This window comes from Gossypium hirsutum, chromosome A03 (assembly GCF_007990345.1).
Source record: "Gossypium hirsutum isolate 1008001.06 chromosome A03, Gossypium_hirsutum_v2.1, whole genome shotgun sequence".
Lineage (NCBI taxonomy): Eukaryota > Viridiplantae > Streptophyta > Magnoliopsida > Malvales > Malvaceae > Gossypium > Gossypium hirsutum.
In genome coordinates, this window is record NC_053426.1 from 20,798,308 (window position 1) to 20,870,396 (window position 72,089).

General features: G+C 34.2%; 1 non-coding gene across 1 annotated transcript; it reads right to left on the bottom strand.

Moving 5' to 3' along the window:
- Positions 1 to 52,121: 52,121 nt before the first annotated feature.
- Positions 52,122 to 52,227, bottom strand: LOC121225406 (small nucleolar RNA R71). The gene has a single exon (XR_005923280.1). It is a non-coding gene; the product is annotated as a small nucleolar RNA R71 (small nucleolar RNA).
- Positions 52,228 to 72,089: the final 19,862 nt, after the last annotated feature.

Consider the following 72,089-nt stretch of genomic DNA (forward strand, 5'->3'; position numbering starts at 1 on the left):
TCTTGGTTCATGAATGAATTGTCCTGGGGCATAGGATATCATAAAGAGGAATTGAAGTGGATAGAGCAAAATTTGAAGTGATAGAAAAATTACCACCTCCTACCAATGTCAAGAGTATTAGAAGTTTTTTAGGTCATGTAGGTTTTTATAGAAGATTCATTAAGGATTTTTCGAAGATATCTAAACCCTTGTGCACTTTGTTGGAGCAAAATAGCCTTTTAATTTGGATAAACATTATTTGGTAGCCTTTAAAGAATTAAAGAAAAAACTTTTAGTAGCACCAATTGTAGCAGCTCCGGAATGGACATTGCCTTTTGAACTCATTTGTGACGCTAGAAATTATGCTGTGGAAGCCATGTTGGGGCAAAGGAAAGACAAAATACTACGGGCAATATAATATGCTAGCAAAACTTTATTAGAAGCACAACTTAACCACACCGCCATGGAAAATGAGTTATTAACTGTGGTGTTCGCGTTTGATAAATTTCGTTCTTATCTAGTTCGTATAAAGGTCATAGTCTACACAGATCACTTTGCTATTAAGTAACTAATAAACAAGAAAGATGCTAAGCCGAGGTTGATTAGGTGGATATTGTTGTTGTAGAAGTTTGACATGGAAATTATAGATCGAAAAGGGACTGAAAATCAAGTGGCTGATCACTTGTCGAGGTTAGAATCTGAAAGCGAAGGTGATCATGATACATTTATTAAAAAATAATTTCCAGACGAGCAGCTATTAGCTGGCACGGTATTTCTTTGGATGCTGACATAGTGAACTATTTAGTGAGTGGTGTGTTGCTACCCAATCTCAACAGTCAGAGAAGAAGAGAATTTTTTCATGATGCCAAGCACTATTATTGGGATGAATATTTCTTGTTTAAACATTGTAATAATCAAATAATTAGGAAATGTGTTCCTGATGATGAAGTACATTGTAGTCTACAAAATTTTCATTTAGCTCCGTATAGAGGACATTTAGGAGGGATGAGGACTGCTGCCAAAGTACTTCAGTCAGGATTTTATTGGCTAAGTCTATTCAAGGATGCTCATGAGTTCTATCAGTCATGCAACCGTTGTCAGAGAACATGAAATTTATCTAGGAGACACGAAATGCCATTGCAAAATATCTTGGAGATTAAGTTGTTTGATGTATGGGGAATAGACTTTATGAGTCCATTTCCACCATCAGTGGGAAAAGTGTACATACTATTAGCACTGGATTATGTATCTAAGTAGGTCGAGGTCGTTGTCCTTCCTACTAATGATGAAAGGTCAGTAATGAAGTTTTTACACAATAATATTTTTACAAGAGTTGGTACACCTAGAGCCATTATTAGTGATGAGGGGTCTCATTTTGATTGTAGTTGGTAGCTAACGCTTTATAGCGATATGGGGTGAAACATAAGATTGCCGCAGCATATCACCCCCAAACAAACGAACAAGTTGAAATTTTGAATAGAGAAATTAAAAAAAACTTTAGAAAAAGTGGTGAATCCTACTCATAAGATTGGTCTACCAAATTGGATGAAGCTTTGTGGGCGTATTGTACAACATATAAAATGCCATTAGGGATGTCACCTTTTAAGCTTGTTTATGGCAAGCCATGTCACCTCTATGTTAAACTTGAGCATAAAGCATTTTGGGCTATTAAGAAGCTAAACATGGATTGGGTTGCTGCTGGTCATAAAAGGTTGTTAGAATTGAATGAAATGAAGGAGTTCCTAGCACAAGCATATGTGAAAGCTAAGTTGTACAAGGAAAAGAACAAGAGTTGGCATGATAAAAAAATCATGCTACGGTAATTTGAACTAGGACAACAGGGTTGTTATTAACTCTAGGCTCAAATTGTTTCCTGGTAAATTAAAGTCTTGCTAGCCAGGTCCTCTTGAAGTAGCCTAAGTGTATCCTCATGGAGCTGTTAATATCAAAGATTTGAAATGGGGGTCACATTTAGAGTTAATGGGCAATGCTTAAAACACTATTGGGGTGCCCATGTGGATCGAGACAAGCACTCCATTCATCTTTGATATGTTTGAGTTAACAATTTTTTTATCTATTTTTTAATTGCTTTACTTTTATTTTTAATACTTATTTAATACTATTTCATTTATGTTTTTATTTTGAATTATTTTTTTCCAGAGACAGAATAAAGAATGTGAATTGAGCAGGTGCGATAGTCAGTGAAGTTTGTCGAAGCATTGCGACAAATTGAGAAATGGGTAACGTGAGGATGACCGGGCAGATAAGTCCAAAGGGAGAGATTTGTTCTTTTATTAGCTGGGCCAATTTTTATTACTTGACGAGCCCATGGAAGAGCAGTTAAACTTTTTGTTAATGATTAGGGCACTTCATATTTGGTCCTAAAATCCTTTTAATTTTCTTTTTTCTTCCTCCATGTCACGCAACTTCTTTAGCACATTTCACTTTTGCTGAACTGTTATCACTATCTCCCTTATTTTTCTCTCCTCAACTACTCACGTCTCTTAAGTTTCCCTTAAAGTTTTCATTTTTTATTACTTTTTCTCTTCAATCTCTCTTACCTTTTCTTCCACTACATTCTCCAAGATTTCTTCCAATTTTTTACAATTGCTTGCGTCAAAACTGCTGAATTATCAAGGGTTGATGCTATTCAGCCAAAGACATTCTTTAACAGTATCGCAACCAAAAGATTCAATAGCAACATCGTGAAGTGCCCTTTTTATTTTGAACAAGGGTTCTTGTTTAAATATGAACCACATATGGGATATGATGAATCTGTGTCCTCCATAGTAGAAAAACATAGGTGGAATATTCTTTTTGTTTGCACCACGAGGATGTTTTAGGAAAAATTTGTTCGAGAATTTTATGCCCATGTTAACTCTTTAGTTTCCCCTTTTATCTACATAAGAGGTACTTTTGTTCCTTTTGATGAAGGCCATATTAATGCACAGTTTGGTGTTGTAGGTATACAGGACGAACACACGCCGTTTGCTGAAAGTATTACTGTTGAAGGTTTAGCCCAGGTATTGGAGGATTTATGTATCGAAGGAATACAATGGACTATTTCCAATCAGGAGTGTTATATTGTTGAAAGGGCTTTGTTCAAGCCTATTGGGAAAAAAATGGTATTATTTCCTGAGGAGTCGACTTATGTTGTCTACACATAATACAACTGTTTCGAAAGAAATAATGTATTTGTTGCACTCTATTATAAAAGGGAAAAGGATTAATGTTGGAAGGATTATTTTTCAAGAAGTACATTGGTGTGCGGAGAAGAATACAAGTACTTTAAACTTTCCCTTACTTATTACTACTCTATGTCGAACTGCCCGAGTCCTTCTCAATGCAGATGAAGATATCACCCCTAACAAGGGTGGGCTAACCAGGACCATCTTTGCCAAGATCTAAGGCATTGATGCTGCCAGGGCAACTTATCATGGCCATGCCACCACTTCCTTTGCTGTGCATACTCCCACAATAGCACCTCCAATTTCTCGTAGCTCCCTTAAACAACAAATAGTGCGTTCCTCAAAGCAGTTAAAGCAAAGAATGTCCCTTTTTGAAACTCAATAGTTTCACCTGGCTGATAAGATGACCCAGGCCCAATAGCAACAAGCTGAATATTAGGCTTATGCGAGGAGTATAGATTTGGCTCTAAGGAAATCCCTGTAAAAGAATTTTACAAAGCCAATGCCAGAATTTCCTATCTTTCCAGCCATCTTCCTCCCATTTGCTGGTGCTGCCAAGGATCCCACTCAAGTTGCTGCTAAAGCACCCACTCAACCTGCTGCTAGGGCACCTACTCAAATTGCTGGGGAAGAGCTTGAAAAGATGACATCCCTAAATGTTGAGAAGGAGGAAGAAAGAGAAAAGGATGATACTACCACCACCAAAGGGAAAATCCCTGTTCCACCTTCATCACCAGGGCCTGTATCTGCATAGGACCATGACATTGATCGTCTGATCGATGAACTACAGAAACTAAAAAGGAAAGGGAATAGATGACCCCTAAAAAGAGGAAGTGGCAGTACAAAGTCAGTGCCCAAAAATCCACTCGTTGGGCAGAATGAAGAATCTATATACTTGTCCAAGCCAACTAAGTATTTTTCTCTCTTTATGTATCTTGCATTTCATTTCTTTTGCTATGGAATTTGTTGTAAAAATTTCTCTTTTGATTGTTCTTTTATATATTTGATTATGCATTGAGGACAATGCATCTCTTAGGTTTAGGGGTTTGTTGTGCATTTAGGTTGCATGTTATATTTAGTATGTATGATCATTTTAGTATAGTCATTTTACTTTAGTTGAATTTTTTTGCCATGACAATGTAACTATTACGTACTATTTGCCTATGAGGAGTACAATCTATACTTAAGATGTTCATGATAAGCTTAGAGTCCTCAATACTCCTAGAACATGTTACAGTGGATTAGGTGAATTTAGCCTAGGATTGGTTGCTTGAAAATTAATTTCTAAAAATGAGATGTTCTATACTTAGTTTTTTCGGGTTGTAGTGAGTCGGGTTGTAGTGAGTCTCTTCTAACGAACTTAGGGACTTTTGATGTAACACCCCTTACCCATATCCTAGGCTGGGATAGGATATGAGGCATTACCAGACTTAAACATATATAATCACATAAAATCAACCATAAAATTTTTTCCATATAAAAAACATTCATACATATGTATAACATCTCTTAAACGGGCTTACGAGGCCCTATATGTAACACCCCGTACCCGAGTCCGTCGCCGGAGTCGGACACGAGAGGTTTGCAGACTTAAATCACTTCTTTGCACAATCCATTTTAAAATTTTTCCAGGCAGTTGGCTAACTGCGTTACTGTCACCTTAAAAATTATATCTTGAGTTTCACAACTCGAAAATAAGTTTCGTAATTTTCCCTGAAACTAGACTCATATGCCCCTCTACATAATTTTTTATAGAATTTTTGGTGGGGCCAATTAGTACAGTTTATTAGTCAAAGTCTCCCATGTTACAGGGAACGACTACACTGACCTTTGCGCATTACGACTTGGATATCTCCCTGCACAGAGCTTCAATACTGATGCCGTTTGTTTCTATAGAAACTAGACTCAGAGAGGAATCTATAATTATATGGCATGACTCCTAATTGTCTCTGGTTAATTTATAATGAATTTCCAAATTCGGAACAGGAAATCCAGAAACCGTTCTGGCCCTGTCTCACGAGAACCTGAATATCTCTTAACATACTGTCCATATGATTGTTTCATTAATTTCCTATGAAAATAGATTCATCAAGGTTCGTTTACATAATTTATTCACTATTTAATTCCATTCCTACTATTTTTAGTGATTTTCCAAATCTACATCACTGCTGCTGTCAGCATCTGCCTTTAAGGTAGACTTTACCTATTTCATAGTTTCCATGATTCAACTAGCCCTTTTAGCATAAATAGCACAAATTATGATAGTGATTAACCATTCCCATGGCCAATCCTTGTTAAGCATATCCACACCTCTCAATAACCATATCCATACCAAATGATGATAACATTATGCTCAAACATATATAAGCCATTTTCGCATGGCTATCCAAAATTATACAAGTCCAAAGGGTCCATGACCCACAACAAAAAGGGTAGTCCTATACATGCCATTTCGAAGTTCAACCAAAATTGTACCAAAAGGGGGCTTTGATAGTGTGGGCGACTTCGACTTCAAAATCCTGAGTCCGATAGCTGAAGAACCAAAATCTATAAAACAGAGAATCAAAGAAACGGAGTAAGCAATTTATGCTTAGTAAGTTTTGAGCAAGGGATTCCAGCACAACAAAAGTATAGCATTCATGTAGCTAAACGGATAATTTCATATGCACAAATTTTCAATATCATACTTACTTCACATTACCAACCCTTTTATTCATACACAAAGATCAACTTAGCCAAAGGCCGGTAGCTCATTTATCAACTGAGCGAATACTTATTTGTAAGGGCTCAACTAATTCAAAGCACATACGAAACATACCTCAATGTTGGGATGTTTCAAGCGTACTAATTGAAATTTTTACAGCAAGATCATTCATTCCCAAATCACATACCTTCGGAATTTAACCGGATATAGCTACTCGTTCAAATGCCTTCGGGACATAGCCCGGATTTAGTAACTCGCACAAATGCCTTTGGGACTTAACCCGGATTTAGTAACTCGCACCAATGCCTTCGGATCTTAGTCCGGATATGGTCACTTAGCACAAAGCCTTCGGGACTTAGCCCGGACATCATTCAAATAACCATGCACATTTAACAATAAATCATGGCACATTCGTATTTCATTTTCGTTTGCAAAACTCGAACACAAGACACTTATCATTCTTGCAATTTCGGCTCAATAGCCACACACAAAGAGCATGATTTTGATTTGCTTAAAACATGATCTAATCAAATCATAATTTAAGCTCTATTACTCAAGAACTTACCTCGGATGTTGTCGAACGATTCCGATAGCTATTCGACTACTTTTTCCTTCCCTTTATCGGAATTAGTTCCCCTTTGCTCTTGACCTTAATTAAACAAATAAATTGATTTAATCATTTGAGCATCGAAAAGAGGAACACAAGGCACTTAGCCCATATTTATACATTAGACATTAAAGTCACATATGTACGGAATCATGAATCAAACTCAACATTTTAGCTAATTTTCCCCCTTGGCCGAATTTTCTAAGCCAAGACAAAAGCATCAATATGCTTGCCTCTAACCGAATACATGCAACACCAATATTCTTCCTATGGCCGAATATGCATGTCTATGTTGAGGCCGATTATATACTTAATACCACACATAAATGGCATACATTTTACTAACTAATGCATTACATATTATAACTCAATACGCATCCATCATTTACTCCATAACTAAACCACCACCATATATAAACATATACCTTGGGATGATATATATATGTACCATACCAATACATCATGTGCAAATATATATATATATGCAAGAGCCGAATCACAAGGCTGATTATAGCCATCTCATATATTTTCATCCCATACCCGAATGCACAAGTACCTTATAATAGCTTCCAACTTAATTCATCGTAAATTTCCCTTTATTATTTTTTTTTCATGGCCGAATGCTCCTTGTACACCATTTACCTTCACAAAGCATGAATTTCATCATCCAACTTACAAGCTTACAATCTCATGAAGTTTAACCTCATAGTACCTATCAAACTCTCACTCATTAGCTTCTATCATAAACCTCCAACAACACCAAATAAACATATACTTCGTGGGTCTATGGTAGAACCAAGAAAGGAACTCATAGATATCAAGATGTAAGCAACTACCATTATTCATCTAAGTTTACCATGAAACACAATCATCACCCTTATTAATCTTTTATAGCCGAAAACCATACTCACCCCCAAAATCAAAATTTCAACATGGTTTACAAAAATCACTTGATAACTCACTCAATAACAACTAAAATTTCAAAAGCTAGTACAAACTTCCTTACCTTAATAGTGACCTAAGATGACCGATTGCTTCACTCCCTTCTTCTTCCTTTCAATTCGGCCAAGAAGAACCAAAGAACACAACTTATTTTTCTTTCTTCCTTAGAACATTCGGCCAAGGGAAATGAAGAAAGATGGACACTTTTTTTTTTGTTTTTTCTTTCTAGTTTCGGCAAAATGGGGGGGAAACAACCACACACTTTTTTTTTGTTTTCATCATATTCCCTTTCATTATTTTATGCCCATGCTCCTTATTTTATCATACTTCCCATGAAACACTAACTCAACATGTTTATGACATGTTCTTGCCCATCACCCTTGGTCTACCATGCTTGTCATGGCCGGCCACTACTAATTAGGGGGAAATTGACATGCAAGTCCCCCTTTTTATTTCATGCACTAATAGATCCTTATGCTTTGACCTATGACATTTCAAAATTTTCTCACATAAGTCCTATTTACTAAAATTCACCTACAATTAAACAAAATTCAAACACGAAATTTTCACACATGCACATGTACATATAATGAGCATCAATTATGACGGTTAATTATTTTTATGACTCGGTTTAACGGTCCCGAAACCACTTCCCGACTAGGGTCAATTTTGGGCTGTCACACTATACACGCATCAAAGATGATTCGAGACTAAATAGGAAACTTTAAAAACTTTTGGGAAAACTTAGAAAATTTCATCATGAAACAGGGTCACACGCCCATGTGGCTTGGGACACGCCCATGTCTTCAGCCCTTGTAACTCTCTATTTATGACGTCATCACCAAATTAGGGTCACATGGCCAAAGCACACGCCCATGTCCTAAGGCCATGTCCCTCACACGGTCGAGACACACGATCGTGTCTCAGCCCGTGTGACCAATTCAAAGTTAAAGTACAAGATACAGCAGACACATGGCCGAACTACACCCCCATGGGGGCAGGCCGTGTGTCACACACTACTTAAACACACGCCCGTGTGTCTACCCGTGTGGACAAATACAAAGCTATTTTCCAAGCCATTTGCCACCCATAGTTATACACATACACTTATACATCTCTATAGAAATTAACATACTTAATTGAGCAATTATATATCCACAATCAAGGCTCAAGCATGGCATCCTCACAACAACACATGCACATGACATTTCTTTTATTCAAGTCCAAACTTACGAAAACACATATAATATATACATAATTGGTTTACCTCCAATTTATCCATTTATATCATGATTATCAACATGCCAACAAATCTAATTTAAATATTCAAGCATTCATGCCTTATAACAAAACCCACATCTTCAAAGCATTGGCACATACATGTATACAAAATTTGATTTACGACCATTTAAGGCATATAAGCAAATTTGCATGGCTACCCACAACATCAATCTATTAACTATTACAAGCCAATATATTTGGATAACTTATAAATACATATTCACAAAGTGAATTAGTCCCTATACATGCCATAAATTTAAGAGGGTTGCATCCATTTTTACCCAACGTGATAACTTGATAGTGTGATGACATCTCTGGCAATCTCCAACCCGAGCTAGCAAAAATTAACCTATAAGAGATGGGAATGGGAAGGGAGCAAGATATAAAGCTTAGTAAGTTCATATGAAAATAATAAGAAATTTTATTAATATGCTTTTACCAAATTCTTACAACATGCTCTCAAGGTATCACAATTATAATTGCATATTAATCCACTATTTGATCAAATTCCAGTCAAGCTGTCTACTCGAGTCATAGACAATAAATTATTTATATATGGAGATATGGAGCTCCAATTTAAGATCTATTAATTTTACCTGAAACTATACTCACATGTCTTCCTACCATAAAAATTTCAGAATTTTTGGTTTATCCAATTAGTATAGTTTATTCTTCAAAATTACCCTTTTTTTTATTGTTTGTCAGTTCTGAACCCTCTTTGATAAAAATTAATTATCTTATCATACGGGATTCGAATGAGGTTTTTGTTTTTTTATTTTGAAAATAGACTCATTAAATAATCTAAGCATATAAATTATAACACATAATTATTTTTTTACAATTTTTGATGATTTTCCCAAATCAGAACAGGGGATGCTGAAAACATTCTAACTCTATCTCATGAAAATTCAAATATTTCATAATCTGATATTCTTTTTCTTATATCGTTTCTTCTATATGAAACTAGGATAAATAAGATTTAATTTCATGTTTTATTCAACCTCTAACTTAATTTATATTATTTTTGGTGCATTTTCAAAGTTGGACTACTGCTACTATCCAAAACTGTTTTAGTATAAAATAATGATAACTAAGTCAATAACACTTTTACCAATTATTCCAACCATCATGGTATAAATACATATCTTACTCATTCGTATCCTTACCAATAATGCATCATAAACTGAATTCACTTCACATGAGATATATGTACATACCTGTACCACTCGTAATACGGTCACATACCTTCTCGTTTTGAACGTACCCGTTGGATCATTCAGAATACCAATGGTTACTTGGAAATCTCATACATATAGTATCGTTTCAATGCCATATCCTCGATATGGTTTTACATGAAATATCTTATCGACGCCATGTCCCTGACATGATCTTATACGAAATCACATACCGGGGCCATATCCTGGATATGGTCTTATACAGAATCTTAATAACCTTATTGTTTTGGCATTTGTACCCTATTCATCTCTAAGATTCATTCGGGATTTCTCATTCATCGGAACTTTGTCATAATCATCATTGATAAATTTCATGGAAACAAATGTACAATTCATGCAATATCGAAATATAAAATACATAACATAAGGTAGTATCATTTACTCATGAACTTACCTCAACACCAAGGTTATCAAAAAGGGACCTAACCATCGATTCTTCGTTTTTCCCCCGTTCTAGGTCGGAACCTCAATTTCCTTGATCTATAATGTCACATTTAGTCTAATTATTAGTCACATTATTCAATATGGTCCAAATATCATATTTTAGCAAAATTATGTTTTTGCCCCTAAACTTTGTCATAATTACACTTTTTCTCCTAGGCTTGTAAAATGAAATGCACTCAATTTCTTTGTTACCCAAGCCTAGCCGAACCATTTTCATAACTATATCTTCTCTAAATTTTCATTAAAACACAGTCTTACTACACATTTTATAACTTTCTCAAAATGATCCTTTTCTACCATTAGACATCAAAACACATGCATGTCATTCATGGGTAAATTTTTAGACATGAGCCCTAGCTTAAAATAATGGTAAAAATAGGTAAATCGAGTTACGGGAACTTCAAAAATGTAAAGAACATTGGAAACGGGGCTAGGGATCAATTACTATTGAGCTTGGAAATTTGAACAAAACCCTAGCCATGGCTTTCATGGGAGTTTCGGCTAGAGCAAGAAGATGGAGGCCAATTTTGGCTATTTTGGGCTTTTAATTCATTTATTTACTAGATTACCTAAATGCCCCTAACTTAAAAATTGTTCATTTCACCTATCTCATGCCCATTTTTGTCCAACAAATGTCCAATGGTCCATTTACTATATAAAAACCTCTAATTTAAAGTCCATAGCAATTTGACACCTTTAACATCTAGAACTCACATTTTGCACATTTTACAATTTAGTCCTTTTGACCAAATTAAGTGCCCAAACGTCAAAATTTTTAAATGAAAATTTCATGAATTCATTCTGTGAAATCGTGGACCATAAAAATACAATAAAAATAGATTTTATTATGTCGGATTTGTGGTCCCAAAACCACTGTTTTGGCTAGGCCCAAAAGTCGGGATGTTACATTTGAAGCCAAAATTCAGTCATTTTGCCTTGGCATTATTAAATAAAGGATAGTGGGCACTCCAACTGTAACACCCCTCATCCGTATTCAACGCTGGAATAGGGTTACGGAGCACTACCGAACTTATAACATAATTAAACATACATTTATCATACATTTTCAAAATTTATGTAATCATCATTCAACATCAATCATATTGTCCCTAATATGAGCCTACGAGGTCCAAAACATGTATTCAAAATGGTTCAAGACTAAACCGATAACTCAGGAAAATTTTAGAAAACTTAGAAAAAATTTTCAAACTACAGGGGACACACGCCCATGTGGCTCGTCCGTGTGTCTCACACGGCCAAAGACATGCCCATGTCACAAGCCATGTGGACATTCGAAATGGGATCACATGGTTGTGTCCCAGCTCGTGTCTGACCCGGTGTAACTCCCTGACTTGGGTCACACGGACAACCACACGTCCATGTGACCAGCCCATGTGCCCTTTCGAAATGGCCTCACACGCCCGTATGCCAGGCCGTATGCTAGGCCGTGCCAAACTTGTAGGGTATTCTAACTTAGGCCACACAGCCAAGTCACATGCCTATGTGCTGGGCTGTGTGGAGCATACTGACTTGGTTTTCAATTCAACGCCCATGTCTCTGCCCATGTGGACAAAAATAGGCTATTTACCAAACCATCTTGCCACCCAAATCTGCATACACCTACACCACACCAAATGGCACCAAAACATGGCATACATAGGCATTCAAACCAACTAAATCAAGCCTAATTCATGCTAGTTCTATACCAGCATCCACAATACACACCAGTAACACAATAGGCCATTCCATGTATACCAAATTCACATTCACAATTCAACTAAATGGACACTTTCAAACATGCACCATTTTACCTAAACTCACAAGTATATAATTTCTCAAATATCAACCATTCACCACAATCATTAATATAGCAATTATCAACACAAGAAAAAGGCCATTTGCATATATATATTTACATAACCAAAATAACCAAAATAAGCCAACTCTCATGGCTATATATAAAACCAACACATTTAACATCTACAAGCCATTTCAAATGACTAAATTCATTACCAAACTATATATCAAAATGACCATAATCCTATACATGCCATATATCCATAAACTTAGATTCAGAAGTACCAAAGTGATAGTTGGATAGTATGATGAAGTCTCCGACGATTCCCGAATCTAAGCTAGCTTTGATTTCACTATAAAACACGAAAACATAAAAAATGTAAGCTATAAAGCTTAGTAAGCTCGTATGAAATAAACTCAATTAATCATAAATATAGAATTCAAACAATTGAATATATCAACACATAACTTATATTAGCTAACAAACCTTCCACATATTCAAACAGAAGATTATATATGAAATTCACAAGTTTCTTCGATTCAAAGCTTATATAGTTCATGTACATACCTATACCATCTCTTATTAATGTCTTACTCATCCATGTCTTTGATATACCTGTTGAACCATTCAGAATGCTATCAGATACTTGGGAATCTTGCACCCTAAATGCCACATGCATAGCCGAAGCTATCTCAATCTCGTATCACATATAATGCTCATTCTCAAGCTATCAAAGGGTCTGCTCACACAAGTTGACGATCATGACAAAGCTACATGGTGCTGCTCACACAAGCTGATGAGTTTCCGCAACACATGCCAGATAACTCAGCCACCACTAGGACATACGACCAGCACCCAAATCACATAACCCCTAACGACATGTCATTTGTATCCTAATCTATTCCTAAGGTTCAACAGGGATTTCTCTTTTGCCAAATCATCGTTGAATAGGTCTGCATGGTCATACTCACAATTTATGCAATATCAAAGCATTTAAAACACAAAATAATAATGCTTATTACATACGAACTTACCTCGAATGCAAAAATGAAGAAACAAATTGATTAGTCCAAAATCTTGTTCTTTCCTCGATCTAAATCCGTATTTCGCTTTTCTTGATCTAAATGTAATAAAAATTAGCTTATTTAATTATCATTCTATTCAATTTAGTCCAAAATACACATTAAGGTAACTTTACACTTTTGCCCCAAATAATTCACATTTTTACAATTTAGTCATTATCTAATAAAAACACAAATTCATGCAATTCTACCTAAACCCATGCTAGCCAAATTTCAATTAGGTCCCTAGCAGCCCATATTTTTCATTTATTTCACAATTTAACCATGAGTTTTACACATTTCACAATTCAATCCCTATTTGGATATTTTACTAAAAATCACTTAACAAATATTGTTTATCTAACAACAAGCATGTGTTTTATACCATTAAACATCAAAAAATATGCTCACTCATCAATGGAAAAACCCTAAACCTTTGACAACTTTGCAAATTAGTCCTTGGGCTAGCTAAATTAAGTTACAACAACTTCGAAAACATATAAATCATTAAAAATTGAGTCAAAATCACTTACATGCAAGCTAAGGAAGGTGTCGAGTGCTTCAAACCCTAACTATGGCTTCTCCAACATGAATTTTTGGTATAATAATAATGTGATGAAGATGATAGCTTTGTTTAGGTTATTTTTACTTTAACTTATTTATTGAATTACGTATTTAACCTTGGTCATTAAACATAAAAATCACTTAATGCATGTCCATAAAAGTCCACCCACTATACAAATGGTTTAATTACCACATAAGGACCTTTACTTTAATCATTCATAGCTATTAGACACTTTTAACTAATAGAACTCTAGTTTTACACTTTACGCGATTTAGTCCTTTTTATTAAATTAAACACTTAAACGATAAAATTTCTTAACGAAATTTTCAGACAATCCTTTTATCATACTATAGACATTAAAATAATAATAAAATAATTATTTTGACTTTAGATTTGTGGTCCCAAAACCACTGTTCTAATTTGACTAAAAAGGGCTGTTACACCAATTCTTAAAATTGCTGAGTAAGTCAGCACTAATTTGTTTGCTCAATCGTATTGTTGATTAGAAAGGTGAGTTTGAGTAAGAGTGTGTAGTAGAAAGTAAATAAATTAAGGGCACTCTACTGCAGTAACGGATTGAGTAGCTCAAGAGGTAGTCGTTTGCTCCATCCATCTTCTAAGTCAAAAGCTTTAATTTAAGAGTGATTTCTGCTTAAATTGTGACATGATTGAGTACTAGGTAATTCGATGTATGCTCTATTATGATTATCAAGTCAAAGAATTTTGTGACATGCTAAATCTCCTAATATACAAACATTTGATTAAAAAAAACACAAATGTAAATGGTTTATACAAGTATGATTAGAGCAAGAGTGACTTGAGTTCAGGTAAAAAATGAACTGAGTAAGCTAGGAGATATTTTTTTATGGCCAGAACATACATGGAACATATAAAATCTTATTTTTGGAGAGGAATTTTCTGCACTTCCTTTGTTAAATCAAACCTTTGAAACTTGAACAAGTTTTTAACAAGAGAAGATGGTTGAGAATTGATGTATATATTGGTCTTCGAATAGATTGACAGTACAAGATGGGTAGATACATTGGCAATATATATTGCTGCTTACATGCATTTATGCATATTTTGCTTGAGGATAAGCAATAACTCAGGTTCGGGGGTGTGATAACTCTTGAAAAGAGTTATATTTCATTCTTTTAGACCGAGCCAATTGCTTGTACTGGGGTACATTTAATGGCATATTAGGACATTTTAGTAGTATTTTATCATTTGCATTAGGAGCTTGGACTGTGTTTACATGTTAGATACTTTTAATTGCGTGTAGAAGAGTTGTGCTTGGTGGTTTAGTGGGTGTAAAATGTGAAGAAAGAAATAAAGAAGTGAAGGTTTTTCGAGGAAAAAGTTTGGATAGTTTTCTACCTTGTATGTCATCGCAATTGAGGAAGATAAACAAGTCAACAATCAACGCATACTAGTTTTAGCCTAACTCTACTTGTACTAGAAAAATCTTCCTAAAAAAGAGGAGAGGATATGGTGGGCTGTTGGAGCTATCCTAGGAAGAAATGCTTATAAAAAGCCAAATGAGGAAACCCTAAAGGGTGTGGAGATCCAAAGGCAACAATAGAGGTAGCGGCTGAGTAGAGACAGAAAGAGTAAGCTAAAGGTAGTCTGTCTCAGCCACCACAGGACATTGTGCTGCTGGATTATGGATTGGTTTGGCGATAGCTATCTTCCTAAGTTCTTCCTTTTTCTTAATCTATTCTCTCTTGAATTGAATTGATCAAAGTGATGTTAGATGTTTTTTTGAACTTGAATTTTAATCACCAACCCATGAATTAAATCTCATAGGGTTGGGATTACATGATGAAACTTTTATTTTCTTTAATGGTTGAAGCATATATTTTATTTAATCTACTTTTTCATTCAATTTCTTTTATTTCCTAATTTTATACGTACATTCCCTAGACATAGATGAGTATGCAGTATGCCCATAAACTAAATCTAATTCTGAAAAGGTTGGATTAGTTGAACTAAAACTGAATGATACAATTGGGTATTTGACCAAATACTTGCAACAAACTCTAAACAGAGAGCAATATTTGTATAGAATGAAGACAAAACAGTGTACGGTGTCATGCTAAGGCGTATAGACAAAGGCTAGGTAACTTGAGATCTTGCTCTCGAAAGAAGTAGCTCACTTTAGGTCTCTTTTGATCAGTATGTTAAGTACAATTTTGCTGAGGTACATCATAAACTTGTGTCTAGAAATTAATAAAATCAACAGAACCTTCAAAGGGTCTTCCCCCTTTTTTAGACGATGAATCATCAATAGATGATTATTAAAAGTCCGGAGAGTCCCATTAATAACACACTCCATATCCATTTTATGAAAAAAATTAAACAAAAACATTTTCTCTCCCAAATCTGAGTTCTAGACCCCTCTAACTAGATGCCAAAGATTTGTTATCTTACTCCTCATTGTCGGAAGGTGAATGACACTAGCCGTCAAAAAACACTCCACCAAACAGCTCAGTATCCTCAATCACAAAACCAACTTGTCTTTGTGCCTGTAAAATCTCTTCCTCCTTATCATCTAATGAAAAATCAACCATATTCTTCTCCATTCTCAATAAACAAAACACGCTATCAATGATCAAATCAAACAACAATACTCCAAAAGTCGCCGATCCTAAGAAAAAATAAACACAAAACCTAGAAATAATAGAACATGCTAGAAACAACATACTAGAGGCGTGCTAAGGTAGCAGACTAAACTATAATTTTTTTTTTATAATAGTTAGATTAGTAGACTATTAAATGCTAATTGATGACACGTGTCACTCTTAACCATTAAATTTTTTTATTCTTTTCTATTTTCATATATAAATAAAAAGAGAAATAAATTGTAATTCAAATTAAATATTCATACAATATAAACTTTTTATTTCATTATTGTTGTAAAAATATTCTATTTCTTTATTTTCTCCTCTTTATACATAAATGCAATTATATAAAAATAATAATTTATAATATATTTCAAATTCCATTTTTGAGTTAAATATTATAAAAATATAAAATATATTTTTTATCTCGTTTATTTTCCTTTCCTCTTCTTTATTAATAAATACAATTTTTAAAAATGGTTAATATTTTTTAATTTTCTATTTTTATATAAAGAAAGTAATACTAAAAAAAACGAATTGTTGTAGCTACTCTCTCTTGCTTAATTAATTAACATTTAAGACTATATACTCCTTGGGATGAAACAAGTGATGATGACATGTTTGGCAATTTCAAATTCCATAGTTGGTACATCTCATCTCAAATCTTTTACAATTTGTTGCTGTCAATTGGATCTAGAAAAGTCAAACATAACCAGCTCGCTTGTTGCTGCTAAAGAATAACTCACCATATGCATATTACATGCACTAATTAAACAAAGAAAAAATATCCTACTAAAAGAAAATCTGGCAAAACTAATTAAAAAAACTTTTGGTGAAAAACAACGTTGTCAGGTTATGCAGAAGGAAGGAACAGCCGTGGAGCCCAAAGTGAGTAATGAGATAGGCAGTTTGGAAACTCTGAAAAGGAAATAGGCATTGCCAAATTGGACAAGTGGTCACATGCAGTGTAATCACCTTATTAATTGATGATAATATTTCATTCCATTGCAAACCCAAGATGCATGTTTCTTGCCTTCTTTTTTGTGCCATCCATTAAGACCCGACCACCTCCTGTTCTCATTATTTTGGATTACCCTTTTTCTAACACTCTGTCCCCCAGCTTTTCGCCTGAATTTTTCATGTTTGATCTTTAATCTCACTTGTCTGTCATGGGGCAGTGGAGGAGATGATGTGTTTTGGAACTGGAGTCTGTGTTGGGGGATGTCGGACGGTGTTATCTCTCAACCACCGTGAAAGCTGCTGGGGCTCTCCATTAAGGTATTCGTAAGCACAAGTGGTGCTTAAGTAGAGTTTGAGGTTAGTAGACCTGGTATAGAACAGTGGGGTGCGCTACAAGAAGTAGCATTTAAAGTCATCATTAAAACTATAAAGCTTAGTCACTATAATTTAAAGTCATCAGATTTAAAGTCGTTAAAAATACTTCCGTCATTATTGTATTTGTAGTAAAGTCGTCACAATTATGTAATTTTTTTGTGACTAAATTTTTGTCACTAATTGTAAGCAATTGTGCACAAAAAGGTCACAAGTATTTAAGTTTTTGTGACCAAAATTTTCGACACTAAAATTATTGTCATTTATGTTATTTCAAATGTTTTTCCACTAGTGTGTATTGAAATAGTGTCTCATGAGTTGTGCAATAACCAAAATTTATCCAAAATTAAAATAATATTTTATGATAAGTCTAATCCCAGAATAGGTTTTAAAGTCCATAGATGTATTGATTGATTGTACTTGATCAAATTTGGGTAAAGAAAGGTGGCATAGTGATAAATAGTCCATTAATTTCTAAGTTATAATATTAAACATATGTTGCTATATTTTTATTAATTAAAAGTTTCAAAAAAAGCAGAAAATTTTAAAGAAATTAAAATAAAATAAAATGAGAAAACTGAAAAAAGACCCCTAAAATTTTGCAAATACTACAATTTGGTCCTTAGGACCCTACACTTGATAGTCAAGTCAGAGTCACCCAAACACTATTGGTAAGGTCATGTTGGAAAAATCCAATTTAGAAAAAGTTTTTCAATCACAATGGAAGTTTAAAAGTTTTGAAAACAGAGTCGATTTGTGATCTTTTTAGCAATAAACTTTTCTTGAAAAGTACTTGTGCTTTGTTTGAGACAGATATGTATCATTCTCAGCTTTCAATCGAATGATCTTCTCCACTATCCTCGTACCCTTAATTGTATCGAGTGTGGGCTCAAGCAACACAAACCAAACACAAAACAAGAAACAATTTAATTACTTTAAGTAGGAAAGTAATTCTCACAATAGAAACCGATAGAAATTATTATTTCTAGAAAATAAATTTATTCTAAGAAAATAAAGTTTCACTACTTTCTGGCAGAATAGCAATATATGAAATTTGTGTGTAAAAACTTATGTTAATAGCTTTACTAGTGCCATCTATTTATAATGAGAGATAGGAGAATTATGATTGAATGAAGGTAACATAATTAATATTTATTTAATAGAAAACACAGGGCTAGGTGACACACCCTAGTAAATATCACTAGGGTTTCCTCCCTTTCATTTTCATGAGGGGTAGTATTGAGCCTCTCATATATTGGGTTCAATTATGTGTGCTTCTTGAACTTTTGACCTAACACTTTATAATTTAAGCCAACCTAATATTTGTTTTCTATTCCCAAAATAAATATTAATTAATTAATTAAATTAACTAAATTAAATTATCAATTAATGAATTTTCTCAACCTAATTCTAATTTCATTAAAGTTATGTCAACTTTACTGTAAAAGAATTTATAATGAAATATATTTAATTTCAATATTCAATGGATTCATGATGACTAATTAATTTAATTCTATTTTTTGAACTTCAGTTATTTAATATAATTAAATAATAATTTGAAAACATTAAATTAATTCCCAAGTGATTTCTATACTTATTGAGAAAATGCATTCATTTGGAAATGTGACCCATTTTTCTAACATCGCCATTTTCATTCATTTCTATTCAACTATTTCTACATGCAATTCATTTTTGGTTTTAACGAGCTAGCGGAGAGATCGATTGGGACATATATAATTAGAGCTTAGATAATTTATAATTAATTTCCAACTTTTTCCTTATTAATTATAAACTTATTTAGTCACGAAGTCATTCCACTATAATATTGTAAATGAGCTCTCTCTGATTACATACCATCACGAAAGCTACTTAATTAGTGTTCATCCAATGTCATAAGTGTGTTATACTTATAGAATATCCTTAATCTCTTTGGGATAAATCTGTTTTCCCAATATGATCCTATTTTATCTCATGGTAATCTTTACTTCTTTTTTCATTAAAAGTTAGTTACTATCAAATAGTAATTAAGTTATTTATCACAAAGACAAACGACCGGTGGTCACGTTTGCTTTTCATCTATCATGTAATGCCGATGAGAGGATATCATTTACCCTTTAATGTAACACCCATATCCTGTCTTTGTTTTTGAATTAAGGATTAAAGTGTTACAGAACCAAACAGAATAATTTATCTTGAGTCAAAACAAAAATTCAATTAATTTATAAACATACATCAATTCACAGAATAAACATTCACTTGGGCCATAATCTAGGTTTACGGGGCCCTAAAATTATTTTGAAAGTAATCAGGGATCAAAATGAATTAAAACATAAATTTTAGGGAAAACTTGAAAATTTGGAAAACAGGGGTCACACGGTAGTGTGACACAGCTCAGACCGTGTGAGCATTCAAAGTAGGGACACACTGCTGTGTCCTAGCCTATGTCATATACTGTATAACTCACTGACCTAAGACACACGACCATGTATCAGCTCGTGTCTCGGACCATGTGAAACCTGCAGTAAAACTAACAAAGTGCATACAGCCGTGTGGGGTGACCGTGTGCAACACATGGCTATGTAACAGCTAGTGTGCTTCCAAATTAAACCCCTTAAACAAGCTAAAACTTACACATCAGTGCACACCATTTCCACAAACATTTATAAGACCAAAACTCATTCCAAACTTACTCATAATATACCAAATTAGTTATCCTATATATTCTAACCAATGTACCAACAATAGGTACCACAATTACAATCAATTTTGAACCTATTCAAGAATATAATTTCCATCATTTAGCATACCGTATACATACCAAAAAGCCATATCACAAACATATCAAACAATCTTCTTCTTTCTACCTACATGAAAGTATGCATAGCTACAATCATCTCATATGAATACACATCATTTACAAACCTTCATCGAAAAAACATAAACCAAAATGAACTTGGCACCATTCAAAAACAAACCGACCACCAAAACAACACTTAAAACCTTATTACATTTAAATCATACCATAATAACACACAATCCTATACTTACCACTTATAAAAAATTCAATATATTCAAAAGCTACCAAAGTGGATCGATAGATAGTGTGATTGTGCTCCAACAAAGATACCAATCGTTCAAGCTTTTCAATGATCTACAAAACAAAGAAAACAACTATATAAGCAATTAATGCTTAGTAAGCTTATATAAAAGAACTTAAACTTACCAATTGCATTGAATTAAACCACCATGAGAAAACTCATTTAATCATAGGCCAAATTTCCTTTTCCTATATGTCATACTTCACAAGGTTAATAGGTGAAGCAATACACATATAAATCTAGCTCAAACAAGGCATGTAATATATCAGACATTTCAATTTCACCATTTATCTATTATATGACTACCACGTATCTTCGTCTTTATTAACTAAGCTTATCATAAATTCCATATTCTTACATTAAATCATAGATCATTTTATATAGTCATATATTCTGTAAAGCTTTAATTACACGTTCATACCATGAAAAGAATTTTACTATATAAATCATTTGTTCATATAACTCAAATGTTACCTCTTCAATACAAATACATGAAAACAATATTCATTTCGAAGGACTTTATCATGCCACAAATCACATATTCTCAAAGCAACAATCCATACATGTAACAAATAAACTCATTATAATATCTTTCACTTACCATTTCTATAATTATGGCATAATATATAAGCACATAAATAATTTTCAATTCAACTCTTTCCATAGCCTGATGAACTACAAATTTTAACTCTAGTACTCGAGTAACCACGCCAATTCTATGTAACAACCCATATCATTTAGTCTAAATCATTAGTACTCGGTTCACATACTCGATCATCACTCTATTTTCTAGGGCATCATAAATGAAGAACAGGGGCACATACGTGCAATCAGGGGCACCAAAGTGAGAACAGGGGCACAGATGTGCAAACAGGGACACCGAAGTGTATACAGGGGCATTGAAGTGTGAACAGCAGCATAGTCGTGCAAATAGGGACACTGGAGCGTATATAGGGGAACCGAAGTGCGAACAGGGGCATAGTCATGCAAATAGAGACACCAAAATCTATAAAGGGGCACCAAAGTGTGAACAGGGGCACAGTCCTGCAAATAGGGGCACTTCTTCATTTCTGTATACAATAAAACTCGTTATATTCACAAATAATTTATTTCAAATCCAAGAATTACTACTAACAATATCTTCTTAATTTCATATATATGTATCATACTTGCTATTCTCATTGTTATATAAATAACCAAAGATATCTCACATATAGATATATAATTCCATTAACTATAAACAACATTATAAAAATCGAGTGAATTTGTAACACCCTAACCGTATTTGTCGTCGAAATATGTTTACGGACCATTACCAGAGTTTACGTTTCAAAACTATCAAAAATTTTAATACATTTAATTCATATCATCAATCGCAGCAAAACCAATCAATAACATAGGTATTGTCCCTTATACGAACCCTCAAGGCTCTAAAAATGTAACACCCTAAACCCCAACTAGAAGTTTAGACTGAATCCCAGATGTTACATCGATCACTGAAGTGATCATAGGTAAATTCTTACAAAACAAGTTATCACGCCAAACCGAAACATTTAATTGTTTAAATTCAGTCAGTAAAAATTACAGTTAATTTTATTATAAAACCAAAATTATATGAACAAATAAAAATTAAAACGGAACTTGTACCACAATTTTATAAAACTTTACAGTTCAAAAACTAAATAACAAAATAGAAACTTATATTATATTTTTCTCCAAGACTGTCCGATACTCCGCATACCGAGCCCAGCGTCAAAATTCTGAAACATACCTAAAAGGGGAACACTAAGAGGGGGTGAGGTACTCGAGCTCAGTGTGAGTCCAGAACAAGATTAAAAAAAAAAACAAAATTCAATTCATTGTCGCATCAGTTTTACAGATATTCACTGAGTCAAAAAGAAGCTTGGAACTAACGTCCCAATAGAACATAACACTCTAGCACACCAATTCACAAACAGACAGACAGAGTACAACCAAATAGCCAAGCACCCAGAACATACAAATAGATGTGTATGAAATGCGGTCAGGTAATAAAAACCTACCCATCCAGCCGACACACCTTTCTGTCCCTCGATCACACCCCATAAGAGATGTTTAAGCTCAACCAACTTAACACCCCATATTAGACTCGTAGGTCCGTTCAACCCTACACACCGTATATGTGGACCAAACTACTAAGATATTAATATGCAGTAGAGCTGATGTATGTGTTCTATAGAGCATATGGTAATCCGCTGTACAGTCCTATTGCAATTATATTGCTAGATCAGAATATAGTACGCAGGAAAGCTGACGCATATGCAGTACATTGCGATAAATTTCTGTATGAATATGTTGCAGAAATACTGCCAAATCAGATTAGATTCAGACTCCCTCCACTTCGCAATCCTACCCACAACTTTATGCAAGTGCATGTATGTGTACATTAACACAGAAAAAAGAAGAACATATCCACAGACAGTTAGATAGGAACAGATATGCACACACACAACTAACTAACCAGGTTCAGAGTCAGACATCTTACACAACAATTACAGATATCACATAAGCCGCAGCCCAAATCATAGTCTTAGTTACCCTTTTTAAGGCTTAGCTAAAGGTTGAAACACATAGACAAATTTTTAGATCGTAAAACACACACAAACTAAAATTTGGTATCTTAGGACCACAAGCCCATGTGCTCTAGCCGTGTGGAAATGCCTAGACCGTGTGGGTGGTCAAAAGCCAGTGTGAAAAGGGGCACACAGTTGAGTGGTTGAGGCACACGCCTATGTGAAAGGAGGCATACGACCATGTGACTGAGGCACACGCCCTTCTAAACCAGGGACATGGCCATGGGAGCAGGCCGTGTAACTCTCTATCTAACAAAGCTAAAATAGAATACAGGGCAGACACGGTCGTATGAGGGTCTCACACGTCCGTGTGCCCACCAGACACGGCCATGTGTCCAAAACTCACGTCCGTGTGGAATCCTTAAATTCCCAAATTAGCCAATACGGTCACTAAAACCCTAATCCCAAACTCACACGCTCACGTGCCCAGTGGACACAACCGTGTGTAAAATGACAAAAATCCCCAAATCGGCCACATAGTCATGTGACCAGGCCGTGTGGCGCCCAAATTAGCCCGGAAATCCTAATTCCCAAAAGCACATGAACATGTGTATCGGCACATGCCCGTGTGGCCACCCGCGTGGTCACGAAACCACCCTAAAATAGCCTTGAAATCACAAAACCACCCCAAAATAGCCCCGAAAAACATACTTTCAACCACGAACCACTCGCCAGCCCTCAATAGTTCGAAAATATGCTAAATCATGCAAATTTTAAGCATTAGACAGCGATACAACATCAGAATTAACATGTTTATGAACACTAACACACACGATGTCGACTTTTCATAAAGTCAAAAAAGAATTCACAAATAAAACAGAAGAAGATACAAAACCCACACCTGATTCGACGACGGCAGAGCGAAATTCTTCAATATACGCGCAACAAAACCTGTTTCCCAGAGGAAAGAAAGGGTCAAAGAAAAAGTCAAGACCAAATAAATAGAAAATAAAATAAAACAAAAGAGAAGAAGAAAAGAACATCCCAGCCAAAAGAAAAACAAAAATAAATAAATAAATAAACAAATAATTAAAGAATTATATATTAAATTAAAACAAAACAAAGATATTCCTCCAAAAAGTACACATAAAGACTCTAACCAGGGACCTAGAGACAAACTAACACGCACTCAACCACTAGACCAGCAAGCCCATTCTGACACTAAGAGGTGCTACCAAACACAATAGCACACCCCTGTCTCTAACCTTAACCAGAAAAATAAAAACTTCTAGCCCCAAAATTTAGGGTGTTACAACTCACCCCTTCTTAAAGAAATTTTGTCCCCGAAATTTCCAACTAAAAAAACAGTGGTACAACACAAGCACCACCACACTCCCGCTGCACACTCTAGCCTGAGCAGAACAAAATCAAACTTAAGACCTCTTACACACACTCAGAACACTTAACCACTAAAACATATACACAATTGTCCTATCACACAATTACTATGCTCTAATCAAAACATCAAAACATTCACCACCATACTTGACTCAAAATCATTGAAGACACTCCCGGATCTGATGCTCTGTGGATCCGCATCAAAAACATGCTCTTGCCTTTTTCCAGTAATCAACCGGATGACACTTCTTGCAGTGCTCAAAAATGGAGTGCTCGCACCACTACCAACCCCCTTCCCACAACCACTATCGCCACTCACATGCTTTATAACGCGCTTCATAGAATGAGGCACCAACCTCGGAGGATTGCGATCTTTCTTCTTCCCACAATCCACACACCTACCTTGAAGCCTTTCCCCAGTCCTCTCTAACCTAGCCTCAAACACTTCTTCTAGCACTTCCCTCACTACTGGAGTCAATGCCTCAATACCAAGCTCTAGGTTATCACTACTATAAGTTAGCAGAATTGCACTGTCCTCCGACTCCTAAACAGACACACTCGAACTTAGGATATCTACACTTTCAGAAAGCAAACACAAAATAAATGCATAAATCTATATTTCTAATCTTACAGTTTCGAATTTCTACATGGACCAGTATCAGAGTCTCAGACATTTCATTTTCGTAAAATATTTTCAAAACACAATCATTTCAACTTACTGTGGTAAAGTTCTTCAAAAATTTCTTTTTAAAACAACCACGTGCGTACATGGATACGTGAAAACACAGGCTGAGTTTTTGCAAATCTGACTCTGATACCACTAAATGTAACACCCTAAACTTTACCTAGAAGTTTAGACCGAATCTCGGATGTTACATCGATCACTGAAGTGATCATAGGTAAATTCTTACAAAATAAGTTATCACGCCAAATCGAAAAATTTAATTGTTTAAATTTAGTCAGTAAAAATTATAGTTAAGTTTATTATAAAACCAGAATTATATTAACAAATAAAAATTAAAACAGAACTTGTTCCACAATTTTATAAAACTTTACAGTTCAAAAACTAAATAACAAAATAGAAACTTATATTATATTTTTCTTCAAGACTGTCCGAGACCTCCGCATACCGAGCCCAGCGTCAAAATTTTGAAACATACCTGAAAGGGGAACATTAAGAAGGGGTGAGCTACTTGAGCTCAATGTGAGTCTAAAACAAGAGTCAAAACAAATCATGGAATTCAATTCATTATCGCATCAGTTTTACAAATATTCACTGAGTCAGAAAGAAGCTTGGAACTAATGTCCCAACAGTACATAACACTCGAGCACACCAATTCACAAATAGATAGATAAAGTACAGTCAAATAGCCAAGCACCCAAAACATACAAATAAATGTGTATAAAATGAAGTCAGGTAATAAAAACCCACCCATCCAGCCGGCACACCTCTCCATCCCCCGACCACACCCCATAAGAGCTGTTTAAGCTCAATCAACCAAAACACACCATATTGGACCTCGTAGGTCCGTCCAACCCTACACACCGTATATGTTGTCCAAACCACTTAGTTATTAATATGCAACAGAGCTGGCGTATGTGCTGTATAGTGCAATGCGGTAATCCGCTGTATAGTCCTATTGTAATTATATTGCCAGATCAAAATATAGTATGCAGCAAAGCTAATGCACATGTAGTACAGTGCGATAAATCATGCACGAATATGTTGTAGAAAAACTGCCAAATCAGATCAGATTTAGACTCCCTTCACTTCACAATCCCACCCCAAAATTTATACAAGTGTATGTATGTATACATTAACACAGAAAACAAAGAGTACATCTACAGACAATAAGATAGGAATAGATATGCACAACACACCCAGCTAACCGGGTTCAGAGTCAGACATCCTACACAACAATTACATATATCACACAAGTCGCAACCCAAATCATAGTCTTGGTTACCCTTTCTAAGGCTTAGGCAAGGGTTGAAACACACAGACACATTTTCAAATTGTAAAACAAACACAAACTAAAATTTTGTGTCTTAGGACCACAGGGCCATGTGGGAGGTCAAAGGCTCATGTGAAGAGGGGCACATGGCCGTGTGACTGAGGCGTACGCCCGTGTGGACCAGGGACATAGACGTGGAAGCAGGCCGTGTAACTCTTTGTCCAATTAAGCTAACATAGAGTACAGGGCAGACACGACCATGTGAGGGTCTGACACGCCTATGTGGGATCCCTAAATTCCCAAATTAGCCACACAATCGTATGGCCAGGCAGTGTGATACAAAATCACTCAAACCCTAATTCCCACACTCACACGCCCGTCCGCCTAGAGGACAGGGACGTGTGAAAAATGACAAAAATCCCCAAATCAGCCATACAATCATGTGGCCAGGCCGTGTGGCTCCCAAATTAGCCTGGAAACCCTAATTTCCAAAAGAACACGGCTGTGTGTATCGGCACATGCCCGTGTGGCCAACCGTGTGGTCATGAAACCACCCTAAAATAGCCCCAAAAAACGTGCTTTTAGCCACGAACCACTCTCAAGCCCTCGATAGTTCAAAAATATCCCAAATCATGTAAATTCTAAGTACTAGACAATGATACAACATTGGAATTAACATGTTTACAAACACTCACACACACGATGTATACTTTTAATAAAGTCAAAAAAGAATTCAAAAATAAAATAGAAGAAGATACGAAACCCACACCTGATTTGAAAATGGCGAAGCAAAAATCTTCGATATAGGCGCAGCGAAACCCGTTTTCCAGGGGAAAGAAAGGAAAATCGAAGAAAATTCAAGACCAAATAAATAGAAAATAAAATAAAATAAAGAGAAGAAGAAAAGAATGTCCCAGCCAATAGAAAAATAAAAACGAAAAAACAAAATAAATAAATAAATAAATGCAACACACCTAACCCGTATCCGACGCTGGAATAGGGTTATGAGGCATTACCGGATATATGAGAACATTTCGTAATCATTCCAAATCAAAAGTCATACATTGTCATACCATAGTCAATTATTAACATAAAGTCCCTTTCTTAGGTCAATGAGACCTTAAACATGCATTAGGAAGAGGTTGGCACAAAACTAAACGCATACAAAATTTTTCGAAGCTAAACAATTTTTTCTAAGTTACAAAGGTCACATGCCCATGTGAATAGGCCATGTGCCTCACGCGGCATTAAACATGCCTGTGTGTCTAGGCCATGGTGAAACAGGGTATACATACTGACTTGCGTTACACGGCCAGTCACACACCCATGTGTCTAGATCGTGCTTTAAACTGACTTAGTCAAACGGCTTGGCACATGCCCGTGTGTGCGACCGTGTGGTCTACCCAGGCTCATTTTAAAATGGTGCTCGAGCAACACGGTAGAGACACAAACCCCTGTCCTTTCCCGTGTGAGCAAAAATAGACCATTTACAAGGCCAATATGCCACCCACTTAGGGTCCTCCCTACAAGCACCAAATAAGCATCAAATGTACCATAATTTCAACCAATTTCATTCACAAAACATACATTACTCATGTCATATTATTATCAACCTATTTCATGCTTATAATCCATACCAAATAATGCCAAATCATAAGCCAAAGTCATACTAAAACGTATGTTTCATAACCACAATTTATTTCATTCAATCTCATGCCATAATCTTACCAATTCCTCAAATAAGCACATATCAAAATCTTACCAAATTGACCAATTCTCTTTGGCCATCCATGAATATATCATATTGGCAATATTGCATCACATAGTTTATACTCAAAAGTCATTCATAAACACAACAAAAAACCAAGCCATATCACATGGCTAAATATTTTTAACTCAAAAACATATCTCAATTTATCTAGACTATACATGCCATACTTTAATATAGACACTTTTAAAAGGTACCAATGATAAGTTTGATAGTGTGGTGATGATCCTCGACGATCCCCGAGCTCTCGGTAGCTCCGATATCTAAAAACAATTGAAAATGCGCACAAAATAAACTTTCCAAAGCTTAGTAAGCCATATACAAATAAACTTATCAAATAACACCATTCAAGATCAATTCATTCGTGTAGCTCATGGCTTAATATAATCACATATCCATATGTCTCATATAGCTCTTTTGTTCATAATTCACTTACATATATCATATGTTCACAAATGTACATATACTTACCTTTCATTCTCAAATATGATATACATTTCAAACGTACCTGAATTGAGTACTCATTCACATAGTCATTCGTTTCTAAAAATGCCCATTGAACTGTATGGAATCAATTAGGATACGCGGATAACTCAGAAAGCTTGTATAATGCCAACGTCCCAGACGTGGTCTTACATGTAATCAAATATCGATGCCACTGTCCCAAACAGGGTCTTACACGAAATCAAATACAATGCCAATGTCCCAGACATAGTCTTACATGTAAATCTCAAATCGATGCCAAAGTCCCAAACGTGGTCTTACACGAAATCACATATCGAAATCCTATGTCATGACATATGTATCCTAACTATTCTTATGGTTTGTACGAGGCTTTCGGACGTCGTTACGTTATCGAAACTTTCTCAATTTCACATATTCAGCTTCTATAATCATTCATCACAATTCAATATCCTATAAGCATGAAAAATCAGTTCAAACACATTTATTTGTATATAGACTTACCTTGTACGAAAATGAACGGAAATAAACAACTATTCAACAACTTTTGACTTTCCTCGATCTAATTCTGTTTTCTTTGGTTTTTGATCTAAGCACATTCAAATTTGACTTATTCAATCTCATATTCATTCAAATCAATCCATATACATATATTTAGGGCATTTTACAAATTAGCCCACAAATTTTCACATTTTAACACTTTAGGCCCTAATTCATAAAATCACAAAATACACAAAATTTCCTTATACCCATAGTTGGCCCAATAATCATGTAGTATATATAAGCCCATATCTTTCATTTATTTCACATTTTAGTCCCTTAAAATCTCATTTTTACAATTTATCCCAAATTACTCAAATTCATCAAAAATTCAAATACAAAACATATTTATCTATCATCAAACTTCCACATTTCATCAATTAACATTTCAAAACTCACAAAATCAACAATGGCATAACCCAAAATCATCTTCAAGTTCTGAAGTTGAGGTATGGGCTTAATAGAAAACAAAGTAGCGATTACAAAAACATAGAAATTATCGAAAACGGATCAAAAATCATTCCTCAATTTTCCAAGATTAGTGTCGAACCCTAAAGACCCTTTTTCTTTCCTTTTTCCTTTGTATTTTCAGTAATAATGAACACAAATGACTAATTTCATGCATTTTTTTTATTAATTATAACCTAATTAATCAATTTCCATTTTTAACCTTATCATTATCATTAATAATCCACTAACTAATGTCCAACCATGTCATTTCATGAATTCAATGGTCCATTTATAACATAAAGACCTCACATTTAAAGAGACACATCAATTCGGCACTTAATCAAATGGCACACAACTTTTGCATTTTCTGCAATTTAGTCTTTTTTGCAAATTAAGCATACAAATGATTGAATTTTTATACGAAACTTTCACACATGCTTAACCACATACTAAAAATATTTTTTTAACTCGGATTTGTGGTCCCAAAATCACTATTCTGACTAGGGTCTGAACCGGGCTATTACAGCTCTCCCCCTTAGGGATTTTTGTCTCCAAAAATCTTACCGTTGAACAGATTCGAATATTGCTGTCTCATAGCATCTTCTGGCTCCTACGTAGCCTCTTCAACATCGTGTCTATGCCACATTAATTTTACTAACAAAATTTTCTTATTTCTCAATTCTTTAACCTTGCGAGCCAAGATACGGATCAGTTTTTCTTCATAGGTCATATCGAACTGAATTTCTATCTCAGATGGGGAAATCACATGCGAGGGATCAGATCTGTATCGTCAAAGCATCAATATGTGAAACACATTATGAATCTTTACTAACTCAGATGGTAATAACAATCTTTATGCAACCGGTCCAATACGCTTTATAGTCTCATACGGTCCGATGAACGTCGATTCAATTTGCCTTTTCTACCGAACAGAACTACTTTTTGCCACGGAGACACATTTAGAAACACTTTATCACCAATCTCAAATTCAATATCTTTTCGTTTCAAATCTGCATATGATTTCTGATGATCAAAAGCTGCCTTCAAACTTTCACGAACCACTTTCACTTTCTGATCAGTCTCTTTTACCAAGTCGACCCCGTGTATCTTATTCTCACTTACTTCAGTCCAATACAAAGGTGTACGGCATTTTCTACCATACAAGGCTTCGTACGGTGCCATTTTAATGCTCGATTGAAAACTATTACTAAAAGAAAATTCAATCAATGCCAAATATTGTTCCCACATACCTTCACACTCAAGAATGCAACATCTCAACATATCATTGAGAATCAGAATAATCCACTCGGATTGGCTATCCGTATGTAGGTGAAAAGCAGTACTGAAGTGTAATTTCATACCTAAAGCCTCTTGTAGTTTCTTCCAAAACCGCGAAGTGAATCTCAGATCTCTATCAGACACAATAGAAAACGCCACCCCGTGTAATCTTACAATATCAGAAATGTATAGCTTAACTAATTTATCAAGCGAGTAATCAGATCGTACCGAAATAAAATGAGGTGATTTCGTCAATCGGTCAACCACATCCCAAATCGCATCTTTCTTTCTCGGAGATAAGGGCAAACCCGAAACAAAATCCATCGTTATTCTATCCCATTTTCACTTTGGAATCATAATCGGTTGTAACAAACCGGATGGTGCCCGATGTTTAGCTTTAACTTGCTGACAGATCAAACATTTCGAAACAAAGTCAAAGATATCTCTTTTCATTCCAGACCACCAGTAATGATGTTTCAGATCATTATACATTTCGTACTACCTGGATGTACAGATAAATGACTGTTGTGAGCTTCGTTCAAAATCATTTGAATTAACTCTGAATTTTTCGGAACACAAATCCAACCTCAAAATCTCAAACAATTGTCATTATCAATTTGATATTCAAAATCAGAATCCAAATCACACTGAGCTCGTTTTGCTATTATCTCATTATCAACTTTTTGAGCATCAATAATTTGTTGTAAAAACAACAGTCTTGCTTTCAATTCAGCTAAAATTGAACCATCATCGGACAGAACTAAATGAGTATTCATCGCACACAATGCAAACAATGATTTTCGACTCAAAGATCAGCAACAACATTTTCTTTTCCCAGATGATAATCAGTAACAAGCTCATGATCTTTTAGCAATTCTAGCCATCTTCTCTGTCTCAGGTTCAAATCTTTATGAGTCATTAGATATTTCAAACTTTTATGATCAAAATAAACATGACATTTCTCACCAAACAGCTAGTGGCGCCAAATCTTGAAAGCAAACACAATAGCCGCCAATTCTAGATCGTGTATCAGATAATTCTTTTCGTGCGGCTTTAATTGTCTCGAGGCATAAGCTATCACTTTGCCTTCCTGCATCAAAACGCAGCCCATACCATTCAACAATGCATAACTATATATTATAAATTCTTTACCCAATCTTGGTTATACTAACACCAGAGCTTTTATCAATAGGGCTTTCAACTGATTAAAACTTTTCTGACACTTTTCAGACCATTCAAATTCAACATCTTTCTGAAGCAATTTCGTCAATAGAGTAGCAATCATAGAAAAGCCTTTCAGAAATCGTCTATAATAACCGGCAAGTCCCAGAAAACTGCAAACTTCAGAAACATTTCTTGGAGGCTTCCAATCTAAAATAGCTAAAATTTTTCTCGGATCAACTCGAATACCTGATGTTGACACAATATGTCCCAGAAAACCAACTTCACGTAACCAAAACTCACATTTACTGAACTTTGCCAATAATTTCTTATCACGCAGAGTTTGTAAAACCATTCTCAAATGCTCAACATGCTCGATTTCATCAGGCGAATAAATCAAAATGTCATCAATGAATACGACAACAAATCGATCTAAACACGGTTTGAAAATTCTATTTGTCAAATCCATAAAAATAGCAGGTGTATTCGTTAATCCGAAAGGCATAACTAAAAACACATAGTGTCCGTACCTCATTCTGAATGTAGTTTTCGGAATGTTTCAATCTTTTACTCTCAGTTGATAATAACCCGATCTGAGATCTATCATTGAAAACACGGCAGCTCCTTTCAACTAATCAAACAAATCATCAATTCTGGGTAGAGGATATTTATTCATGATAGTCACTTTGTTCAACTGACAATAATCAATGCACATTCTAGTCGTACCATCTTTCTTTTTCACAAACAGAACAGGAGTACCCCAAGGTTAGAAACTCAGTCTTGCAAATCCTTTACTCGGTCAACTCTTGTAACTGAGATTTCAATTCTTTCAATTCTATCGGAGCCATTCTATACGGAGCTATCAAAATCGAAGTAGTTCCTGGTACTAATTCAATACCAAACTCAACTTCCCGAATCGGAGGTAATCCTGGAAGTTCTTCAGGAAACACATCAGGAAATTCACAGACAACATGTACTTCAATTTTCTTTTCTGTCACTTTGGAATCAACAACATAAGCAAAGTAGGTTTCACGACCCTTTCTCACATATTTCTGAGCTAACATAGAAGAAATCACTGCCAGTAAACCATTCAGATCATTAGACTTAATCCGAATAATCTCATTATTCTGACATTACAAATCGATAGTCTTCCGTTTGCAATTTACAATAGCATCGTGCAAAGTTAACCAATCCATACCTGGAATTATATCAAATTCGTTGAATGGTAATAACATCATATCAGTCTAAAAACATGAATTTCGAATCATCAACGGACAATTCTTACACACTTTGTCAACCAAAACACATTTGCCTAAGGGGTTCGATACTCTAATTACAAATTCAGTAGACTCTACAGGGAAAGTCTTACTGCTCACTAAGTTCATGCATATATAAGAATGTGTTGATGTCGGATCTATTAATGCAATCATAGAAGTATTATAAAGAGTGAAAGTACCATAAATAACATCTGGAGACGAAGCTTCTTCGTGTGTATGAATAGCATAGGCTCTGGCAGGTGCGCTAGCCTCAGATCTAACAGTCGTATCTTTAGTTCCCCTCTGGCTGCCACTCACATTACCCATATTTCTGGGTGGTCTACCTCGAGCTGCATTGCCACTCGGCCTCAAATTTTGCTACACAATCTCTTGCTCTACAGACTCAGGACATTCACAGATAAAGTGATCTAAGGATCCACATCTAAAGTAAGCTCGGTCATTCAATCTACAACTTCCTGAATGTCTTTTACCACAGTCTCTACACTCAGGTCAATCAGATCGGACATTTCCAACCCTTGCAACAGAAATAGCTGGAGCTTTGAAACTCAAATGCAATCTAGTACGATCTCTACTCGAATATCCTACATTAGCCTTTGAACGGCTAAAATCATCTCAGAATTTTTTTGATGGTGAATGAAATGACTAGCTCAATGATCTTTTTCGCACCTCTCTAGCTTCTGAGTCGGCTTTTCTTTTCTCTTTCCCGAGTTCTTCAGCTTTACATGCTCGTTCAACAAGCACAACAAACTCTTTTATCTCTAAAATTCTGACTAACAAGCGAATATTTTCATTTAAGCCATCTTCAAACCTCTAACACATTATTGCTTCGGTCAAGACACATTCTCGTGCATACTGGCTTAATCTCACAAATTCTCGCTCGTATTCTGTAACAGACATATGACCCTATTTCAACTAAAAAAACTCTTTGCATTTCTGATCGATGAATCTCTGACTGATGTGTTTCTTTCAGAATTTAGCTTGAAAGAAATCCCAGGTGACTCATTCTTTCGATACCATTGATATCAATGTCTATCGATATCAATGTCTTCCACCAATGATACGCTGTATCTCTCAGAAGTGAAACAGCACATTTAAGACATTCATTCGGAGTACATGACAATTCATCAAACACTCGTATCGTATTCTCTAGCCATAATTTAGCTCTCTCAACATCATCATTAGTAGTAGCACGGAACTCTTCTGCCCTATAATTTCTAATTTTATCAACTGGTGGCTTATTTAGCTAAATCAGATTAGCTTGTGGCATGATAGGAACTTATGGAGAATTTAGTGGGGGTGAAGGTTGTGGAACAGCTGGATTAGTTCTCATATACTGAGTGAACCAATCATTCATCATTTGGTAAAAGGCTTGTTTTGCCTCTCCCTCGTGGCTACTAGTAACAGGTCTAGAATCGGATTGCACTGCCCCTTGAGTGGGAACAGGCGCATTACTTTCAACATCATTAGCTACGGCTAGTTCGGGATCCATTTACTAGATAAAAACACATTCTAATTGTCAAGAATCATTACACTATCGCAGTTCGTATATATGGCATGTATAGCTAGACTGACATACGCTACATCAGTCCTAGAATCAACTAAACCGTAGCTCTAATTCCAGCCAAATGTAACACCCCCTAACCCGTATCCGTCGTCAGACTAGGGTTATGAGGCATTACGGACATATCAGAACATTTTGTAATCATTCGAAATCAAAAGTCATACGTTGTCATATCATAGTCAATTATTAACATTAGGTCCCCTTCTTAGGTCAATGAAACCCTAAACATGCATTACGAAGAGGTCGGGACTAAACCGAACACATACAAAATTTTTTGAGGCTAAACAATATTTTCTAAGTTACAAAGGTCACACGCTCGTTTGAACAGGTCGTGTGCCTCACACGACATTAGACACGCCCGTGTGTCTAGGCCGTGGCGAAATAGGGCATACATACTGATGGGTTACACGGCCAGTCACACGCCTGTCTGTCTAGCCCGTGCTTGAAATTGACCTAGTCACACGGCTTGGCACACGCTCGTCTGTGTGACCGTGTGGTCTACCCATGCTCATTTTGAAATGGGGCTCAAGCAACACGGCAGAGACACACACCTGTGCCCCTTCCCTTGTGGGCAAAAATAGACCATTTACAAGGCCAATATGCCACACACTTAGGGTCCTCCTGACAAGCACCAAATAAGCATCAAATGTACCATAATTTCAACCAATTTAATTCACAAAACATACATTACTCATGTCATATTATTACCAACCTATTTTATGCTTATAATCCATACCAAATCATGTCAAATCATAAGCCAAAGTCATACTAAAACATATGTTTCATAACCTCAATTTACTTCATTCAATCTCATGCCATAATCTTACCAATTCCTCAAATAAGCACATATCAAAATCTTACCAAATTGGCCAATTCTCTTTGGCCATCCATGAACACATCATATTGGCAATATTGCATCACATAGTTTATACTCAAAAGTCATCCATAAATACAACTGAAAACCAAGTCATATCACATGGTTAAATATTTTTAACTCAAAAACATATCTCAATTTATCTAGACTATACATGTCATACTTTAATACTTATACTTTCAAAAGCTACCGAAGATAAGTTTGATAGTGTAGTGATGATCCTCGACAATCCTCGAGCTCTTGGTAGCTTCAATATCTAAAAACAATTGAAAACATGTACAAAGTAAGCTTTCCAAAGCTTATTAAGCCATATACAAATAAACTTATCAAATAACACCATTCAAGACCAATTCATTCATGTAGCTCATGGCTTAATATAATCACATATCCATATGTCTCATATAGCTCTTTTGTTCATAATTTACTTACTTATATCATATGTTCACAAATGTACATATACTTACCTTTCATTCTCAAACATGATACACATTTCAAACGTACCAGAATTGAGTACTCATTCACATGGTCATTCATTTCTAGAAATGCCCGTTGAACCGTACGGAATTGAATAGGATATGCGGATAACTCGGAAAGCTCGTACAATGCCAACGTCCCAGACGTGGTCTTACATGTAATCAAATATCGATGCCACTGTGCCAGACAGGGTCTTAAAAAAATCAAATACGATGCCAATGTCCCAAACATGGTCTTAACGTAAATCTCAAATCGATGCCAACGTCCCAAACGTGGTCTTACACGAAATCACATATCGAAATCCTATGTCATGACATACGTATCCTAACTATTCCTATGGTTCGTACGGGGCTTTCGGACGTCGTTACGTTATCAAAACTTTCTCAATTTCACATATTCAGCTTCTATAATCATTCGTCACAATTCAATATCATATAAGCATGAAAAATCAATTCAAACACATTTATTTGTATATAGACTTACCTCGTACGAAAATGAACAGAAATAAACGGCTATTCAATGACTTTCGACTTTCCCCAATCTAATTATGTTTTCTTTGGTTCTTGATCTAAACACATTCAAATTTGACTTATTCAATCTCACATTCATTCAAATCAATCGATATACACATATTTAGGGCATTTTACAAATTAGCCCACACATTTTTACATTTTAACACTTTAGTCCCTAATTCATAAAATCACAAAATACACAAAATTTCCTTATACCCATACTTGGCCCAATATTCATGTAGTTCATATAAGCCCATATTTTTCATTTATTTCACATTTTAGTCCTTCAAAATCTCATTTTCACATTTTAGCCCAAAATACTCAAATTCATCAAAAATTCAAATACAAAATATATTTATCTATCATCAAACTTTCATATTTCATCAATTAACATTTTAAAACTCACAAAATCAACAATGGCATAACCTAAAATCATCATCAAATTCTGAAATTGAAGCATGGGCTTAATAGATCATAAAGCAACGATCACAAAAATATAGAAATTATCGAAAACGAATCAAAAATCATTCCTCAATTTTCCAAGATCAGTGCTGAACCCTAAAGACCCTTTTTCTTTTCTTTTTCCTTTGTATTTTCGGCAAGGATGGACACAAATGACTAATTTCATGCATTTGTTTTATTAATTATAACCTAATTAATCAATTTTCATTTTTAACCTTATTATTATAATTAATAATCCACTAACTAATGTCCAACCATGTCATTTCATGAATTCAATGGTCTATTTACAACATAAGGACCCCACATTTAAAGAGACACATCAATAAAGCACTTAATCAAATGGCACACAACTTTTGTATTTTCTGCAATTTACTCCTTTTTGCAAATTAAGCACACAAATGATTGAATTTTTATACAAAACTTTCACACATGCTTAACCACATACTGAAAACACGAAAAATAATATTAAAATATTTTTGACTCAGATTTGTAGTCCCAAAACCATTATTCTGACTAGGGTTTGAACTGGACTGTTACAATAAATAAGCAAATAATTAAATAATTATATATTAAATTAAAATAAAACAAAGATATTCTTGCAAAAAGTACACATAAGGTATCGAACCAAGTACCTATAGACAAACTACACACACTCAACCACCAAACCAGCAGGCCCATTCTGACACTTAGAGGCGCGAGAAAACACAATAGCACACCCTTATCTCTGACCCTAACCACAAAACCAAAAACTTCTAGCCTCAAAATTTAGGGTGTTACAGAAAACACATTAGAAATAAGTCAGGAATAAGTTGGAAACATTTAGCATTCTTCAGAAGAAGATGAATTTGCAAACTACAGGGGTTACAAGGCTATGTGGCCAGGTCGTGTGACTTACACGGCTGAGAGACACATCCGTGTCTTGGGTTGTGTAGACATTCGAAGTATGGACACAAGGCCATGTCCCAACCCATGTCTGTACCTTTGTAACTCACTCACTTGGGTCACACGGCCAAACCACATGCCCGTGTGTCAGGCCATGTGCTAGGTCGTGTAACAGCCTGACTTGTAACCCTTTGAAAGCTATAGGGGACACACGGCCGTGTCGCCTGGCCATGTGTCACACACGGCTGAGACACACACCCATGTCTCTTCCCGTGTGGACAAAAAATAGGTCATTTTCTAGCCATTTTTCTCACCCAACCTAGCATGTACCTACTAGCACTTTTGCACATATTACAAGCCTTATAAAATGCACCAAAACAATGCATAATCAAACCATTCAAAATAATGTATAGCAACATACAACCAATATGCCCAATGGCACCTCAAGCTCATCATCTCAACATGTACCATTACATATTCAAATTACCCAAAATGTTTAACTAACTTTTGATTAAGCTTGCAACAACAACAAATTGTTTACTTTACCTAACAAAACATACCAAATATACCATTCAACAATTTGCACCAAAGATCACATATGTCATTTATAGCAAATGTACCAAATTTATAATATGCATACTTAATTAATCATTCTAACTTAGACATTTTTAGCATAATAAGCTATGATATCAGCCAAATTTAAGGCCATTTATATACATGCCAAAAAAACCAAACCTTTGTGAACATTCAAAATACCATAATCACAACCAAGTTACCATAACATAAGCCAAACCATATGGCTATTCCAAAAATCAAAACACATAGGCCAAACATTATCTAAATATGCCTATACGTGCCATTATAACCAAAATCAAAACATCCAAAAGCACCTATGGATAGTGTGATGGATCTCTGACTAGCTTCCAATCCGATCGAGCTTTCGATAATCTAAAAAGTAAGGAAAAAAAACTACATAAGCAATGAATTCTTATTAATCTTGTATAAACTTTAGTCATATCAATCCATTTCAAATATTAAATTTATAAATATCAAGAATAATCCTTTACCGATACTGCAAGATTTATGAAGCTATATTTAATAATTCACAAAGTGAATAAATCCACAACATCACTTATACATATCATCCCTAGCATAGAAGGATTTTAAATACCTTTCAACCCTTTCAAATTTTCTTATTTTCATTTGCATTTCATTAATTTCCATTGCATTTACTCTCATTAGCTCAAATAACAACATCCATTCAATTCTTCATTCCCTTTTTCATCATTCTACACTTCAGGTATGAACTTACTATTTCATTACCTTTCCACACCCGTTTCATATGCAAAATACACAACACATAAGCATATCATTCAATCATAGCCATAAGCTAGCGCATGCTAGTGCATTTAAACATAGCTCCTTTTGGAATTAGTCACATGATAAACCATTTCACAAGAAATTACATAATTTAAACCTTACCACTCTTTCATGAACACAAACATATTTCTATTTGAGCACTTACTATTTCAATGCAACTTATAAGTTTAATGTGGCATAATCCAACCACAACTTGGCCAAAGCCTAAGCATGTACACCAAACATGTTAACCAAATAAACATATAACATAAGCATTATAAACATGGATGAGAATAACATTTATTCTTGTATCATATACATATATCATCCATTTCCACTTTCAATATAACATGTAATACCATTTCAATGAAATTCACATGTATCTATAACTTAGTTCATATCAAACTCTTACCACTTTATATCTGAACAATTCCCGTTAAACCATTAGAATATCGTTGGATACCCGGGATAGCTCACACATAGTGTGCTAACTCATATAACTGTAATCCGTCAAATCCTGTACATGTATGCTCATACGAGTTGTGAACTGGTATGCTCACTCGAGCTGTAGATTGGTATGCTCTCACGAGCTGTAAATCAGTATGCTCACACCAACTGTAGATCGATATGCTCTAACGAGCTATGGGTTAGAATGTAGCTACACGATGCTACTCAAATGAGCTGTGGAGTATCCGCAACACAAGCAGGACTTGAGCCACAAGTAGGACATTCAGGACCAGTACTCGAATCATGTAAACCCTAATGACATGTCATTTGTATCCTACGAATTCCTAATGTTCAAACGGGGCTCGATAATCGTCGTAAGTCGTTGGATTTACGTCGTTTCATAATACAGTAAATTGCATACTAACATATTTATTGATTTAATCACAATATAATCACATATTAACATTCAATTTAACCAAAACTATACATACTACAGTTCATACGAACTTACCTGGCTAAATTGTAGAAATACTAAAGTTTAAAGGCATTTTGGTAATTTTTAATTTTCCTCGATTTTTCACCTGGTCTTGATCTAAATTAATAATTTCATTCAAACTATCAATTTAGGCAGTAAAACAATATATTTCATGCAATTTCGTATTTTTTATATTTTTACAAATTTATCCTTAAAGTTTTACTTTTATTCAATTTAGTCCTTGAGCCCAAAACATGCAAATTAATGATTTTACCCAAAATTGAGCTTAGCCGAATGCTCATGGTATCCAAAACAGCCCATTTGTGCAATAATTTCACATTAAATCCTTGTACATTTATTAATTTCACAATTTAGTCCCTAATCGGTAAATTCATAAAAATCACTTAACAAAATACTTTTAATTATCAACCAACATTTCGAATTCATCATTTAACATAAAAAAACCACAAGATTCATCAATGGAAACATTCAAAATCTTTAACAGTTTTAAAATTGAAGGTACGAGCTAGCTGAACCTAGTTGCAATAATATCAAAAACATAAAAATTATTGAAAACAGGGCTAAAACAGACTTACATGCATCGTCGAAAGGTAGGCCGATGCTTGAAGCTTCTCCATTTCTTTCTTTCCATGGTCATTCGGTGTTAAAGAAGATGATGGCTTACGTTTTAATTTTATTAACCTTTTTTTATTCATTATTTTGTCTTTATCATATAATAATAACATAAAACATTATAATAAAAAGAAATTTAAGCATCCAACAGTCCCATTATCTTTAAGAAGGATAATTTACACAATAAGGTCATCCAATTTTAATTCTTTAATTAATTTACACCTTTAAACTAATAGCAATTGACTTTTTCAACTTTTATGATTTAATTCTTTTTACTTAATTAACTATCGAAATGTTAAAATTTTTCAAGGAAATTTTAATACCACATTAATGACACTCTGTAAATATTTATAAAAATATTTATGGCTTAATTTATAAAAACAAGGTCCCAAAATCGTATTTTCTAAAACCACTTGACATTAGAGTCTTACCACTTTAACTTAATAAATCGCTTTTAAAACAAAAATCACTATATCAAAAACCTTTTCAAAGTCACAGTTAACTCGTAAATATTAAATATAATATTTAAAAATTTACTCGTCAGTTTTGATGGCCCTGAAATCACTGTTTCCGATACCACTGAAAAACAGGCTGTTATAGAATTATATTCAATAATCGAATTACAATTAATTTAATTAAAATAACATTTAAATAGACAATCTATAATTCAAAATCACTAAATACATTAGTATTAACTCTCATATCATTTAATTTGATTAATTCCTCTATTTGAATCATAATAATAATTTATCACATCTTTATCAATTAATATTTAACAGAACATAATTTCATCCAAAATGGAAAATATAATAATTTTCATTCTTAAACGAACTTACCTTAACAAAAGTAATTCTAAAAATGAAGTTGACAGTTAATCCGACACCTTAACTTTTCCTCAGTTTAGATTCATTTAATTCGTTTATTGATCATACAAGATAAGAAAGCTTGGCCCAAAGCTTATTTCAAGCTCCCATGGAGTTTCGGTTCTCCAACTAAAAAGATGAAGCAATTTTTTGTTCTTTTCATATTTTGTTTTATGTTTTAATTTAATTTAATTATATAATTACAAAGTTTTTCCTTTAATTAACTTAAAAATTCAGCAATGCCACTACCGTCCCTTACAAACTAATTTTGTATAATTACCACATTAGTCCATTCATTTAAGATTCGTTAGTCATTTAACCCTTTTTAGCTAATAGATTTCGACATTTGTATATTTTATAATTTAATTCTTTTCAATTAATTAACTATTTAAACGTTAAAATTTCTTAACCAAAATTTAATATGACCCTATTAACACTCCAAAAATATTTAATAAAATATTTACAGGCTTGATTTATAAAAACAAAGTCTTGATACCTCATTCTCTTAACCTACTTGACTTTAGAGGCATACCACTTAAACCTAAATATTCATTCAAATAACATAAATTATCAAATCAAAATTTATTAAAACACAATATTTGACTCGTAAATATTAAATAATAAAATTTACGGACTCGCTCATCAGATTTGTGGCATCGAAACCACTATTTCTTACACCATTGAAAAATGGGCTGTTACATTTAGTCGGGCTACGAATTCCACTATTGTGAATGACAGTACATACTGTAGAAGTCTTATACCTAATGTACCAACTCTTTGTTCTTTATCCTTTTGAACCTAGGTTTTTACTTACATCAAAGTATACGAGTCATGCATACATAACCCATCATCCACTCAGGATTTAGGTAAGCCATACTATGAACGTAACAAGTGAATAAATTCATAAAAGGATCTAGGAACTATTCTACTTGGTTCTTATCCTATGTATTGTCAGTCTAGTCAGTCACATCTATGTCTCTATCTTTTAGGAGTTATCCGCCCCGATGCTCAAGATAAAGGATCTTCCCAATTGGATTTCATAGATGACATATTAGTCTTCCAATCGGTTTGCTCATTTTCGATTAGACTAAGGACGTGTTTAGGTTAATCTACTAATACAAATTGTCTTTTCGTATTATGATTCGGTCTTGTAATACCGCTTAGTATTAGTTAAACGTTAGATAACTAGTGAGCCAATATTTGCTTCTATTTTGGTTTGCACGTTGAAATTGGTGAGAACTTTATACAAAGAATATTAATATAATTAATGTATATTTTATTAAACCAATTCGTTCAAAAAAATACAAGTGTACATAGACAAAAATACTACACTTATGACACTAAATACAACAGATCATCCTTACCTCTCGGCCACCATCCCATCAACCATGCTCAACATACAACTCCCTTTCTCAATCAGAATCCCATCATACCTAAGCTTTTAAACTAGAAGTCGTCAAACAATCCCACTATCAACAAGACACTCACCATCCTTACCAAACCCAAAATAAAACCAAAAAAGAAAAAAAAGATATGCTTAGGCCTAAACATGAAACTTGAAAATAAAAAATAAGTGAGTCAAACCAAAAAAAATAAAAGAGAGAGGAGAAACTAAAAAAGGGAAAAGAAAGAGAGAGAGAGGGAGAGAGAGAGCTTTGAAGCTTGTGGTGTTGGAGAGGCTTTGGACCTCTATTGCGAAATCTAAATGGTGGTAAGGCTCATCAAGATGAAATGAGGTGGTGGTCTAAGTGCCAAGCTCGGTTTGACAATGAAGAAGGTTAGGTCTAAGTTCATTCGTCCATGTGGTGAACCTAATTTTGGGTGTTTTATCTAGAGGTTTGAACTGAAGAAGAAAGAGGAGAAGGATGAGCCTCATTTTAGAGTGAGAACTAAGGACACTAGATGATGAGGAAGAATGATGAAGGTAGTGGCTTGGCTTTGTTGAAGAAAAAGAAGAAGAAGAAGAAGAAAGATAAAAAGAAAAGCAAAAGAAAAAAAGTGAAAGGGAGGAAAAACAAAAGAAAAGAAAAGATAGGAAAGGGAATAAAAAGAAAACAAATATGAAAAAAAAATAAAGTGGCGAGACCCATTACATGAAGAAAGGAGTGGGAGGAAAGTGGCGGGACCCACAGCTTGGGAATGGGTTTATTTACGATTTTGAGGTAATTTTGTTTAGTCTCTATATTTTATTTTTCATTTTAGACATTCATCTGTTATCATTATTGTTGTTTATATTATTATATTATTATTTGTGGTGGTTTTTTAAAGAAGAAGGAGCTTCAAAGATAAATTAAATACTCTTGGAGAAAGTTTTAGGTACAACATTGAGCCTCAATCGCGCAAAGGCTCTAAATGACTACTTCCCATCCTAGCACTGGCTCCCCTGCGTGAACACATGCTTCAAGCGTTTATGTTAGAAACCATTGAGAAGCATCCTACAATCTAAGATCAAAGTAGTCAAGACATGTTAATAGATGATTCATTAGAGACAAAATATATAACATCTCATTCATTATTTTAGATGATGTTTTAATGTGATGCGTTTCGAATGCTTGGGATGCCCACAAACCTTTGGAATTAACATACTTTAAAAATATAAAATAAGAAATGAAAAAAATGTGAGAAGGATGATGTGGCGCACAACAACACTTTTGGGATCTAAGCTATTTTTGAAATACTTCCTATTTGATATTTAGTTCTTGTCAAATTTTAGTTCAAAGAAAGTTGAAATTGCATTTTGGAAATGCCGACCACGGATTCAACGGAACTTGCGTTATTGATTTCATTGAAATCTTGACTCATAAAATTCCCATAGATTAAAAAAATTGAATATTTACTAGAATTTTTCATATGTAAAATTTTTAAATTTATTAAAAATTTTAATTTGAAAATTCTAAAAAATTATTTTCATAGATTTAAAAAAATTTAAATATGAAAAATTGTATATATATATATATGAAATATTATAGCAAATATTTACTAGACTAGAATTTCGGACAAGACATGATTAAATAGTACCATTTTAAAATGAGTGGTGAAAATCATTTGAAAAGATATAGTTTTTTATTAGGTCATGAATCACACTTAGATAAAAAAATTGGTACTAGCTCTTTATTTTAAAATTTATGCCATTTTCAATTTGACATTCAAAATCTTTATGATAAGTTGTCACAAATGTTATTTTTATAATCATTCTTGTAATAAATAAATTAATTTTCATATATAAAATTTTTAAAATTATTAAAATAAAAAATATTTTCATGTTATAAAATAAAGAGAGATAGAATGAGTAAAGAACAAAGAAAATATAGGAAGCAATAGAGAATATATTTTATTGATCAATGTAATGAGTACAATGCTTCTTCAAAGTCTCTATTTATACGCATAAGAAGTATAAAGGAAGTAGAGATTTAATTTTAGTAACTATTAGAATTTAAAGTACATCAAAGCTTATCTTGATCTTGATGGACATCCAGTTAATAATATATTCGTAACACTCCCCCCTTGGATGTCCATTGGTAGATAATGTGCCTCGTTAAAACCTTATTAGGAAAAATCCTGTGGATGAAATACCTAATGAAGGAAAAATAGTACACAATCTTCTATTAAACCTGCCTCGTTAAAAACCATTACCAGGGAAACCCAATGGGACAAAATCTTAGTTAAAGGAAAAGAGTACAACTTGTTTTTAGACTCCCCCTAATGGCATCTTTGAGTCGACGCATTCCAATCTTGTGTAGTAGTCTTTCAAATGTTGAAGTTGGCAATGCCTTAGTAAAAAGGTCTGTTAAATTATCACTAGAACGAATTTGTTGAACATTTATATCACCGTTTTTTTTTCAATATCATGGGTGTAGAATAATTTTGGTGAAATATGTTTTGTTCTGTCACCTTTGATGTAACCACCCTTCAATTGAGTTATACATGATGTATTATCTTCGTATAAGATAATTGACATCTTTTCCTGTAAAGGCAAATTATATATCTTCTAGATATGTTGGGCCAATAACCTTAGCCAACCACACTCTCAACATGTCTAATGCATTGCAATTATTTCTGCATGATTTGAGGAAGTGGCAGCTAATGTTTGCTTCGCTGAACGCCATGATATGGCAGTACCCCCACATGTAAATAAATATCCTATTTGAGATCGACCTTTTTATGGATCTGATAAGTATCCAGCATCATCATAGCTGACTAATATGGATTTTGAATCATTTGATTAAAATAACCTCATATCAATGGTCCCTTTGAGATATCTAAATACATGTTTAATTTCATTCCAATGTCTACGTGTTGGATAAGAACTAAATCTTTCTAACAAGTTTACAACGAAAGTTATATCAAGTCTCGTATTGTTTATAAGATACATCAATGCTCATATATCACTTAGAGATGGTATTTTAGGACCAAGAAACTCTTCATCATTCTCGCAAGGATGAAATTAATCTGTATTCACATCTAACGATCATACAACCATCGGAGTACTCAATGGGTGTGCTTTATCCATGTAAAATTTCTTTAATATCTTTTTCATATAAGCTGATTGATGAGTAAGAATTCCATCTTTTAAATGCTCGATCTGTAAGCCAGGACAAAACTTTGTTTTTCCAAGATTCTTCATCTCAAATTCTTTCTTTAAATAATTTATTGTATGTTAGAGCTCTTCAAGAGTTCCAACAATATTTAGATCATCAACATAAACAATTATCACAAAATCTGATCCAAACCTTTTTATAAAGACATATGGACAAATTGGATTGTTTTTTTAACCTTATTTTAAAAAGTATTCACTAAGACGATTGTACCACATACGTCCAGATTATTTTAATCCATATAAACTTTTCTTTAATATGATTGAGCAATTTTCTTGAAAAACTCTATATCCTTCTAGGATTTTAAATTCTTCAAAGATTTTCATATAAATTTCACTATCAAGTGTATCATACAAATAGGATGTAACAACATCCATTAGATACATGTCAAGTTTTTCACCTACTGCTAGAGTAATAAGATATCTAAATGTGATTGCATCTACCACAGGAGAATATGTTTCTTTATAATCAATGTTGGGCCTTTGCGAAAATGCTTGTGCTACAAGTCATGCTTTATATCTTACGACTTCATTTTTTTTTCATTTCTGTTTTGCACAATACCCATTTATATCCTACCGGCTTTATACCTTTAGGTGTTTGGACTACAAGTCCAAAATCCTCACATTTTGAAAGTGAATTCAATTCTACTTTAATTGTATCTTTCCATTTTGATCACTCATTTCTATTTCTATATTCCTCAATAGATTTAGGCTCAAGATCATCATTTTCTTTCTCTGCTTCAATAGCAATATTATATGCAAAATTGTTGTCGACAACTATCTTTTTTCGTTCTATCTTTTCCCTGTAGTAACATAACTTATCAATATCTCTTCGTTATCATCATTTTCAGGTACCTGAATCCCTTCTAGGGTTTTATGATTATAATTAATTATATCATTGGCCTTTTCTTTGGAACTTGTTTCCATAATATAATCACCTTGAATATTTGATCCTTTCCTTTTGAGGATTTTTATCTTTGGAACCAACTGGTCTTCCACACTTCAGGCATGGATTACTTTCTTTTGCACTAATAGTTTGCCCTATTTGGATATTAATTCATATTGGAGTATTTTCAGCTAGTATGTGAGATTTTTTAATTCTCTTTAGGACAGTAAATGAATCTAGCAGTTGGTTGGCAATGTTCTGTTATGATCCTTTGAACTTCTTATTCACATTGATTTGTACGAGGATCTAATTGAGATAATGATTATTCATTCAATGAAATTTATTTTACCAGTCCTATTCTCTCTCCCCCTAATGTTAGGAATATTGTGTTATTAAAGTGACAATTAACAAATTGTGCAATAAATAAATATCCAATTAATGGTTCAACATACTTAATTATAGAAGGAGATTCATAACTAACATATATTTCCAATCTCTTTTGAAGACCCATCTTTGTTCATTGTGGTGGAGAAATTAGAGCATATACTGCACATCCAAAAATTCTAAGATGGGAAATATTTGGCTCCAAACCAAAAGCCAATTGCAATAGGGAGTATTATAACTTGTTGGACTAATGCGCACAAGTGTTGCTGTATGCAAAATAGCATATCCCCAAGTTGTAATTGGGAGCTTTGTTCTCATAAGCAATGACCTAGCTATTAGTTGGAGGCGTTTGATAAACAATTCAGCTAAACCATTTCGTGTGTGAACATGAGCTATATGATGTTTAACTTTTATCCCAAATTTACATACAATAATCAATGAAAGCTTGAGATGTAAACTCACCAGCATTATTAAGACATGTAGTTTTTATTGCATAATTTGGAAATTGTGCTCTTAATTGAATTATTTGAGCAAGTAGTCTCGCAAACGCTAGGTTGCGAGTCGATAATAAACATACATGTAACCAAATACTAGATGCATCTATCAATACCATAAAATATCTAAATGGTCCATATGGTGGATGAATAGAACCACATATATCGCCTTGAATACATTTTAGAATTGTGGGAGATTCAATCCCAACTTTAGCTGGTGATGGTCTACTAATCAGTTTACTTTGAGTACAAGCATCACAAGAGAAACCCTTGACTTCAAGAATCTTCTGGTTCTTTAATGCGTGCCCAATTGAATTCTCAATTATTCTTCGCATCATAATAGATCGAGGATGGTCTAGCAAGTCATGCCAAATAGTAAAAGTATGTCGTTTTACAAACTTCTTGATTGTAGTAACATGTGTCTCAATTGCATTAATATGTGTACAATATAATCTTAATGAAAAAATAGGTAGTCTTTCCAAAACATATTTCTTTCCACATTCAACATTTTTAATATATAGATATTTAATATTTTTTTCTTTTTCATAGTCTCAATATGATATCCATTAATATAAATATCTTTAAAACTCAATAAATTTCTTTGAGACTTAGTGGAAAATAAAGCACAATCAAAGAAAAAATTTGTACCTTTAGGTAATAATATAATAGTTGTTCCAGAGCCTTAAATAAGTTTTGAACTACCCGATATTGTATTAATATGAGAATCACTTATTGTTAAATGAGAAAAAAATACTTTTTTATCTTTGAGCATTATGTGTTGTAGCACTATCTGCAAGACACATGTCTCCATTGATTTTGGATCGAACAAAATTTTGTTGATCATTTATATTCTTCATAAAAATAAATAAAATATAACATTAGAAATGTTGCAAATATTTATTGAATATGTATAACTTATTCTTTATGCAATAAAATAAACATACTTAAAATAACATAAAAAATGCCTAAATAACTCCAACTGTATTTTTTATGCAAGAAAATGTAACATACTTAAAAATAACATAAAATGTTAAAATAACACCAACTTTTCTAATGATTCTCAAATAAATCTGCCACATCAAGGTGGGCTATATCATTAAGGCCATGAATTACATCACCCTCCTTTTTTTCCTCCATTTCATTATTTTGGGATATAAAATTTGTCTTAATATTATTTTTCTTTCTTTTAATGGATGCTTGATAAAGTTTTACTAAATGTTTAGGTGTACGACAGGTACGTGCCCAATGCCCTTACATACCATATCGATAAAATAAATTCTCAATAACCTTTGAAGGATGATTTTGACCACATCTTTCTTGTCCTTCATTTCTATTCTTTTTTTGGTAGTTAGAAGTATCACTCTTATAAACATCATGATAACAATTACTAGTACATCCTCGACCACGTCTCCCTCTACGTCCACGACTACGACCACGACCAAAATCACGATCTCTATATTTTTCATTTCCATATTTATTGTGTACTAAAGCATTCACTTTAGGGAGTGGTGCAGTACTAGCGGGACGAATTCCATGGTTTTTCATCAACAACTCCTTATTTTGTTTAGCCACTAAAAGGCATGAAATCGATTTAGAATATTTTTTAAAACCTTTTTCATGGTATTGCTACTGTAGGAGCACATTAGTAGCACGAAAGGTTGAAAATGTTTTCTTTAACAAGTCCTTATCAGTTATGTTCTCTCTACATAATTTCAATTAAGAACTAATTTTGAAAAGTTTTGAATTGTATTCACTTACAGTTTTAAAATCTTACAACCGTAAGTGCATCCAATCATAATGAACTTTAAGGAGGATCATCATTTTCTGATGGTCAAATCGTTCTTTCAAAATTTTCTACAACTCAAGAAAGTCTTTCATAGTGAGATATTCCACTTTTCATTCTTCATGTAGATGATGACAAATGAAAATCATTGCTTTTTCCTTGTCTTGGTTAGATGCTTCTTTATTTGCTAATTTAGTGTTCCTTAGACTTTTAACATCTAGGTGAATTTCAGCATATAATACCCATAGCAAATAATTCTTGCCTGAGATGTCTAGGGCATCAAATTCAAGTTTGGCAAGATTTGATATTATAATCACTAAAAAATAGTAACATAATAGTAATCAAATTATTTGTCAAATGTAATTATAATAATTTATTTAAGAATGAAAATAGGAAATAGAATAAAACAATTTGTAATATAAAATTTAGGATTACCTTAAGTCAAAAGAGAAATTAAATTTGATTCATCCCGAGAACTTTAAGCAAATTGCTGCACGAGTTTGAAACCCTCTTTATTCGTCAATTTTGGGGTAGCCAAGTGACCAATTTGAATGCTAGGTTAGAAAAATAATGAAAGTAATTCAACGAAGGATTAAAAAGGGATACAAAGTAATTGCGGTGTAGGTTTCAAAATTTTTTGGGTTATCAAATGAAAAATAAGAACAAGATGGGTTTAAAATTAAAATTTTTTTGAGTATCATGCTGATAACGTGTTATAAAATAAAGAGAGATAGAGAGAGTAAAGAAAAAAGAAAATATGGGAAGTAATAGAGAATGTATTTTATTGATAAAGAGGATGAGTACAATGCTTCTTCAAAGTCTATTTATATGCATAAAAAGTATAAATGAAGTAGAGATATAATTCTAATAACTATTAGAATTTAAAGTTTAATTCGATACTCATGGGAACGATTCTTGTACAAATTTTAATAACTATTAGAATTTAAAGTCTATTTATAGGCATAAAAAGTATAAATGAAGTAGAGATCCTCATGGGAACAATACTCATTCATCACTTTTTTACTTGATTCGATGTGTATACTTGCACAAATTGCATATCATTTTACACGTGACAAGTTTTTGGCGTTGTTGCCAGGGATCAACAATTTGGTGTTATTTGGTTTGGTTATTTTACTTAATTACATTAGTTTAATTTAACTTAGTTTAATTTAATTTCGACAAGTTTGCCAGTAGTGTATGAGAAGAGGCATTCCTACAAACAAAGAGCATCCTTTTGACCTAGAGATTGAAAGAACTTTACAAAAAAAGGCGAAAAGAATTGAGAAAAATGGCTAGAAATGAGATACTGGTCCCAACAATAATCCAAATGGCCAGGATGTTAATCCTCTTATTCGTCAAGTGATAGATGACTGAGACAAACCTATTCGAGAGCATGTTGTTCCAATTTTGGATGATTTGAATCCAGGGATAGTCAAGCTACAAATACAAGCTTAGAAATTTGAGTTGAAACAGTAATGTTTTAGATGTTGCAAATAGTAAGACAATTTAGTGGACTACCCATTGAAGATCCAAGAATGCATTTAAGACATCTCCTAGAAGTTTGTGACTTATTTAGACAATAGAGCGTCCCTGAAGATGCTCTGCGGCTTAAACTATTTCCATATTCTTTAAAAGATTGTGCTAGAGCATGGTTGAATTCTTTGCCATCGAGAATAGTGGCATCATGCAATGACCTTTGCTAGAGATTTTTGCTATGATATAATCCGCTAGACATGAATGTCAAGCTTAGAAATGACATCACGTCTTTTCAAAAATCAGAGGATAAAATATTATATGAAGCTTGGGAATAATTAAAGAGTTAGTTCAAAAATGTTTGATTCATGGATTCCAACACTGGACTCAAATTGAAATATTCTATACTGGGTTGAATGCACGTACAAGGATGGTAGTTGATGCTTCTGCCAATGGTACTTTTTTGGATAAATCTTATAATAAAGCATTTGAGATTTTAGAAAAGATTGCCAACAATGATTATCAATATCTGATTGCAAGAGTTCGAACTGGCAAGAGAGCGGCTGGTGCCTTGGAGCTTGATGCAATCACTTCATTGACTACTCAGGTATCATCTTTAACTAATATGATTAAGACAATAAAGATACCAACTGTAGTTCAAGAGATGAAAGCAGTCGGGCTAGTATGTGTTTATTATGGTGAAGACCATGCGTTTGACGATGCCCATCAAATCTAGCATCTGTTTACTATATAAGAATTTTTAACTAGAATAATAACCCCTATCTCGACACTTACAATCCGAGGTGGAAGCAATATTCGAATTTTAGTTGGAACAATCAAGGTGTGGGAGGTTCACACAATGTTGCAAGAAAAAATATCCACAATGCACTGTCCGGTTATAATCATCCTATGCCAAGGCAAAAAGCTCAACAAGGTCAGGTATCATCTTCTAATTTTATTGAATTTTTGTTAAAGGATTATATGGCCAAAAATGATGTTGTGATTCAGATTCAGGCTGCGTCTCTCTGAGCTCTTGAAAATCAAGTGGGACAAATAGAAGACGCTCTAAATTCAAGGCCACAAGGAGCATTTCCAAGTGATATTGAAAATTTGAGAACCCAAGGGAAAGAGTAGCGCAAGGGCATCACTCTTAGAAGTAGGGCTCAATTGGATGAATTTGTTCAAGATTCCAAGACAGAGGAAAAAAATCCAGCCACAATCAAAAAAAGATCTCAAAACCTATTGAACGGTAGACATCACCTAAAAAAGGTACACAGAAATGTTGTGGCAGAATCAAACCATGTTTCCAACCAAGAATGCCATAGCAAAACAATATCAACAATCTGAACGAAAACCACCCTTACCTTTTCCTCAGCGACTCTATAATTCTAAACAAGTTATTCAGTTTAAAAGGTTTTTATATGTTTTGAATCAACTCTACATCAACATATCGTTAGTGGAAGCTTTGAAGCAGAGGCCTAATTATGTGAAATTTATGAAAGACATGCTGTCAAAGAAGCGTAGATTTGGAATTTGAAATTGTTACTCTCACTGCAGGGTGCACAGCAATGTTGATGAATAAGCTACCTCCAAAAGGACCTAGGGAGTTTCACTATCCCATGTTTTATTGGAAATCATTATGTTGGTAAGGAGTTATATGATTTAGGAGCAAGTAAAAATCTAATGCCTATGTCTATTTTCTGGAAGCTAGGAACTGAGAAAGCAAGACCTACTACAGTTACGTTGGAATTGGCTAATCGATCCTATGTCCATTCGGAACATAAAATTAAAGACATATTGGTAAAGGTAGATAAATTTATCTTACCTGCAGATTTCCTTATTTTAAAATGTGAAGCTGAGCATGATGTGCCAATTATACTTGGAAGACCTTTTCTTACTACAGGCAGGACTTTAATTGATGTGTAGAAAGGTGAATTGACCATGAGGATGAATGATCAGCAAATCACATTTGGTGTATTTCATGCCCTGAAATGTGTTAATGAGAATGAAGAGTGCCAAGTAATTAACTTGATAGAAACAGCGGTGAAGGAAGAAATCACAAGCTTTTGCCACAACAATTCTAATAGTGATGAAGATTCATTTGAGTGGAGACCCTTTTGCACTTTACTGGAGGAAAATAGACCTTTCAATTTTGATGAACAATGCTTGGTAGCTCATATATATATGCATGGAGCTATTGATGTTAAGGACATGAAAATAGAGGGCACATTTAAAGTTGATGGGCAACGCTTGAAGCACTATTGGGGTACTCATGTAGAGTGAGACAAACAGCCCATTGATCTTCAAGATGTTTAACTTTAACATCTTGAAATTTTTTTTATTTTTATTTCATCTTGTCGATTTAAATTTCTTTTAGTTACTTCATTTCTTTTGTTTAATACACTGCAGGAGGGGAAGGGTTTAGTGACACAGAGCCTGGTGAAATGAATCTTGCAAATGAAGAGGATGTACCCAAAGCATCGGAGGAAAAACTAGAGAAAATAGAGTTTGCCAATATTGAAACTGATCGTGAGGACAAAGAGGAAGCAAATCCATCAGTTACACCACCAATGTACAACACTGTGGTTGTTCCACCTCCTTCTACTGAACTGTTTCTACCCTAGACCGTGACATTGAACGCTTGACTGATTAGCTCACAGAGACCGATAAGGATGGGGCTGAACTGACCCCAATAAAGAGGAAACAGAGGTACAAGGTTGTTGCTCATAAATCAACTCGTCAGATAGAATGAAGTATCTACAATACAGTCTAAGTATGGAAAGTTTTATTTTTCTTTCATACATATTGCATTACATATATTTTTCCATTTTTTGTATATAGATAATTTGCATATATCTATTCATGCATTGAGGATAATGCATCCCTTAGGTTTAGGGGTGTACTGTGCATTTAGGTTGCATTTTGTATCTAGTATGTATGTTCATCCTTGTATAGTTAAGTTGTTTTCCAATGCCATATGATTATTAAGTATTGTTTTATCTACGATAAGTTCAATCTTTACTTGTGATGTTCGATGATGATCTTATATTCTTCAGTATATATAGAACATGTGACAGTGGATGAGGCAAGTTTAGCTTAGGTTAGAATGCGTCAAATTTTATTCTTAAAAATGAGATGTTTTATACTTAGTTTTTTTTATAGCGAGTGTCTTCTAATGAACTTAGGGTTTTTGAAGCCAAATTCAATCATTTTTCCACAACATTACTTAAATAAATGAGGCACTCCAATGCTTAGAACTACTGAGTAAGTTAGCACCACTTTGTTTACTCCATCGTGTTGTTGACTAGAAATGTGAGTTTAAGTAAAAGTGTGTAATAAAAAAATTTTGAGGCCCTCCACTGTAGTAATGGGCTAAGTAGCTAAGGAGGTAGTTGTTTGCTCCATCCATCTTTTTAGTCAAAAGCCTTAGCTTCAAGAGTATTTTTTATTTAAATTGTGCCATGATTAAGTACTAGGTAATTCAGTATATGCTCCATTGTGATTATCAAGTTAAAGAATTTTGTGAAATACTAAATCCCCTAATGTTAGAAAAAAACAAAGAAAGAGAAAAATAAGTACAAATAAATATCTTGTGAAGTCGTGAGTAAAGGTATAAAGTAACTTGAGTAGATGTAACAAATAAACTAAGTAAATTAGGGATATTTTCTATGGCTAGAGAGAATACATGAGTACTTAGGAAATTTTGTTTTTAAGAACATAATTTCTATGCTACCTTTGTTTAAACAAATCTTAGACATTCGACTAAGTTTTTTAGAGAAAAGAAGTTTGATGAGAACTGATTTATATGTTGTTCTTTTAATAGATTAATAGTACAAGATCGTTATAGGCAATGGCAAAACTTTCTGAATCATGCATTCATACATATTTCGCTTGAGGACAAGAAAAAAACGCAAGTTTGGGTCTTTGATAACTCTTGAAAAGAGTTATATTTTATGCCTTTAGACCTAGTCAATTACTTAGGTACATTAAGTAGCATTTTAGGACGTTTCACTACTATTTTTATCATTACTCTAGGAGCTTGGACTGTGATTAAATATTAGGTACTTTTAATTGCTTGTAGTAGGGTTGTGTTTGGTGGTTTGGCAAGTTTAGGTTGACGAATAAGAAATAAATGAGTAAAGGTTTGTCGAGGAAAAAGGTTGGACATTTTTTCAACACGAATGTCGTGGCAATTCCATGAAGACCAAGTCAACACTCAACGCATACCAGTTTCAGCTCAACTCTACTTGTACCAGAAAAATTAGCCTAAAAAGAGGGAGAAAGATTACGAGACCATGGGCTGATAACCACCTACCTTAAAAGAAGTGATTTTAAACCAAAAAGAAAATCTAAAAAAGAGGAGAAATATCTTGGGTTGTTGGATTTACCTTAGGGAAAAGCCTATAAAAAGCCAAAGAAGGAAACCCAAAAAGACGAACAAGTGTAAAATGCTATAGGCAAAACTAGAGGGTAGCGGTTGAGTAAAGAAGGAAAGAGAAAGACGAAGACAGTCCTTCTCAGCCACCATAAGTCGCTATGCCGCTGAAATGTGACTGGACACACGAAAGCTGTCTTCCCAAAGTTCTTTTGTTATTTCTTAATTTGTTCCTCCATTAATTAATTTAATTGAAAAGATATTGAATGATATTTTGGTTTTGAATTTTATTTGCCAACCCATGAGCTAAATCTCATAGGGTAGGGATGACTTCATGAAATCTTTATTTTCTTCAATGGTTGAAGCATAATCTAAATTAATTTTGTTGTTTAATGCAATTATTTTATTTCTAAATTATATGCGTGCAATTCCTAAACATAGATGATTGTGCAACATGCCTATCGTCGCTTGTGAAATGATATGCGAATGTGCAAGTTTACATGTCAAATAAAGTAATAAATTAGTGAGTAAAATCATCTCCACAGGGATCGGTTAGGATTAATTTGGTTAAGTTATCACTATTAACTATATGAATCAGGTAATGGCAAAAATAAAATAACAAACTTGTAAAGGATAATCACATATGCAATATTAAAATCAGATAACTAACTTGAAATGTTGTGGCAATTTGATGAGACAAAGTTGATAGAAACTACATAGTTGAAAGAGAAGATTGGAATTACTCAGATGACATCTTTATAAAACAATAATTCCATGGCAAAGTTTACCCTAGTCTACTGTTCAGATTCTAGCTATAGTAGTCTACTTCTTTCGAGAGTCAAACTTCAAGCTACCATTCTTAAGGCTTGTTATGTCTACAAGCTTCAAGGATGATGCCCAATATTGTTTCTTCCTTACTTCATACAGAGCACAGCTCTATGTAAAAAGTGTTACGAATATTCTTTTAAGCACTCGTTTGTATCATTCGATCACAATCCAACTCATTTAACCTTTTCAGAATTAAATCAAGTTTGTGAACATATCATATATCCATCTTTGTCTAGAGATTCCATGCATGCATTCAAAATAATGCAAATCAAATGAAACAGTAGATCTAATCAAGATAATGTCTGGTCATTAATGAAAATAAAGATTCATCAAGTAATTCCAACCCAATGAGATTAGCTCATGGGTTGGAAATTAACATCAGAATAAAGGAATCATTCAACAACATCAATTAACAGTTAAAATTCACAAAAATTAATCAAGATAATGAAGGAAGAACTTCAAAAAGCTTTTTCCAAATCAGCTCCCAACTCAAGTGTTGCAATATTGTGCAAGACCCAAGGTTGAATGTTTCGACCCCTTGATTGTGTCTCTACTCTACTTTAGCTACTACCCTCTCTTCTTTTCTCCAGATTTTTCATGAAAGTTTTTTGGAGAAGAAAAGGAGCTCCTAAATCCTTGTTTAAAATCCTGTGTGTAGAATTCTCCTCTCTTTCCTAGGGTAGGTCCCCTCTCTCAACACACATTTTTCTCCCTCTTTTTCAGGTGGATTTACCTTGTACACGTCCAACTAGCTGAGAGTGACGAGGACTGAGTGTTGCGTTAGCATCTTCTTGGAATTGCCATGGCATTTATGCTGGCAATTTGTTCAACCTTTTGCGTTGACAACACTTCACACCTTCATTTCTCTTCTTCCTTCCTACACCTGCTACAAACACAAACAATTCTTTTCCTTCCACCAACAAAAGTAACATATAATAACATTGAAAGCACAACCCAAGTTTCATGATGCAATGTTATAAAAAATCTTAAAAATGCAAATATATCAACTTAAGTACAGACAATTAATCAAGTTTAAAGGCCTACAATATAACTCTTTTCAAGAGTTATCACACCTCCAAACCTGAGCTATTACTTGTCCTCAAGAAAAATATATTTGAATGCATGTATGTATGAATGTAAAAATTTCCATAACACATAATTACCTCTTGTACTACCAAATCGTATGAAACATAATTCTTTTACCTCCATTCTCAGCGATCTTCTGTCTCCGAGAATCGGTTCAAGTTTCATAATCTTATTTAGCAAAGTAAGTGTAGAAAATATTGACCTAAAAATAAAAAATCCTAATTACTCAAACAATTTCGACTATAGCAAGAACCTCCTAATTTACTTTGTTTATCTTTCATCTAAAATCAGTTTGTTTTTCTTCTTCATTTTTTTTAAATCTAGCCTTGCATAACTTAGTTACAAGAATTTTTGCTAGGGGATTCATCTTGTGACATGGTTTTTTACTTAACAATCACAATAGAGCATACACTAAATTTCCAGGTATTTCATCAAGTCACAATTTGAATGAAATTTACTCATGAGGTTAAGGATTTTAACTTAGAAGATGGATGGAGCAGACAACTACCTCATTAGCTACTCAACCTAGCACTACATTGGAGTGTCCCTAAATTGTTTATTTTATTACTCTTACTTCAACTTACTTTTCTAATCAACAATATAATGGAGCAAACAAAATTTTTCTAACCTACTTGACAATTTCAAGCATTGGAGTAACTTATGGCATTTGTTATTATAAATTGAGAATTACTATTATCCTAAACTTAGCCTCAAGAATTTCTAAGCTTATTAAAAGAAACCTACTATAGTCTAATTGTAATTGGAATTAGGACACTCTATTTTTAGAGGTCAATTCTCAAGCAACCATTCTAAGCTAAACTCACCTAATTCACTGTCACAAAATTTCTAGGTATGTCAAAGAACTAAATTCCTCATCGAATATCATTGGCTAAAATATACTCATTGCAGTCTAATAATTTTCCAGCATTTATGTTTCATGAAAAAATGAATGACAAAATGAACAAATACTAAAACAACTATCTAATTCATAACACACCCCAAACCTAAAGGATGCATTGTTCTTAATGCATGAACAGACAAAAATAAAAAAATGCAAAAAAATATATAAAAAGAAAATGTAAAGACAACAGTTATGAATGCATGATTAAATGAAATTAAAAATGAAAGCTCGGAAAGAAATTGTTGTTACTTCAATTTGGGTGAGTGGTTTTGTGAGCAGCATGTTTGTAATGTTGCTTCTATTTCAAGGAATTGATTGGCACCTCGTCCTCCTCATCATCTGATTTGGTTAAATCATCAATCAGCTTATTAATCCCACGATCTTGCTCTAATATTGGCGCAATTGATAAAGGTGGGATAGGCGCAGTAACAGTTTCAGTTGGTGTAGAAATTGGGTTTGTTTCTTCTCCTTCCTCCTCAAATTCAATGTTCACAGATTTTTTCTTCTCTTCCTCTCCCTCTGGTCTTTTCTAGTCTTTCTCCTTAGTGGCAGTGCGGGTGGTGGTAGGTTCGATTGCATTAGCTTAGGTTTCATCATCTTCCCCTTCCTCTAACTCAGATAATAGTTCCTTAGGAAAGTTGGGGAATGCAGGCATAGGCCTGGTAAAATTATTTTAAAGGGATTTCATGATAGCAGCATCCCTCTTCCTTACATTGCCCCAGAAGAGAGCCATCTCTTTTTGTGCTTTACCTAAGTTTGTGGCAATCCACACTTGTTGCTTTTCAAACATAATGAACTGGTATTGTGAGAATTGGAATGGGTTGCTGGGGCACAAGTGGGCAGTAGGGCATGTAGATGCAGAACCAAGGGTGGAGAACGTGGTATTTTGTAACAACCCGATTTTAGTTAAATCAAAATAGTACTTTCAAAACCAAAAATCTGAGGTTGAAAAATTATTTTAATATTATTTTATGTGTCTACAGCATGATAACATGTATGTGTGAAAGTTTCATGATTTATTTTTGTCGATTGGATGCTTAATTTGATAAAAGGACTAAATCACGTAAAATGCAAAAGTTGCATTCTACTTTTTAAAGTGCTTTAATTGCTATGAAATTTGAATGTGTAAGTTCTTATGTGGTTATTTGACCTTTGGTTAATGGAATGGACAAATATAATCATCCATTAAGTGATTTTTAATGTTATAATATACGGTTAAAATAATAATTAGTGAAATAAGGTTAATTAAATTAAAACAAAGCATAATGGTGGCCATTTTATCATATTTTATGGCTGAATGAAGCAAAGAAGAAAGCTAAAATAGGATTTTGACATCTGACACTTGCATAGCTTGATTGAGGTATGTTTTGAGCTCGGTTTTTGATGATTTCTATATTTTTGTGATCGTTGCTTTGAGTACTAGCTAGCCCCTGTCTTAATTTTTGAAATTGTTAAAGATTTTGAGAGTTGCCATTGATGAGTTATTGTGTTCTTTGGTTTTTGATGATGAAATATGAATTTTTGATGATAGATTATCATGTTTTGTAAAGTGTTTTTTTGTGAAATTGCATAAAATGGGTTAATTTGTGAAAAGATTAAAATGTGTGGTTAATGTGTAAAATATTGATACATGGGCTATTAAGGAGCCTATGGAAATTCAGCTAGTTTGGGTTTAATCAAAATTGTTATAAATTGTGTTTTTATGAAATAGGGACTAAATTGTAAGAAATGTGAAAATTTAGGGCCAAAATGCAAATTGGCTTGAATATGTGTTTAAAGTCTAAATTGATTGAGTTGGTGATTAAATGGATTAGTTTTGAATATATATAGATCAAGAACGAAAGAAATTGAACTTAGATCTAACTTAGATCGAGGCAAGAACAAAGTAATCAATTAATCGACTAGTTTTGTTGTTTCTACGACTGAGGTAAGTTCATATGCAGATAAATGTCTTTAAATTGAATTATATGTGTTTATTTTTCATTGAATTTTTATAAATGTTGAATGAGCAAGAATTGATAGAGTTACAACATCTGAAAGTCCCGTACGAACCTTAAGAATAGTATAGGATACGAATGTCATGACATTTGGTTATTGAGATGTGATTAAATGTAAGACCATGTCTGGGACATTGGCATTGTATTGTGATTACGTGTAAGACCATGTCTGGGACATTGGCAACGTATTATGATTTCATGTAAGACCTTGTCTGGGATAGTGGCATCGATATGTGATAACATGTAAAGACCATATCTGGGATTTGGCATTGTACGAGCTTATGTGATTTCCGAGTATCCTTGACAATTCCAAATGGTTCATCAAGCAAAGTCAAGTTGAGAAAGAATGTGTGAATGAGATATGTGACTCAAGTATGTACGAGATTCATACAAGTATTGAAAAGGGGAAATATTTGATGAATGCGATTAGGATATTGAATATGTGTTCAATCAGAAAGGTTTGTGAACTTGTATGTGTTTAGCTATGCTTAGCATATTTGAATTGATATGCAAATATTCATATGATGAATTTATTTGTATATGTTACTAAGCTTTTAAAGCTTACTGTGTTTATTTTTCACTATTTTATAGATTATCGAAGCTAGCGCGGACTCGAGGATCATCGGGAAACGTCATCACATTATCGATCATCTCGTTGGTATTTTTGGAGCTTTGTATATATGGTATATGGCATGTATAGGCTAGTGTTATCTTGATATGTTTTGAGTTATGATTTTGAGCCATGAGATTTGGCTTGTAAATGTCAGTATGTTTTGTGACATGAAATAGTTGATAAGTTGATAAGGAAATGCATTTAGTACTTATGTAAGCTTTGATGATTTTGGCATAATGATTTAATATGTTTTAAATATGGAATTTAGTAGTTGAAATGGTTGAGGATATATGGCATGAAATGTGTATTAAATATCATGCTTTGGTTGCTTATATATGTATAAAATGGTGCAAATTTGATGTGGTATAGGCATGCTTGATGAGGGTGAGAAATGTGACTTTTACCAAGCCTATTTTCACTCCACACAGCTGAGCACACGGGCGTCTGGCTCGTCTATGTGTAACATATAGCCTTGGTACACGGCCATGTGTCCCCTAAGGTACCCTTTCGAATTAAGTCAGTATACCCTATAGGTTTGACACGGCCTAGACACACGGGCGTGTCTATTGGCTGTGTGTGGCACATGGGCTGGCACATGGGCGTGTGGCTGGCCGTGTGACCCAAGTTAGTAACCCGTCCAGATTTCCCAGGCCAAGGCACACAGGTGTGTCTCTGGCCGTATGGTACAAGTCAGTATGTATGCTCTATTTTCATACGGCCTATTCACACAGGCGTGTGACCCTTAAATGTATAAGAATTTTCTAAGTTTCTCAAAGTTTGCAAATGTTAACGGTTTAGTCCTGAACCACTTTTAAGCATGTTTTAAGGTCTCATAGGACCTCATAAGGGACAATGTGGATGAGTTGAATGGATATTGATTATGAATGCGTAAATGTATGTGAATGATGTGTATTATCTAGTAATACCTCGTAACCCTATTCTGGTAATGGATACGGGTTAGGGGTGTTACACATTTCCTTCCCTGAAAACCTCATAGCAAGTTGCTTTGTGATGGCCTCTTTGCTTGGAATCGTATCCTTATTAGCTTAAATAGGAACATTATCACGCTAACACATTGTCGTGATAAGAGACGAAAATTTGAGGCTTCCAAAATTCTTCTAGGCGTAGTGGTGGATTTCTATGAATATAATTTTTTCCTACATTTCTTTTCTTTCCTGTCATAATGGAATAAAGCAGTCGCATCCTTTCTTTAGAAATGGTGGAGTTGTAAGTCGAAAGGCTGAGGTGGGATTTAAGGAAATGATACCATACTCGACATTTAGGGTTCAACAAGGTTCTTTCCACGGTGTAGCAGTCTTGTCGTAACATCGTCCATTTGGTTCCTTCAATACAGAGTTCTTGCAAAACTTGAGTTAGACCAACTGTGGTGATTGTAGCGGCAAACTAGGTGTGTTCATCTTGTTTGTCAGACAGGGCATATTAGGCATTAATAAAGTATTCATCAAAAAGCACTAAAGCTCCCCTTACATAGATAAAAGTATTGTTGGGAGACGTCAAATGGGCATAAAACTCCCTGACAACCTTTGTTAAAACATCATCAGGGTGGACACAAAATGCCTACCTTCCAAGCTTTTCAATGATGGATGATATAGAATCATCATACCCCATGAAAGGTTCATCTTTAAAAATGATTCCTTTTTCAAAATAGAATGACCGCTTGGAGATATTAGGTACATCTTTCCTTTGTTGCTTGGTTGAAAAAGGTTCTTGGTGGTGCAATAGCCTGTGGAGGAGGAGCATATCGAGCCATTCAAAACAAGGTAGAGTAACTGTAAAAGGAAAAAGGTAAGAACTTTGTAGTTATGGAATAAACAAAGAAAATGTTGAAGAAGAAAGAAACTAATAATAACAATGAAAGAAGATGAATCGATTAGGGTAAGAGAAAGAGAAAAATCAAACCTTAATGTTGGTGATAAGAAGCCTGAAATTATAGTCTGACATGGTAAAAGAAAGTTTAGGCGGAAAGATAAAAATTTTATCGGGGGGTAAATAAAGTAAAATTGGCAAGTGTTTCTAATAGGCTAACTACTAATCTACGAAGCTCAATCCTTAGTACACCTACAAAGGAAAAAAATAAAAAAATTAATTAACCCAATCAAATACAAAAAAACAAATAAAGCAAAAACGAATAAAACAAAGAAACTAATACATAGGTGGGAACTTAAGCATTTCAAAGAGCAATAAAATGTTTATCTTGAGTTATAGAGGCACCCCAATAATGCTTCAACCATTGTCCATTGACTTTGAATGTAAGTCCAGTCTTCACATCTTTGACCTCCACAGCTCCATAAGGGTAGACATGAGCTATTTCAAAGGGTCCTGACCAAGAAGACTTTAATTTTCTAGGAAACAATTTTAGCCTGGAATTGAACAACAGCACCTGTTGTCCAGGTTCAAATTACTGTGGAAAAATCTTCTTATCATGCCATCGCTTTTTCCTTTCTTTTTATGGTTGATGGTCGTAAAATTAACAAAAAATTTGACTAAGGCAAGCGCACCTATCGAACAGTAGTATAGTTGAGGTGAGACCGGAAATATCGTATCCACGAGGACTAAAAGTACTAGTAATTACTATCTTTTTATTATCTAGCCTGATAATTGAAGGGATGTTTTAAAAACTAAAATTAACTATCTAATTAACTAAGATTATGACAGAGATAAAACTTGGAAAATACTTTAGGAAAACTGATGGAGAAGATAATACCTAAGGAAGAATCCACCTAGACTTCACTTATCACTTCTGAATTAGACGATTTATTCACTTGACTTAATCCGTAGAAATCCTTGATTTATGTTAATGTCCCTCTCAAGACTAAAAACAACTGACTCTAGGTTGATTAATCAAAATCTCTTTCTAATTAAAACCCCTCTCGTCCCATTAACTCGATCTATGGATCCCCTTATTAGATTTGACTCTAATCCGACAGATTTATGTCATCCTATCTCTAAGATTGCATACAACTCTGCTTAATTATAGGCAATCTACTCTTAAATAGGGAATTTTTTTCCTTTGAATAAGCACATCAAAAACCTGAATTAATATCCTGGAATATTAAAGAAAGGGTTAAATTCACAATTAAGAATAAGAACAAGTATTTATCATATAATTCAAATAGTAATAAGATTCGTCTTAGGTTTCATCTCCCTTAGGTATTTAAGGAGTTTAGTTCATAGCAATAGAGGGAAACATCTCAAAATTTGGAGAACAAAAAAAAACATAAAGAAACCCAAAAAATTCGGTAGAAATTGAATGGAGATCTTTAGTCTTGAAGGAGATCCTGCTTACGGGATGATTCCGATGGCTGACCTTGAGTGTTTATATAGACTTTGGAATGCTTCAAAACCCTCAAAATTAGCCTTTTTCAAGTAGAATTAGACTTGGGCTTGACAGGGACACGACCGTGTGCCACACCCGTGTAAAGGTGCTCAGACAGTGTGTAATTCTAACTTGGTTTAGTGTCGACACTGCCATGACACACGGGTATGTGAATCACCCGTGTGGAAGTGCCTAGGCCGTACGAAACACTGATTTAGGCCCAATTTGTCTGTTTTTGGCCTGTTTCATGCTCTTTTTGCTATCCTAAGCTCTCCTGAGTATAAAACATGAAATTAAAGGATTAGGAGCACCAAATTCAATGAAACCAGGGAAAAATCATCCATAAATATGCCAAGCATGGGGTAAAAACATGTATATATTATGGTTTATCAATATTTTGGCATTCTTATAAGCTTGCGCCCTGAATTCCTCCATCTCATTCAGCTCTAGTAGTCGGTTATTGCCAACATTAATCCAATCCATGCTCAATTTCTTAATTGCACAAAATGCCTTATATTCAAGTTCTACATGCAAATGGCAAGGTTTTCCATATACAAGCTTGAAACGTGACATTCCCAATGGTGTCTTGAAGGTAGTGCGATATGCCCACAAAACTTCATCCAATCTGGATGACCAATCTTTGCAGTTGGGATTGACCACTTTCTCCAAAAGTTGCTTAATTTCTTTATTAAAGACTTTAGCTTGTCCATTTTTCTGAGGGTGATATGCCGTGGCAATTTTATGTCTAACCTCATATCTATTTAAGGCAATAGCAACTAATTTGTATTCAAAATGAGAACCTTTATCACTAATCAAAGCACGAGGAGTACCAAACCTGGTGAAAATATTCTTATGCAGGAACTTTAGTACTGATTTGACTTCATCCGTAGGGAGAGCGACAGTTATAACCCACTTGGAGATGTAATTTACAACTACAAGGATGTATATATTACCCCAAGAGGGTGGAAATGGACCATAAAGTCGATTCCCCACACATCAAACAATTTAACTTCTAGAATATTTTACAATGACATTTCATACCTCTTTGATAAGTTCCTAGTTTGTTTACAACAATCACAAGCTTGACGAAAGTCATGAGCATCTTTAAACATGCTTGGCTAATAAAAGCCAGATTAGAGAACTTTTTTCGCAGTTTGTATTCTCCCAAAATGTCCTCTATACGGTGTTGAATGATAGTGGTGTAAAATACTCTAAATCTCATCCTTTGGAACACATCTCCGAATTATTTTATTTGCACAATGTTTGAATAAAAATGACTCATCCCAATAATATTGCTTTGCATCATGGAGAAATTTCCTTCACCTTTGACTGTCAAGCTCAGGTGGCAACAATCCACTTACTAAGAATTAACTATATCGGCATACCAAGGTAATGTCGTGGCAACCAGCAATTGCTCATCTAGAAAATCCTCCTTAAAGAGTTGAATATTGTCGCTTTCATTGCCTACTTCAAGTCTCGACAAGTGATCAGCTACTTGATTCCTGATTCCCTTCCTATCTCGAATTTCAAGATCAAATTCCTTTAGCTGTAAGATCCACCAAATTAACCTTGGCTTGGTATCTTTCTTAGTCACTAAATACTTAGTCGCAGAATGGTCCGTATAAACTGTAACTTTGGTACAAATTAAATAAGATTTGAATTTTTCAAATACAAATACCACAACCAATTGCTTTTTTTCAGTAATTGTGTAATTCAGCCACACAGCTGTCATGGTTCTACTTGCATAGTAAATGGAATGAAACACTTTATCCTTCCTTTGCCCAAACATTGCTCCTACAGCAAAATCACAGGCATCATTCATAAGTTTAAAAAGTAGTGTCTAATTTGATGTTATGACAATCGGTGCTATCACTAGTTGTTTTTTTAATTCTTCAAATGCTTTCAAGCAAAGTTCATCAAAATTGAAGGTTTTGTTATGTTCTAGAAAAGCACATAGGTGTTTGGATATCTTCGTAAAATCCTTAATAAATCTTCGATAAAATCCTGCATGGCCAAGGAAACTTCAAATACCTTTAACTATAGCAGGCGATGGCAATTTCTCAATAACCTCAATCATTGCTTTACCTACGGCAATCCCTTGCTATGAGATTTGGTGACCTAGAAAAATGCCTTAACAAACCATGAAATGGCATTTCTCTCAATTCAAAATAAAGTTAGTTTCTTTAGAGCAACAAAGAACTAGCTCAAAATTCTTCAAACAGCTCCCAAAAGTATCACCAAACACAAAGAAGTCATCCATGAAAACTTCTAAGAATTTCTCCACCATATCCGAAAATATTGCCATCATACATCACTAAAATGTTGTTGAGGCATTCTACAACCCAAATGACATTCGTCTAAAAGCAAAGGTTCCATACATAAATGTGGAAGTACTCTTTTCTTAATCAATAATAGCTATGGCAATCTACTTATACCCCGAATAACTATCCAAAATGCAATAAAAGACTTTTCCTGCTAATCTATCTAGCGTCTGATCGATGAACGATAAAGTAAAATGGTCCTTCCAAGTTGCTTTGTTAAGGTTATGATAGTCCATGCATACTTTCCATCCCATGACAGTACGAGTTGGGATGAGTTCGTTGTTGTCATTGCTAACTACGATGACACCTCTTTCTTGGGTACACATTGAATAGGTCTCACCCACAAACTATCAGAAATAGGGTATATTATTCCAGCATTAAACCATTTAATAATATTATTCTTAATGAATCCCTTCACAATGGGGTTCAGCCTTCTCTATTTCTCAATTGAATTGCCATGGCAATCCTCCAATAAAATTTTATTCATGAAGATAGCAGGATTGATTACCATGATATTAGCAATTGTCCACCCTATTGTTTTCTTAGATTCCTTCAAAACTTCTAATAACTTCTTCTGCTGGAAAAATCTCAATTCTATAGATATGACTACTAAAAAAGTGTTGGTTTCTCTCAAGTAGGCATACTTTAAGTTTAATGGCAAAGGCTTCAACTCCAAAGTGGGAGGGTCACCTATGGAAGGTCTAGGAGGCTTAAAAGAATGATTCGACAAATCTAAATATTTGAAACTCCTTCATTGTCGATACTCAAATTGCTTGGTCTCCATAAGTTCACCAAGTTCACCAGTCATTTTTGCTTCAGTCAGTTTAAATAGAGCTACATCATCATTAGAATTACTGTGACAAAACTTTACAAACTCTTCCTCTACTGCTGAGTTGAGAAATCCAATGGCGTAACATTCTTCATTTTCATCTACATACTTCATGGCATCAAAAACATCAAAATTTATTTTTTTGTCATTAACCCTCATTATCAACTCACCTTTTTGCACATCAATTAGCGTTCTACTTGTTTCTTGAAAAGGTCTCCCAAGAATAATCGACACTTCTTTATCAGTTTCACATTCTAGAATAATAAAATCTACTAGAAAAGTAAATTTATTAAATGTTACTAGCACATCTTCAATCTTACCTTTCGGATATGGATAGGAGAGATATGCTAGCTGTAGTGTGATTATGATGGGTCTTGCCTTCCCAATTCTAGACATAGACATTAAATTTATACTTTCTTTTAAATCACATAATGCGTTGCCAACATAATAATTTCCAACTGAACAAGGGATAGTAAAACTCCCTAGGTCTTTCAATTTTGGTGGTAATTTGTTTATCAACATTATTGTATGCCCTTCAGTGAGAGCAACAGTTTCAAATTCCCCTAATCACCGCTTCTTTGACAAGATATCTGATACGGGGTTGCGCGCGGACCAAGATCGAGTTGCCAAGTCACGAGAAACTCCTACGAAAACCCTAAACAATCAGATCCGAAACGAAACAGAAAATTAAAAGATTAGATTTTGAATTTCCAGATCTGAAATAAAATCCCCAAATCAGCAAAGAATCAAATTGAGAATAGAAATAAGTGTTAGGGTTCTTGAAACCCTCAAGGAGATTGTGATTCTGCCCAATTGAACACCAAGATAGTTTTCCCCAAATTTCGACAATCTAATTTCACCCAAAAAGAGTATGGAAAAACCCTAGAAATTGGGGATTTTTGGGCTGATTCCTTAAGATAGAAAAAGGCTGAAAACACAATAAGAACAGAAAATAGATTAGATAATGATTCAGCACAAGTAGAAATAAAGAAAGAATTGACAGTAAGAAATTAAAAGATAAGTCCTAAGAAGCCTTGAAATCTCGAAAGATCTCACAACTCCCTTCAAACGGCTCTAATCTCCCCTCTAAAGAATATCAATGGCAAGAAGAAGGTTGAAGATGGCTCCCACAATCACAAGATTGTTAAAACAACTTCTAAAGAAAACTCAAGAGAGAAATCTTGGAGAAAACTCAAAGAAAATTCTGCTCTCAACAAATCTGAAATTTTAATAATACTGATAAGTGTTTAACAAGGTGGACAGCCATGCCTTTAAATAGGCCTTATAACTAGTCCTAATCTAATTAGAAAACTAAAATAAAAAAACTCCTAATTATTTTAATATGGAAATTCGGTCAAAGGTCATTTTATCTGGGACTCTTGGACTGAATATTGACATAAAAATTTAAACTAAGTAAATAAATAAATAAAAATAAAACTTTACAACTTGGGCCACTTTGACAATTTGGCCTGATTTTCAACTAAGTATGGATGGATTTCTTGATTGGGCTGGGAATTTGCTTATTGGGCCTCGCCTTCAAGAATTTGGGCTTTTGTGACTCGTATCAATATCTTTCGTGAACTTAACGTAATTCCACATTTTCTCCAATGCTTCCACCAACGGTATGTTGATATGAAGTTGCTTCAAAAGATTCAAGAATTTTTTGAATTGAAAATCTTGCTTAGGCTTCTAGAATTGCTAAGGAAAATGTGGCTGTGGCCTTCCTTCAACTTGTTGAGGTTGCTTTTTCGTGGCATTCTTATTGGCAACATGAGTTGATTCTGCTTTAACATTTTTATTATTTGATCTTCTTAGTTGTAGAGTGCTCCACAAATGGTTCTGACTTCATTCTATGTGTAAAATCTGAACTCTCCTCTTTAGTAGCGAAATCATTAACAACTCTAGGTAGTTGAGTACCAATTTTGAGCGTAATCACCTTGCAATGCTCCTTCCATTGAAATCTTGAATTTTCAGTATGACTCGGCAATGCTCATTGGGATCTCAAACTTAATGCATTGGCAATCCAACCCATTTGATTTTCTAAAGCCCTTAAATATGCAGATTGACTCTATATTACAACATCATTCTTGGCCATGTATTCCTTTAATAGAGCTTCCATAGATGAAGAAGATAATGCTGAAATTTCTTGAACATTTTGCCATGGCATAGGTTGATTATATCCAGGTGGTGCACTTGTGGCAGTCTATTAAGCAACATTATTGGAATTTCCTAATCCTTGATTACTCTAGATGAAGTTGGGATGTTGTTTCCACCCAGGATTATACATATTGGAATATGGATCATTGTTTTGATTGAAATTTCCCATGTAATATACTGAAGCTAGGTTCGATGGGCATTCATTAAAAACATGATCTTCCTACAGCAAACACATGTTAGCTCAGCTACTTTCATTTCCTACACTACAGCTGGTTTCTTCAGTTTTTTAATCATATTAGCTAGGGATGATACATGAACTGTTAATGAGGTGATTGTATCAAGCTCTATTATTCCAGCAACTCTTCTGCCTATCTTTACTCTTATAGTCGAATATTAATAATCATTGTTGGCTATCCTTTTTTAAATCCCATTCGCCTCATTATATGATTTATCTAGCAACGTGCCATTGGCAGATGTATCAACTGCCATCATTGTATGTGTCTTTAATCCATTTAGAACATTTCCATCTGTGTTCAATATTGAAAACTATTCATCAGGCATTTTCTAAGTAATTCTTTGAATCTCTCCCAAGCTTTATACAATGTGTCATTTTCAGATTGCTGAAAAGATGTAATATCATACCTTAACTTGGCATTCGTATTAGGAGGATTATATCACAACAAAAATATTTGACAAAGATCATTCCAAGATGCCATTATTCCTGACAGAAAAGCATTTAACCATGCTTTGGCACGATCTCGCAATGAATAAGGAAATAACCTAAGTTTCAAGGCATCTTCAAGAACACCTTGTTGCTTGAATGAATCACAAACATCCAAAAAGAGTCTTGAATGCAGCCGTGGATCTTCAGTAGGTAATCCACTGAACTGTTCTACTATTCATAGCATTTATCACTAGTTTTAACTTAAAATTCTAAGCTTGAATCTGTGGCCTGAACATACTTGGATTCAAATCATCCAATATAGACACTACATGTTCTCCAATGGGTCTGTCTCTATCATCTAACACAAGAGGAATATCAGCATCCCTACCATTCAGACAGAAAGGATCTACTCTCTCTAGATCATTTCCAATCCCCTCCATCTCTCGCAATTCCTTTCTCCGTCTCCTCAAGGTTCTCTCAATTTTAGAATCAAAATAATACTCTTCATTTTCAGGCATACCTCTACTCATAAACTAGCAACAAACCTAAAAAGAATAAAAAACAACTAAGTTAAAACTAACAAAATTAAATCGATAATAACAAACCAAAATACATCAATTTGTCGATCCTCGACAACGACACCAAAAACTTGTCGCGTGTGAAATGATATACGAATCTGCAAATGTACACTTCGAATCAAGTAATAAAGTAGTAAGTAATATTGTGTCCATAGGGATCGATTATGATTAATTTGGTTAAGTTATCACTATGAACTATAAGAATCAAGCTATGGAAAAAACAAAATAACAAATTTGTAAAGGATAATCACGTATGCAATATTAAAATCAGATAAAGAACTTAAAATGTTGTGGCAAATTAGTGAGACAAAGTTGAGAGAAACTACATAATTGAATGAGAAGATTGGAATTACTTAGATGACATCCTTATAAAACAATGATGCCATGGAAAAGTTTATACTAGTCTACTGTTCAGATTCTAGCTACAGTAGTCTACTTCTTTCGAGAGTAAAACTTCAAGCTACCATTCCTAAGGCTTTTTATGTCTACAAGCTTTAAAGGTGATGCCCAATCTTGTTTCTTCCTTACTTTGTACAGACCACAGCTCTATC